Source organism: Hypanus sabinus, chromosome 5, assembly GCF_030144855.1.
Source record: "Hypanus sabinus isolate sHypSab1 chromosome 5, sHypSab1.hap1, whole genome shotgun sequence".
Classification (NCBI taxonomy): Eukaryota; Metazoa; Chordata; class Chondrichthyes; order Myliobatiformes; family Dasyatidae; genus Hypanus; species Hypanus sabinus.
Window position 1 is genome coordinate 153333280 of NC_082710.1, and position 60948 is coordinate 153394227.

Genomic DNA, 60948 nt, shown 5'->3' on the forward strand with positions numbered 1-60948 from the left:
TCCAATCTGCACAATTAAGCTCTAATCAAGTTCTTCTCCACCTAATATCAAACGTTAATTAGATTCTACTCTGGAAACTTCCAAGGTATCGTTTAATCTTTATATAATCACCTGAATTCCTGCTTAAACTTCATTTCCAGGTACCATGTAATTACAAACCTTTGTACGTGTCTGGCGTAAAGTTCAGTCATGTAAAGTACCTATAATTAACATAAACTGACCATTTTTCTCCCCTAAAATAAAGCAAATTCAAATGAGATGTTAACAAGGCAATGCAGAGGGTGGCCAAGATGCCCTGAGGAAACATTTTTTTTAATGAAGCTACAAAAATTTTTATGATGGGAAGTGGATTTAAGGCCCCGTCCACAATCCAAACCTGTGATTCAGCTTGACTGTATGAAATGTCAGTGTAGTTTCTGTGGTCATGTGTCTGAAATGAGCCTCAAACCTTAACCTGTGACTTGGCTGAGTGTCTTATAAAGGAGCTATGTTAGACCCTGAAATCAGGCTGTAGGATTCTGTATCAGTGCAAAAATTTTCTCGATACAAGCCCTGAGCGTGTTTTTCAAAACCTCTCTGACTTAGCTAATTGTCAGCAATCAGCAAATAGAGCACTTCAACACAGGAGCCGGCTCTTCGTCTCACCATGTCCATGCCAACAATCTCAGGAATCTTAACTAATTTCACCTCAAAGTTCAAAGTAAATTCATTATTAAAGTACAGGTATGTCACTATATACAACCCTCAGATTCATTTTCTTGCAGACCTACTCAATAAATTCAATAGCCATGATCAATGAAAGACCACACAAGCAGAGAGGACAAGCAGTATATTTGACATTTCCAGACAGGGAAGAGGATTCTATCTGCCTAGTAGATGCCTCTCATAGTTTTATATACCAAAAATTGTACTTTGAAGTGTACTGTGTGAATAATTTAAGACATAACTTGATGATGGTGAGAGGAAGAGGTGACTTTAGATCCATTGTTCCCAGATCATCCTTCCACTGTGGACATACTCAAGTTGTGGACTCACGTAAGATTTGGTTGATTGTGGCTCCATTAGCAGTGGATCTTGCAGTTGACATGATGGTGTATGGAAACTTCAACAGACTTTGGTCACTTGTCCACTAATATCTATGTGTGGGTCTCATCTCTTCTGTTCACTAATCATGTTTTTTTTTTATCCCCCTGCTTTCACTTACAGACTCCTAGGCTGTTGCACCACAGGTAAGCAAACTCTGACACTTTTTGTTTTTACTGATGATAGTATTCTGGCCTAATGTTCAACTTCCTCACTCTCTTTTGTTTTGCAGCCATGAACACCAGCCCGACAAGAGTGAATTGACAATACCAAAATTCCATCTTTTCAACATGATTGCATGTTTTGATCGGGTTGCTGAAGCTCAAAGGATAATCCCATAATCTCATTTTTGAAAATATATGCCAAATGATTTGCTTTGGAAGCATATATCCTTGGAATTAAAATTTGCTCTTTTTGTTTCTGACTACTGCTCACTGAAATTAATAAGGTTATTTCAATAGTTAATTTGAAATTAAATTTCCTTTCCATTTGCTGCAGAGAACTGGCCTGTAAGTCATGGCTTATAGAAGCACCTAGAAATATTCTTCATCCTCCTCCCCCCCCCCCCCAACCTCCTTCAGTAGTACTTGACGCATTGATCCCCATCCTATAGACTGTTGTACTCATTTGCGCACAGCAACTCTAACCTGTGCCAGCCCACCCCAACCTTTTCAGCTTGGAATCCAGGTATGATGCTGCTTTTGGAACACCTTTGGCCAACCCTAGTTGTGCATCTTTCTTACCGTTCCCATTCCACCTTGGTGACTTGCAGGACTGAATTCCATTTCTAGCTGTTGGGTTTTGTTACTGATTTAAGCAAGGGGAATGCAGAAATGTCACAAATTGCTTTTTTTTAAATCATTGCATAAAATGCTCAGATTTGTGGGGGGGGGGATTTTTAAATCATTGCATAAAATGCTAGGGTTTGTGGGGGGGGGATTTTTTCAAATCATTACATTAGATTTGTGGAGGGAATTTATTGTTAAGGATTCAATGTGTAACAATGAATAAAATACATTTTACCTTATCTCCTTGTTTTCTCATTTGTGACTCTTAGAACAATGAACCAATCAATGTCAGTGTTGGTATCAACAATACAAAAATACAGCAACTTCCACTTACATAGTGTTTTCAATTTCTGAAGCAGTTACAAACGAGGAAATCTGCAGATGTTGGAAGTCCAAGCAACACACACTAAATGCTGGAGGAGCTCAGCAGGTCAAACAGCATCTATGGAAAAGGGTATAGTTGATGTTTTGGGCTGAGATCGTTCATCAGCACTGGAGAGAAAAAAAGATAAGTCAGAGTTTGAAGGTGGGGGAAGGAGAGGAAGAAACAGAAGGTGATAGGTGAAACCGGGAGGGGTGAAGTAAAGAGCTAGGAAGTTGATTGGTGAAAGAGATACAGGGCTAGAGAAAGGGTTCTCTGATGGGAGAGGATAGAAGCCCATGGAAGAAAGAAAAGTGGGCAGAGCACCGGAAGGAAGTTTGCCATGTGAGGTGACATTAGGCGGGTTAGGTAGCTTTTGAGGAAAGGGGGCTTTGAAATTTCCATACAATGGTGTCAGATTTATTGTCATCTGCACAGCTGCTATGAAAAATTTGCAGCAGGGTCACAGGCACATAGCATTAGAGACATTGACAAGAAGAATATAAATTAAGACGAGAAAGAAAACATGACAAAAAAAATCCATTGTTGTACAGTGCTGCCATACAGGGGGAGTGATTAAGGTTGTCATTAGGAGAAAAGGACATTCAGGTCATCAAGTGACCTGGGGTTGATTGACTTTGTGTGTTGATATGTGTCGTTCGCACATTTTCCCGGAGAGAGTGTGGATGCTTGATGGTTGGCATAAATGTGATGGGCCAAAGGGTCTGTTTCCCATGAGCAGCTCTGCCATGAACTGTCCAAAAGCTATTTGTGCTGACCATAAAGAGCCATCTGCATGAGCCATATCTATATAAACACCATGTTTCATTCTCCCCATCCTCTCCCAGGTTGTAACACTTTCCATACAGTAGGGGCAACTTACAGTTACATCTTTGAGACGTGGGAGGATACAGGAGAATGCTGGGGAATTCCACAGGGAGAACGTGCAAACTCCACACCATCAGCACCTGTGTTCAGGATTGTACTAGAGTCACTGGAGCTATGAAGAAGTGACATTATGCTGCTGCTGGTTTGCAATGATAACTGAGGAGGAGGGTCTGAACAGATTAGGGTTAACATGTTGTGGTATCTGTCGATGAATAATTGGGTTAGGAGCCAGAGAAATATTTCAGTTCCCCTGAGGATTGGCATACTACAGCAATGAGGTGCACGCCTAGCTGCCCCCCCAGGCATGATAAAGAATAATTAATAGGATCGACGGTAGGGGTAGCCACATCCTATGTGAGAGGGTTCAGATGAACCAGCAGGGAAAGTTTTATCACAGTGCACAATATTTACAAGAGGGGTAAATTTCATCCTGTAGTGCAGAGATAACATTCACACTTCAGTCACACACAGTAGTGAGAGATACTAGATACTGAGTCCCAGCACAGTGAACAACATACTACCAGTGAACTATGGGGAATAGGGATGAGTACGTGAGCATTTTGTCACTGTGGGCTATCACAAGCCATTACTGTCTGGGTGGGTGAGTGGGTATTCATTCTGAAACTCTGAATTAATCTGACACTGAGGGTTAGATCTTTGATGCTGTGTGACAGTAAATTGGTCTTTGATACCATGAGAATAGGGGTTGGGTATTTGATACCACAGGACTGGGGTTGGGTCTTTGAAACTGTGAAACTGGCAAGTGGATCTTTAATACTGGGATCTTGGGTTTGGGTCTTTACTATGACGGGGGTTTGTTATAATTTGTGTGACCCACACTCACACCCGACTCCATATAATTTCCCCACTGCCCAATATCCACACTGAACCCCAACAATTATCCATTGCCCCACGCCACTCATTTAACTTTGAAAATAAGGAGCTGAGGAGAGAAGGAGCTTGGAGAGAAAAATCACGGGAATAGGCTCTTCGGCCCACCCAGTCCACACCAACCACTAAGCACCCATTTACGTTCATACTAAATTCATCTGTATTTTTATTTTCCCCCTATTGTCAGCAGCTCCCCTCTTTCTGTCATTCACCTACACAGTTGGAGCAATTTGCAGAATGTGTGCGATACGATTGTGCATTGTACTATAGTTTATTTGCCACAGCTTCGCTTCAATAATATAATTCCAAGCAAACCCATCACCAAACTCTGGACCCTGGGAATCAATGCTTCACTGGGTCCTTGACCTGCTGACCAACAGACCACAACCTGTAAATTTAGGGGGCAATACATCTGTCATGATTACTCTGAACAATGGTGCTCCACAAGGTTATGTCCTCAGTCCCCTACTCTGCCCCTCGTACACTCATGACCATGTGGCCGGACTCTGCTCTACAGGTTTGCAGATGATAGAACATTAGTGGGTCAATAACGATGAGTCAAAGTACAGGAAAGAGATAGGAGTTTAGCAACATGGTGTCATGACAACATCAATACCAGCAAAACAAAATAGCTGGCTATTAATTTCAGGAAGGGGGTGAGGTGGTGCACATGCTCCTGTCTACATCAACAGTGCTGGGGTTGAGAGGTTTAAGAGTTTCAAGTTCCAGGGGTGAATGTCACCTATAGCCAGTCTTGGACAATGACATTGTTATCACAGCCATGAAACCTCGTCAGTGCCTCAGGAAGCTAAAAGAAATTTGGCACGTCCCTGTCGACCTGACCAATTTTATTGATGCACCATAGAAAGTATCCTATCTGGATGTATGGCAGCTAGGTATGGCAATTGCTTTGCACACAACTAGAAAAGAACCACAAAGATTTGCAGATACAGCTCAGCACATGATGGAAACCAGCCCCACCTCTATAGACTCTGACTATAATTCTTTCTGCCTCACTAAAGCAGTCGCCATAACCAAAGACCATATCCACCCTGGATCCCACTCTGCCTTCAGACAGAAGATACAAAAGAATGAAAGCATGTACCACCCGGCTTAAGTTCAACTGCTACCCACTGTTAAATAACACTCCCACACAATAAGATGGACCTTTGACCTCACAATTCACCCAATTGTAATCTTGCACCTTATTTACTTGAAGAGTACAATCACTGTAAATGCTTAAGATCCTGCATTGTGCAAAGATTTGAGCTGGACGAACCAAATGCAAAACAAGACTATGCATTTGTATTTTGGTACAATTGACATAATAAAACAATTCAAATTTCAATTTTTCCATTGTAAATTCCTCCAGCTCTGTAGGAAAGTGGTAGAAGCTGCTGAGCGGAGAGCTGCTGACAAGGTGGAGAAAATTAAAAATTGGGACTAATGTAGAATTAGCGTAAATGGGTGTTGATGGCCAGTGCAGACTTGATGGTCTGAGGGCCTGTTTCCGTGCTATCCCTGTCTATGACAACCCTGAAGTCAGGAATCAACCTAGCGATTCTCTGAAATGAACCTTAATCTCCTTCCTTAAAATGAACCAAAACTGTGCTCTAGATGTGGTATGTGAAACAAGACTTCCCTAATTTTTTGCTTCCTTGTAATAAAGGCCAAAGTCAGTTGACCTCCATGTTCATGTGCTGCACCTGATGCTAACTCTATTTATACAAGGACACCCAAATATTTTTGAAATCTCCCACACCATTTAACTTACATTGCTGGGAGATCACTGAAGGCTCCCAGACGGGGAGAGGGGGAGAAATATCTGCAAGAATACTGAGGTAGTAACAGCAGGGGATCTCAACTATCTTAATATAAACTGTTCACAGCATATACATAACAGTGGTTCATAATCACTGGTGGAGTGGGAAGTATGGACAATACAACCCCTTCAGAATGCCTTGCATTGGAAGCCCTTAACTTCAACCACAGTGGTTCAACACTGAGGTGAGAGAGGTCTGTCCAGGAGCTCAATGGGTTCCAAATCTAGCAGCATGGGAATCTATTTAGCAAGTGCTGCTAAATAGATTTATCCTTGTAGTCCTACCACCATTCAAGCACTCCAAACACTTTTCTTCCCAAAACTCTTCCACCACTGTCCCATTCACATTTGTGTCACTGCAATTGTGTCGCTGTTGGTCACAGGATACATCTTGTGAAGGTGTAATTACACCGGAAAGGGTGCAGGAGAGATTTATCAGGGTGTGGTAGGGGACAGAGCTTTATGGATAGGCTGGATTTGTTTTCCTTGGAGTAGAGAAGCTTGAGATGTACAAACCTATCAGGGGCATTGATTGGATAGATAGTGCACAGATGAAGAGCTGTGTGCACTACTCATTAGAATTTAGAAGATTGAGGGGGGATCTTATTGAAACGTATAAAATTCTAAAGGGATTGGACAGGTTAGATGCAGGAAGATTGTTTCCGATGTTGGGGAAGTCCAGTACGAGGGGTCACAGTTTAAAGATAAAGGGGAAGCCTTTTAGGACCGAGATGAGGAAAAGCTAATTCACACAGAGAGTGGTGAATCTGTGGAATTCTCTGCCACAGGAAACAGTTGAGGCCAGTTCATTGGCTGTATTTAAGAGGAAGTTAGATATTGTGGCGGCTCTTTTCCTAGCGTATGCGAACCGACTCACAATTAGATAGCCTACGGGGGTTTGCGAGCACAGAGCTTTGGAGCCTCTTCGCCATGGGGGGCCGGTTGACAGAGGCTTAAAAGTGAGGCTGAAGTTTTCGAATAAAGTTTTTCCTTCGACTGCAGTTACCGACTCCGTGTCGTAATTTTAGCGCTGTTTGTAGCACACCGCTACAATTGGTGACCCCGACGGTCCAAACGATTTTTGGACCAGAAATGACCGACGCCGCCTCTGTTCATGCGGTTTCGTTGAAACTGCCGGGTTTCTGGACACAGCGCCCGGACCTATGGTTCCAGCAAGCCGAAGCCCAATTCCACGTTCGCCGGATCACCTCAGAAGACACCCGCTACTACTACGTGGTGGGCTCCCTCGACCAGGACACAGCTGCCCAGGTCGCGGAGTTCGTACAGTCGCCCCCGGCAGACGGCAAGTACACGGAATTCAAAGCCCTGCTCCTCAGGACTTTCGGACTCTCACGGCGTGAGCGGGCTGCCCGTTTACTGCACCTGGACAGCTTGGGCGACAGACCTCCATCGGCTTTAATGAACGAGATGTTGTCTCTGGCCGAGGGACACACAGGCCTCATGTTTGAGCAGGCATTCCTGGAGCAGCTGCCCGAGGACATACGCCTGCTGCTGTCCGACGCGGATTTCAGTGACCCCCGGAAGGTGGCAGCCCGGGCGGACTTGCTGTGGAACGCCAAAAAGGTGAGCGGGGCGCCCATCGCACGGATCTCCCAGCCCCACTCCCGGCAGCAAACCAGTCCAGGCCCGGCCGCAGAGCCCACTAACCCCCGGCCCAATGACCACTGGTGCTTCTACCACCAGCGGTGGGGCGCAGAAGCCCGCCGTTGCCGCCCGCCCTGCAAGTTCCCGGGAAACGCCAGGGCCAGCCGCCGCTGATGGCTACGGCGGCTGGCCATCGGGATAGCCTCCTGTATGTGTGGGATAGCAGGTCGGGACGCCGCTTTTTGGTCGATACTGGGGCTGAGGTCAGCGTTTTACCTCCGACAAGTTACGACACTCGCAGCAGGGCACCGGGTCCCCCCCTGAGGGCCGTGAATGGCAGCACAGTAAGGACCTATGGCACCCGTCAGGTGCAGCTACAGTTCGGCCCCAGCCAGTTCACGTGGGACTTCACACTGGCCGCCGTAGCCCAACCGCTTCTGGGTGCGGATTTTTTGCGAGCTCACAGCCTGCTGGTTGACCTGCCCAGGAAGAGACTGGTACACGCCGAGACCTTTCAGACGTTCTCCCTGGGCGCGGCCCAGTTGCCAGCCCCTCACCTCGGCTCCATCACGCTGTCCGACAACGACTTCACCAGGGTCCTGGCGGAGTTCCCATCGGTTCTGGCACCGCAGTTCACAGCAGCCATGCCCAGGCACGGCGTACAGCACCACATCCCGACACAGGGACCACCCCTCCATGCCCGTGCTCGGCGGCTTCCCCCGGACAAGCTCCGACTGGCGAAGGAGGAGTTCCAGAGAATGGAGGAATTGGGGATCATCCGGCGGTCCGACAGCCCCTGGGCTTCCCCCCTGCACATGGTGCCCAAAGCGACGGGGGGCTGGAGACCGTGCGGCGACTACCGCAGGCTGAACGAGGCTACCACACCGGACCGCTACCCTGTGCCGCACATTCAGGACTTTGCGGCAAACCTGCACGGCGCCCGGATCTTCTCCAAGGTCGACCTTGTCCGAGGGTACCATCAAATCCCGATGCATCCTGACGACGTCCCCAAGACGGCTCTCATCACCCCGTTTGGCCTCTTCGAGTTCCTCCGCATGCCGTTCGGCCTGAAGAATGCCGCACAGACGTTCCAGCGGTTAATGGACGCGGTGGGACGGGACCTGGACTTCGCGTTCATCTATTTGGATGACATCCTCATAGCCAGCAGCAGTCGTCAGGAGCATCTGTCCCACCTCCATCAACTCTGCGCCCGACTGAGTGAGTACGGTCTTACAATCAACCCTGCCAAATGCCAGTTCGGACTTGATACCATTGACTTCCTGGGCCACAGGATTACTAAAGACGGGGCAACCCCTCTGCCCGCTAAGGTAGATGCGGTCCGCCACTTCCCCCGACCCACCACGGTCAAAGGCCTTCAGGAATTCGTAGGTATGGTCAATTTCTACCGCCGCTTCCTCCCTTCAGCTGCCCGGATCATGCGCCCCCTGTTCGCCCTGATGTCGGGTCCGAGCAAGGACATTACCTGGGACGAGGAGTCCGCCGCCGCTTTCGTTCAAACGAAGGAAGCTTTGGCTGACGCCGCAATGCTAGTACATCCCAGAATGGACACCCCTACCGCCCTCACAGTGGACGCATCAAACACGGCAGTCGGTGGGGTGCTGGAGCAGCTCATCGCAGGTCGCTGGCAACCCCTGGCGTTTTTCAGCAAACACCTGCGGCCACCCGAGCTCAAGTACAGTGCTTTTGACCGGGAACTGTTGGCGCTCTACCTGGCAATCCGGCATTTCAGGTACTTCCTAGAAGGTCGGCCCTTCACCGCGTTCACGGACCACAAACCGCTTACCTTTGCGTTTACGAAGGCATCCGACCCCTGGTCATCCCGCCAGCAACGCCACCTGTCCTACATCTCTGAATACACAACGGATGTCCGGCACGTCTCGGGTAAGGACAATGTCGTGGCGGATGCGCTCTCTCGCCCTACCGTTCATGCCCTTTCCCAAGGGGTAGACTTTGAGGCACTGGCGGAGGCACAGCAGGTAGATGAGGAGATTCCGAGTTACAGGACTGCAGTCTCTGGTTTGCAGCTCCAGGACTTCCCCGTGGGCCCAGGTGAGAGGACCCTACTCTGTGACGTCGCCACCAACCAGCCCCGTCCGGTCGTCCCCGCAGCCTGGCGGCGACGTGTTTTCGACTCCATTCATAACTTGGCGCATCCCTCCATCCGGACAACTGTCCGGATGGTTTCCAGCAGGTTCGTTTGGCACGGACTCCGCAAACAGGTCAGTGAATGGGCCAGGACGTGCATGCACTGCCAGACGGCCAAGGTTCAGCGGCACACCAAAGCCCCACCGCAGCAGTTCCATCCCGCCCACCGGCGTTTCGACCACATTCATGTGGATATCGTGGGCCCCCTGCCAGTGTCGCGCGGAGCGCGTTACCTCCTGACTATCGTGGACCGGTTCACAAGATGGCCAGAGGCGGTCCCGCTCACCGACACCACCTCCGAATCTTGCGCCCGAGCCCTGATTGCCACCTGGATATCCCGCTTTGGTGTACCAGCCCACATTACCTCCGACAGAGGCGCCCAGTTCACCTCCAGCCTGTGGTCAGCTATGGCCAGCCTTTTGGGGACTCAGCTGCACCACACCACTGCCTACCACCCACAGTCGAACGGGCTAGTGGAGCGTTTCCACCGTCACCTGAAGTCGGCCCTCATGGCCCGCCTGCGAGGAGCCAACTGGGCAGACGAGCTTCCCTGGGTCCTTCTCGGCATCCGCACAGCGCCCAAGGACGACCTGCACGCCTCGTCGGCCGAGTTGGTATACGGCGCGCCCCTGGCCGTCCCCGGGGAGTTCCTACCAGCCCCGAGGGGGCAAGAGGAAGAACCCGCTGCAGTCCTGGGCAGACTTCGCGAGAAGCTCGGTAACCTGGCCCCCATACCCACTTCACAGCATGGGCGGCACCCGACCTGCGTACCCAAAGACCTACGGAACTGTAAGTTTGTGTTTGTACGAAGGGGCGGGCATCGGCCACCGCTGCAGCGGCCATACGAGGGGCCGTTTACGGTGCTCCGGAACAACGGGTCCACGTTCGTGCTGGACGTTGGGGGGAAGGAGGAGGTTTTCACGGTGGACCGCCTCAAGCCGGCCCATGTGGACCTGGCGCAACCGGCCGAGTTTCCGGCGCCTCGGCGCAGAGGCCGACCTCCCAAGCAGGTTCTGGCCCTGGCTGTGGACATTGGGGGGTGTATCGCCGGTTCTGGGGGGGGGTTATGTGGCGGCTCTTTTCCTAGCGTATGCGAACCGACTCACAATTAGATAGCCTACGGGGGTTTGCGAGCACAGAGCTTTGGAGCCTCTTCGCCATGGGGGGCCGGTTGACAGAGGCTTAAAAGTGAGGCTGAAGTTTTCGAATAAAGTTTTTCCTTCGACTGCAGTTACCGACTCCGTGTCGTAATTTTAGCGCTGTTTGTAGCACACCGCTACAATATGGCCCTTATGGCTAAAGGGATCAGGGGGTATGGAGAGAAAGCAGGTACAAGGTTCTGAGTTGGATGATCAGCCATGATCATACTAAATGGCGGTGCAGGCTCGAAGGGCCAAATGGTCTACTCCTGCACCTATTTTCTATGTTTCTATGTTAACCGCACCTGGTACTATGAGCATTTTAATTCTCACACTTTCCAATATATTAGGCATTAAATTTTCATAAGGGTAATAAAAAATTATCTGAACTTGACTATTCTTTCCCCAAATTTCAACCACAATTGACCCATAAACATATCTTCTTTCCATCAGTCTATTAGCTATCCCATTTTCGATAAAGGTAGCCACTCTTTCTCCATTATCCATTTTCCAATCACCTCTTACAAGGGGTGATTGATAAGTTTGGGGCCTAAGGTAGGAGGAGTCAAATTTAGAAAGCCCAGCACATTTATTTTTCCTACATTTACACATTTAGTCCAGTAGTCGTGGTCTTGGACCTCCAGAACTGGTCCACAGCATGAGGTGTTTGATAAGTTTGTGGCCTAAGGTAGAAGGAGTTGAGTTATTAACTTCAAACTTTCTGAATTTTCACTCACAGTGTTGAACTGCACGTGCATGTAATGAGAGCTGTATAACTCATCGCCTGCCGTAGGCCACGAACTTATCAATCACCCCTGCTGTGGACCACCTGGAGGTCCAAGATTCTCTCGTTACATGCATGTGCAGTTTGACTCTTTGAGTGATAAAGCAGAAAATTTGAAGTTGATAACTCATCTCCTTCTACCTTAGGCCACAAACTTATCAATCACCCCTGCTGTGGACCACTTCTCCAAAGAAGGGATCCGTATGCTCCACGACCATTGGACTAAGTGTGTACATGTAGGAGGGGACTATGTTGAAAAATAAATGTACTAGGTTATATAAAAATTGACCCCTTCTACCTTAAGCCACGAACTTAACAATCACCCCTCGTATATCAACGTAACTTTATATCTTAAAACATAGACAAGATTTTAACCGGGTTTCCTGTACACAAATGATATGTTTTATTTGGTAAATCTTCAATAAATGTCTTAAATTCTTGTCCATTAGATAATGGGCCTCTGGTATGACAGTAGTATTAGAAAACTATTAACAACCTTCCTTTGAAGTCTGAACATTATTTACTCCTCCTGTAAGGCATCATTAATAACTTATAGAGTTACAGTAAGTGTTTTATTTCTGTATGTTATTCTGCAGCTTTTAATATAATTTTATTTTTTTTCTGTCCTATTTTTAGTTTGTCCTATACAATTTACCATAAAAGTGACAAATTCTAGTTTATAAATTAATCCTTTGTTATAAAATTATGCACTTTACACACTGTACCTAAACTATCTCAATATTAATAGGTCCCTTTGACTCTGCCTTCTGTACTTCCTGCAGAGTCTCTGCATATGATATGCCCACTTTCGCCTGAACATGTTGCACTTCCACAGCTTTCTGATATACAGGACACCCCACATAAGCTGAGTTAAATTCTCTTCCACAGTTGCCGCATATTAGCCAAAACCTTCTGCATAATTGCCATAATCATGTTCTTCACCACCTCTAGCACACCGCCTTTTATGCTTACACACAGCTGCTACATAACCAAACTTCTGGTCTTGAAAATATTTCAAAGGGGGCAGCACATGGACATGAACCATATAACTCATATAACCTAAATATAACCAAAAATTCCCTGCAACTTTTTTCCCATCATAGTCAATCAACACCAATAAGATATCTGTTCATACTCTATTATGAAACCCTTTCAAACATCTAACCCCAAAGCTTTCTCATATTGCTTACTATCTTTACAAAATACTAAGAGTGTCCCATCTTTTAAAAGTTTTGTATACACATTATCTTCTACTGCTTTTTTTTCAAATCCTTATGCAGCCTATTTGGATTGATGCTAGAAACAGATCCATATTCAAAACTTAACAAAACCTTTAAACCTTCCTTCTTTATTTTATTTAGGTAATGACTGCTGCTTTCATAATGAGATGGTAAGCACTACAATCCTCAACAAGCTGTTTATTTTTCCGTTTCTCAGAAACCTTGCCATTTGCCTTCCTCCATGCAACTCCTATCATTCAATATCACCTCCCGTTCACTACCTCCATCTCCTCCAGCATTTCCTCCCATCTCTACCACCAACCCCAACCCCCACCACCACTTACTCCGTGACAGCTAATCCCAACACTAGGTTCAGCCATTTGCTCCAACCCCAATCAGGGCTCCAGAATGAGTGCTCCCCAATCGAGTCACCCACTGCCCTTTATCCCCCAAGCCTCAACAATTTTAATCTTGCTTAATGTTTTAAATGTCACAGAATGATGGAGCCGAGCACAAGTTCATCCTGTTATCTGGCTTCTACGCAGCATCCTCATCCAGCGGATTGCTGCCCCGGATGTAGAGGCACTCTCTAGGGTCTAATTCATGGAACCCCCAGAGATTACAAAAGCACCGGTTCATTTAGTCAGTTCGAAAGTACATCCATTAAAGGGAAATTGCAGGCTGCGGACTGCAGCAATAGCATTTCAGAAGAAATATATCTACTGGGGTATCTAGGCAGTTTTGTGAGCTGCCTGCAAAACAATGCTGTTGGTCACAGGATATATCTTGTGAAGGTGTAATTACAGCGGAAAGGGTGCAGGAGAGATTTATCAGGGTGTGGTCGGGGACAGAGCTTTATGGATAGGCTGGGTTTATTTTCCTTGGAGTAGAGAAGCTTGAGATGTACAAACCTATCAGGGGCATTGGTTGGATAGATAATGCACAGATGAAGAACGGTGTGCAGTTCTGACCTCCCGACTACAGTAGTCAAGAGGATATTTACAGAGATTGGCATGTCTGGATAGGAGAGACTAACTAGGCTGGGGCTGTTTGATACACTACGCAGAGTTATAGCTTAATTTGATAGAGTCCTGAAGCCCAGACACATTTAAGAGAGGTGGCCCTTGCTGGAGGTTGAGAACAGGGACACATGCATTTTATGTTGGTTTTGATTTCCCTTGTCAGCCACGGTTGGTCATTTTGCCTTAGTATACTTCCTCTTGGTATATATCTATCCTGGCCCTTCTGAATTACTCCCAGAAACTCCAGATATTCCTTGACTTGCTTGCCAGCTCCTGTCTCAGCCCACCCACTCCCATCTTTATACTGGTTATCTTTTGGCCCTGATGTATGTTCTTGGCCCAAATCAATGTCCACCTCTTTTCCTCCACTCATGCTGCCTGACATGCTGAGTTCCTCCAGTAGCTTGTTCATTCCGGAATCTGCAGTCTCTTGTGTCTTTAGGGTTTATGGGTACTTAGAACAAAATGCTTCCTGATGACCCAGGTATGTACAAGTTAGCTTCACCACAGGCAAATAAATGTCATGCTCTTGTTGTCAAGGTCAAGGTTGCCTTCACACTCACACCTTCAGAATCATTCTGGGCCATAACTGCTACTGGATGCCACAGTCACTGGGTTGACGGATTAGGCAGCACAATGACATAGCTAGTGGAAACTTGCCTTATAGCACTAGAGACCCAGGTTCAATCCTGCTGTCAGGCACTATCTGTGTGTAGTTTGTACTGTGACTATATGGGTAAATTGATAATAGAAACCTAGAAACATAGAAATCTACAGAACATTACAGGCCCTTCGGCCCACAATGTTGTGCTGACCATGCAACCTACTCTAGAAACTGTCTAGAATTTCCTTACCACATAGCCCTCTATTTCTCTCAGCTCCATGTATGTATCTCAGAGTCTCTTAAAAGACCCTATTTTGTCTGTCCCTACCACCGTCACTGGCAGTACATTCCATGCACCCATCACTCTCTGTGAAAAATTTACCTCTAATATCCCCCTTGTACCTGCTTGCAAGCACCTTAAAATGATGCCCCCTCGTGCCAGCCATTTCAGCCCTGAGAAAAAGTCTCTGGCTATCCACACGATCAATGCCTCTCATCACCTCTATCAGGTCACATCTCATCCTCCGTTACTCCAACGAGAAAAGGCCAAGTTCACTCAACATACTCTCATAAGGCATGCTCCCCAATCCAGGCAACATCCTTGTAAATCTCCTCTGTACTCTCTCTATAAGTGTCCCCACCAATATAGTAATCAAACCAATAATAAATTGGTTTATTATTGTCACATGTATTGAGATACAATGAAAATCTGAACTGAGAGCATTCAGGCATGACTGGTATGTGGTCAGTAATGTTCATGCCTGCTGTATAGTGATCATTTGGTTATGACAGTACACTGAGGTAGTAGAAGGGAAAATAATAACAGAGTGCAGAATAAAACGGTACAGTTACAGTACTGAGAAAGTGCACTGCATGCAGATAATAAGATGTAAGCATCCATCTTATTATCCATTCAATAGTCCTATAACAGCGCAGCAGAAACTGTCCTTGCACCTGGCTTCAGGCTTTTGTATCTTTGACCTAGTTGGGAGGGGGGGGAAGTGTGGTAGATGAGAGACCATTAGGTATGGCTTTTCCACTGGTGCTCCCATTTCCTCCACATCCCAAAGATGTGTGGGTTAGTAGGTTAAGTTGTCATTATAAGTTGCCTCTTCTCTTTAGATGAGTGGAAAAATGAAAATATGTGGTGGAATAACAACACTAGAATTAATATAAGATTAGTGTAAATGGGTAGCTGGTGAACAGTATGGACACACAGGGCCAAAGGGCCAGTGCATCCATACTGAGCAACATGTTTCCATTGCTGTATCTTTCTATGACTTTTAAGGTAGGTGTGTGAAAGGAATAAGGATAGTATATGTGATTTGTCTGAAGGCAGAGGCAGCAGCAGAATTTGAAAGCAGATGCTTCAGAGGCTGTTGATGCCTCAAGAAAGACGCATGCACTCAACTATTTAGCAATAACCAGCATCCTGAAGCTCAGTAGGTTCCAGATCAGATAAGAATCCCAGTCTAATATTTCTTCCATCACAAGCTCAATTTGGGATGTCTACTGATAATCTCACAATGTTCAATTCCATTTGCAGCCACTATGGGTAATGAAGCAGTCTGAGCCTGTGCACAGAAAAGTACAGGGGGCATACAGGCATGACTGGTATGTAACACCTGTATGCTCAGTAATGTTCATGCTGCATAAATGTAACATGTTCAACAAAAGAAATATTAACAACTCCTCTATTAACACAATATTAAAGCACGATAGTGCATAGTGAAAGTGTCTAAAGGTAGAGAGGTGCTGCAGTCCTGGTTGGCACTCTGCAGGAAGGATGTGTTTGCACACAGGAGGGAGCAGAGGGGATTCACAAGGAAGTTGTTCGTTATGAGGAGAGACTGGTTAGGCTGAACTTGTTTTCCTTGGAGAGGATGAAGCTGAATTTGAAAGGCATAGATAGGATAAGGAGGAGGAAATGTTTCTTATAGAGGAGATGTTTATGACTGGAAGACTTAGGTTTAGGGCAAGGGGAAGAGATTTAGAGAGACAAGAGATTCTGCCAATGCTGGAAATCTTGAGAAACACACACAAAATACTGGAGGGACTCAGCAAGTCAGGCACCATCTAAGGAGGGGAATGAACAGTTGATCTTTCGGACTGAAACCCTTCACCATGACTGGAAAGATGTTGGGGGGGGGGTAGGGGGAGAGTGTAAGTTGTACAAGCTGGAAGGTAAGATCAGGTGAGGAGGAGGGTGGAGGGTGGGTCTGGACGATAAAGTGAGAAGCTTGGAGGTGATAAGTGGAAGAGATAAAGGGCTGAAGAAGAGGGAATTGAATAGGAGAGGATGGTGGACCATGGAATAAAGGAAGGAAGAAGGGAACCAGAAGGAGAATCTGAGAAAGAACCTCTACCATCAAAGCTGTGCCCAATACTTCATGCATGTCTAACAAATGTTTTAGAATGCTGTAATGTGACATTCCAGCTGACATATTCTATGCCACAGCAAATACAGTCAAACAGTGGCGTATCTAAGGTATGGCATGTGCCCCGGGTGCCACTGAGCAGTTTCTATTAAAGTCAGATAAGCCATCCTCAGATAGTGAAAAAAGAATTTCCTTCAGATGTATGATCTGTTTTTTGATATTGTGGGTGAGAAGCACTAGGATGGCCTTATTTCAGAGCATTGAGTAAGAAGACCATGAAACGTTTCTTCATGAAGAAGAAGCAGGAAAGCGGAACTGAAGGACGGAAGAGATGAAAGTTGGAGGCGGAGGAAGCCAAGAAGTCAAGCAAGTTCTTCATGCCCTTCTTTGAAAAGTCCAGAACAAGTAGTTTGACACGTTCCATGGAGTCGCCTGCACCTGCTACAAGTTTGTTAGACTCCGAAGGTGGATCGAGGACAATTGTGTCACAAGCCAAGGAGGAAGTCAATTCAGATAAATCCAAGTATGATGAGATTAAGAGTGAGGTTGCCACAGAGAACATGACAGAAGGGGAAGACAATGGTGGTGGTGGTGGTGATGTTGAGTTTATTGACAAGATTTTACCTGATGAGATTGAACCTGACAACACCGGACCTAATGAACTGGATGGTGTCAAAGAGCCTCGAACTGTCATACCAGAAGTGATTGAACAGCATGACATTGGACTTCTGAAGTTAGACAAGAATACTGGAAAAGCAATTCTGTTTGATGCATTGAGAACAGAAATAATAAAGCTAGGTTCAAAGTATTTCCAGAACAGTGAGGGGTCTTTCCTACCAACAAATAACCGCTCAATGAACAGAACTTGGTTCAAGAGGAAATTGGAAAATGGTCATAGTGAGGAAGTGACTCGCTCATGGCTGGTCTCTTCCCCTTCTAAAATATCTGCATTTTGTATATGTTGTCTTTTCTATTCCCGGTCAGACCATCAGTCTTCATTGGAGCAGGAAAGTGGATTCAACCAGTGGAAAGCACCTGAAAGGATTACTGTTCACGAAAATGCCGAGAATCGTCGGGAATGCTTCACACAGTGGAAAGAAATGGAAAGAGATTTAGCTAGAAACAGAGGAACTATTGACGCTGTATTTCAGCCATAGATTGAGAAGGAAAAGCAGAAGTGGTGTGATATCTCTACAAGAATCCTTCACTGCATAAAATTCTTTGCGACTCAGAAACTGGCTTTGTGAGGACACAGAGAGTCACTTCAGCTAGATAATGACTCCAATGTGGGAAATTTCCTTGGCTTACTGAAACTACTGGCCATCTTTGACCCTGAGTGGTATGTGGAAGTTGATTTTGAGAGGAAAACAGTTTGTATTAGAGAGTGCTTCCTTGGTTTTATCCAGATAATCTAGAAGGATGCTGAGAGCTTGGTTGAAGACATTTTGAAACAGCTAGGGAAGGACGAAATGGAGCTACAAGATTGTCAGTCACAGTGCTATGACAATGCTGCTGTGATGGCTGGACACAGAAGTGGTGTTCATCAAAGAATAAGTGAGAAAAACAACCTGGCAGTGTTTGTGAATTGCGACAATCACTTACTCAACTTGGTGAGTGTACATGCAGCCAAGCAGGATACAATGATGGTCACATTTTTTGGAACCATCAAAGCTCTCTACATGTTTTTCTCTCGTTTAACACAGTGCTGGGAAAAACTCAAAAACGCCGTCCCTGTGGTTGTTAAGTCGGAGTCTGAAACCAGGTGGAGTGCAAGGACAGAAGCAGTGAAGCCCATCAACAAGTACCTTGAGGAGATACTTCAAGTTCTCAAGGACGTGATAGACAATAAAAACAAAACAGTGAAACAAGAAGTAATGCAAGGTAAGTTGAGTTACGATTTTCTGATTTAGTTAGGACTTTGGAACAAAGTACTCTTTCGTGTTGACCATATTCAAAAGAAGCTGCAGGATACTAGTAAGAACTTCCATGATGCTGCCCCGGATTTGAAAGCCCTCTGAGATAATTTTTATGATGAAAGAGAAGTGCTGGTCAGTGAGTCACTCAAAGAAGGAGTCGGTCTCTGTTAAGAATGGAATATTGAAGTTGAAAGACATCAGAGACAAAAGAAACGAATGGCTGATGAGAACTCGAGAGACACTGATTTAACAGCTAAGGAGGAAATGGAAAGAGTCATGAAGAGAACACACAACATTTCACAGAGAAATGGATGAAAGGTTCACTCTTTTGCATGACACTGATGCCAAGTTTGGGTTCCTTCTCGATGTCGAGGGACTGTGTTACGGTGCCGACAGTAACAACCTAAAGAAGAAGTGCAAAAATTTGGATGAATTGTACAGCTCTGATGTTGATAGACAGCAGCTATATGAAGAAGTTTTGGATTGCAGAATGTCGCTATCAAGGCAGGTCAACAAGAAAATATCAAGACCTGAAGAGCTTCTTGAATTTATTGTTCGGTATGGGGATGAGAGCATCTTCCCCAGTCTTCGCATTGCTATTCGGATAATGCTAACCATTGCAGTTTCCGTCACCAGCTGTGAGAGATCATTCAGCAATTATTTGAGAGCCTCCATGGGTCAAGGCAGACTCTGTGATCTTGCTCTGCTGAATGTAGAAAGAGAAGAAACTGAAAAAACTGACTTTGGTCACATCATAGACCAATTTGCATCAGTGAAAGCAAGTAAAGCACAGTTATAATTTTCATGTAGTGCCATAATTTGTTAGTTAAAAGATTAACAAGCTTGACTTGTATTTTTGAGCTGATAGCATGGTAAAGTTATCTTAAAGATGGGTGTCAGATGTTTGGACAGGGGCGCAATTTCAGTGCTTGCCATAGGCGCTATTTTCCGTAGATACAGCCCTGCAGTTACCTCCTTCAACACCCTATCAATCAGTGATGCCATGTTCAAAGATTTCTGGAAATATCCCAAGCTTTCTCTGTCAACCAACACCCCATGGTCTTACAATTTACTTTCCATGTCCTACTTTTGTTCACCCTCCATAGATGTTACATGATTTTATGAGTTCTTCCAGCATTTTGTGCATGTTGCTCAAGATTTCCAACATCTGCAGAACCTTGTGTGTCTGTCCAAATGTCTGATAAATGTAATGTGTGCCACTGCCTCTGGCAGTTCGTTTTAGATAGCCCTACCTATTTGACCCTCAAATCCTATTTAACATTCTCCACTCTCACCTTAAATATATGCTCTCAGGTTCTAGACTCCCCTGTCCTGGGAAAGAGACACTGTCTATTGTCGAAATAGGACTATCTGTCCTATTTTTGTATCTCACAAACTTATAAACTGTATAATGTTCCTCCTATGTTTTAGTGAGTTTCAGAATCAGGTTTATTATCACGGAAGTATGTCATGAAATTTGAGCAGTCGTACTGTGCAAGACATAGAAGTGATACAGAAAATAAAATAAATAGTGCGGAAGAGGAATAGCAAAGAAGTGTTCATAGACCATTCAGAAATCTGATGGTGGGGGACTGATGTTTTTAAAAACATTGACTGTGGGTCTTCAATCTCCTGTACCTCCTCCCTGATAGCAGTAATCAGAAGAAGGTGTGTCACCCTTAATAATGAATGCCGCCTTTCTTGAGGCACTGACTTTTGAGGGTGTACATAACATGGCCATGCTGGAGCAGGTTGAGTCTACAGCCTCTTGTAGGATCTTTTCAACATGTTTATTGGATCCTCCACACCAGCCGATAATGCAAATAGTCTGAATGCTCTCCATGATACGTTTGTAGAAATCTGCAAAAGATACACCAAATCTCCTCAAACCCTTATTGGAGTATAGATACTGCTGTGCTATCTTCGTGATTGCATCAAAATTTTTGGCCCAGGGTAGATCCTCTGAGATATTGATGCCCAGTAGCTTGAAGCTGTTCACCCTTTCTACCACTGACTTCTCAATGGGGATTGGTGTGTGTTCTCCTAACTTCAGCTTCCTGAAGTCTGCAATCAACTCCTTGTTCTTGCTGCATTTGAGTGCAGGGTTGTTATTGTGACATCACTCAGCCAGCTGATCTATCTCACTCCTGTCTGCCTCTTTGTCACCATTTGAAATTCTGCCAACAACAGTGTCATTGATAAATTTATAGATGGTGTTTGAGCTGTGTCTAAGCAAACAGTCATGATGGTAGAAACAGTAGAGTAGTGGGCTAAGCACTCATCCTTGAGAAGGAGATTTTATTACCAATCCAAACTGACTGTGGTTTCCTGTAGGGAATCATGAATCTGGTTGCAGGTAGAGGTACAGAGACCCAGGTTTCAATAGGTACATTTAATGTTAGAGAGATGCATAAAATATACATCCTGAAATTCTTTTTCTTCGCAGACATCCATGAAAACAGATGTGTCCCAAAAAATGAATGACAGTTAAATGTTGGAACCCCAAAGCCCCCCCATCTCCCCCTCCCACACATAAGCAGCAGCAAAGCCATGCCCCCCACCAGCAAAAAAGCATCTGCACCTCCCACGGAGCACTCAAGCATGCACCAAAGCGTCAATAAAGACCCAGACTTGCAGTACATCGAAGACTACTCGTTCACCCGTTAATTCGACATACCACAGCAGCCTGATGTAAGTATTGTCATTGATCAGGTGCTCCAAAGTCAAGTGGAGAGCCAGTGAGATTGTGCCTGCTGTAGGTCTGTTGTGGTGATAGGCAATTGCATGCCCTTGCTCATATATAAGTTACTGGTAATTCCAGTCATAACCAAAGTTCAAAATTTAAAGTAAATTTATTATCAAAGAACATTTATATCACCAAATAAAATGTTGAGTTGCGGTTCACTTTAAGACCGTAAGTTTTAGGAGCAGAATTAGGCCAATTAGCTCCTTGAGTCTTCTCCACCATTTCATCATGGCTAATTCTTCTCCCTCTCAGCCTCAATCTCTTGCCTTCTCCCTATATCTTATCCCTTCCTGCTCTGACCAAACAAAAGTCTGCCAATCTCTGCTTTAAGTATACATAAAGACTTGGCCTCCACAGCTGCCTGTAACAATGAATTCCACAGATTCACCATTCTCAGGCTCAAGAAATTCCTTCCTCATCATTCTAAAAGGATGCCCAGCTGTTCTAAAGCTGTGTCCTCTGCTCTTAGACTCCACCATAACAAACGTCCTGTCCACATCCACTCTATTAGGGCCTTTCATTATTCGGTAAGTTTCAATTAGGTCACCTTTCATTCTTCTGAACTCTAGAGAATAAAGGCCCAGAGCCTTCAAACGCTCTTCATATGACAAACCATTCAATCCTGGAATCATTTTGGTAAACCTCCTTTAAACCATTTCCAGTGTCAGCACAGCTTTTCCAAGATAAGAGGCTCAGGACTGTTCACGATATGCCAAATGAGGCCTCACCAGTGCTTTATAATGCCTCAACATTACATCTTTGTTTCTTTGTTTTTATATTCTAATCCTCTCAAAATAAATGCTAACATTGCATTTGCCTTCCTCATCACTGACTCAATTTGTAAATTAACCTTCAGAGAACCCTGTATGAGGACTCCCAAGTCTCTTTGCACATCAGATTTTTGAATTTTCTCTCCATTTAGAATTTCTGTCCTTTTATTTCTTGTACCAAAGTGCATGGTCATGCACTTCCCAACACTGTATTCCATTTGCCACTTCTATTAATTGCCATTCTATTAATCTATCTGAGTCTTTCTGCAGCATCTCTACTTCCTCAAAACTACCTGCTCCATCACCTATCTTCATATCATCCACTAACTTTGCAACAAAGCCATTAATTTTGTCATCTAATTCATTGACATATAACATAAAAAGAAGCGGTCCCAACACAGACCCCTGTGGAACACCACTAGTCACCAGCAGCCAACCAGAAAAGGCTCCCTTTAGTTCCACTCTTTGCCTCCTGCCAATCAGCCACTGCTTTGACCATGCTATTATCTTTCCTGTAATACATGGGCTCTTAACTTGTTAAGCAGCCTCATGTATGGCACCTTGTCAAAGGCCTTCTGAAAATCCAAGTACAGAATATCAACTGATTCATCTTTATCTAATCTGCTTGATGGTTCCTCAAAGAATTCCAACAGATTTGCAGGCAAGATTTTCCCTTGAGGAAACCATGCTGACTACGGTTTATTTTACCACGTGCCTCCAAATACCCCAAGACCACAACCTTAATAATTAACTCCAGCATCTTCCCAACCACAGTGGTCAGAATAATGGGCCTATAATTTCCTTTCTTCTTTGCTTTCTGGAAGAGTGGAGTGACAGTTGCAATTTTTCTGTTTTCCCGAACCATTCCAGAGTCTTCAATTCTTCAAAAGATCATTACTAATGCCTCCACAGTCTCTTCAGACACCTTTTTCACCTTGGGGTGAACACCATCTGGTCCAGGTGACTTATTTACCTTCAGATCTTTCAGTCTCCCAAGAACCTTCTCCCTAGTAATAGCAACTTCACACACTTCTGACCTTTGACACTCTCAAACTTCCAGCATACTGCTCGTGTCTTCTCAGTGAAGACTGATGCAAAATATTTATACAGTTTATCGGTCACTTTCTTGTTCCACATCACTACCTCTCCAGTATCATTTTCCAGTGGTCCAATATCCACTCTTGCCTCTATTTTACACTTTTTGTATCAGAAGAAACTTTGGTATTTTCTTTGATTGGCTAGCTTAATTTTGTATTCCATCTTTTCATTCTTAATGACTTCTTTAGTTGGTTTTTCAAAGCTTCCCAATACTCTAACTTCCCGCTAATTTTTGCTCTATTATATGCCCTCTCTGGCTTTTATATTGGCTTTGACTTCTCTTGTTAGCCATGGTTGAGTCTTGACTTTCAAGTTCTAATTCTCTTTGGGATGCGTATATCCAGAGCCTTCCAAATTGCTTCCAGAAATTCCAGCCATTGCAGTTCTGCTGTCATCCCTGCCAGTGTTCTTTTCTAATCAGTTCAGGGGTTTCTCTCCTGCGTGATGTCTCAACTGGTCTCCCTCGCCCCATATTGCTCGCAAACTGGAGACGGACTGTTTTTAGCCCCATTCATAGCCTCTTGCATCTGGGCCAGAAGGCATCACAGAAACTGGTTGCACTAAAGATTATGTGGCATGGCCTCAAGAACGATATGTGTGACTGGAGTGTAGTCTGTGCTGAGTACCTGCGGACAAAAATTACCTATCATTGATACCTTTTGACATCCCTGAGCAATGTTAATGTGGACCTGGTTGATCCTCTTTCCCCCTCCCATGGTTTCACGCACCTCCTTACCTGGTTGTCCCTCTCACATCAGTGAAGACCACAGATTATAGTTGTGTTCTTTCTTGAATAATTAATGCTTAATTTATGTTTTTATTTTGAATATCATGTATCTAATGCTATGCAGCAGTGATCCTGTTGCAAGTAAGTTTTTCGCTGCACCTGTGTATACATATACTTGTGCACATGACATTAAATCTGACTTTGACTATGACTTCAGTGTGGCTAAAAGAACTGTAGACAAGACTCTAAGAGTGTTCTAATTAATATTTTGTAATGTTGCAGCATGTCATTCAAATTGTTATATTCAGTATCTTGGCAGCTAAAGGTAAGCATAACAAATGCCTTCTTCATTACATTTTCTACTGGTTTCTTCAGTTTCAGGGAGCTATGGACTCCAAGGTTTCTCTGTACATAGTAAATGGCCATGCCATTTAATCTATATGTCTTTGCAGAATTTTTACTTCCCAGTGTGCATTACCTCAGTCTTATCTGGATTATTATTCTGTATTATGTTATTATTATACATTCTACTACCTAATGCATTGTGTAATGAATTGGTCTGTATGACCATTATGCAAACAAGCTACAGTATATGTGACGAAAATAAACCAATTCTAATTTATTAGTGACCAGATCATTATAAGTAAATGATTGATATTCTGTACTTCATTTCCATTCTGGGTTTATTTTTCTGGAAATTTGGTGTAGAGAGGGACTTCTACATATCACACTGTATGTGGTGACCTGGATGGATACTGCAGTGAAGAAGGATTTAGGCATGCTTGTCTTCACAGGACCAAACCTTGTGTTTGGGAGTTGGGATGTCATATTACTCTGCCATACGATGCAATGGCTTAATTACTTCCTGCTCTTCGGTCAAAGAAAATGTTAACGCCGAAATGAGAGACAGGAGCGGTAGCAATGAGACAAAACTGGGTGTCATCAACGTACAAGGAGACGCATTGTGCAAGTTTTCCATGATACTCTGAGGAGCAGCACATTCACCAGACACAGAATGGGGCTGAGGATAGATTCTTGGGAGGCAGCAGAACTAGAGATGGAGATGCACAAAGGGAACATGTTAATATTCGGGCCATGGCAGAATAGAGAATAATGGAACCATCCACCTGGATAAGTAAGATCAAATATTGGACAACTAGGCCCACATGGACAATGGTACAGAACACCATCGATGGGGGATAAAATGGATTATCATTTTTCATTTTGACGTACTGCAGCAAAGCCAAAAGTAGATTGACAGGTTTGGGCAAGGAATTCCATTGAAGCTACTTTTGCAGTTTATAACATAGTTTGTGGATTGTGAGATGAAAGTGAAGTTGCAGATGGGCATTGTATTGAGAAGATTGGGAAAAGGAAGGAGAGTCAGTTGTGCTGGGAGGAGACTTATCATAAAGCATAGTAAAATTAAAGCAGTCTGAAGAGACTGCGTCAGAAACAAAAAACATGAAAAAGACCACAACAAGAGAAAATTTGCAGATGCTGGAAATCTGAGCAACACGCACAAAATGTTGGAGGAACTCAGCAGGCCAGACAGCATCTATGGAAAAAGTACAGTCAACGTCTTGGGCCGAAACATGAACTGGTTACTATATGTTGATAAAATCTTGAATTTTCCTTTATTATAACGTTTATCCTGTTCATGCAAGTTATAGAACATAGAACATTACAGTACAGTACATGTCCTAACGCCCATGATGTTGTGCCCGCCTTTTAGTCAACTCCAAGATCAAACTAATCCTTCCCTCCTGTATAACCCTCCACTTTTCTATCATCTGGGAGTCTATCTTAGAGTTTTTTTTAATACCCCTTATGTTACTGCCTCTACCACCACTCCTGAAAGTGTGTTCCGTGCACCTACCACTCTCTGTATATATAACTTACTTCTGACATCCCCTCTATACATTCCCCTAATTGCCTTAAAATTACTCCCCATTGTATCAGCCATTTCTGCTCTGGGAAAAACTCTCTGGCTATCCACTGTGTTCAAGCTTCTTATCAGTCTTTTCACCTTTATCAGGTACCTATCATCCTTTTTCTTTCCAAAGAGCTAGTTCTCTCAACCATATGTCATAAGACACACCCGCCAGGCCAGGCAATATTTTGGTAAATATCCTCTGCACCCTCTCTAAATCTTCCACATCTTTCTTATACGGAAGTAACCCAGAACTGAACACAATATTCCAAGTGTGGTTTAATCGGGGTTTCATAGGGCTGTGACATTACTTCGTGGCTCTTGAACAATCCCTGACTAATGAAGGCCAATACACCTATAACAACCCTTACTTACTTACTAACCCCATGGTATAATCAAAGAAAGCCACTTGGCCTTGTGTCTGTGCAGTCAATAATGGGTTACTCTCACTTCACAGCTCAGTCTACAGTATTGGAGGTTTTAGCTCCAAGTGCCCAGCCTAGCATTAAATGTGATGGGAGTACCTGCCTCCATCATTCTTTTGGGTACCAATTCTAAACACACCATTCTTTGGGTAGAAAACCTTTCCCAAGCTCCTTTCCATCTCTTGCACCAATTATCTGGATTCCAAATCCTCTTGTTTCCAAACCACTTCAAAGAGAAATGCATCTTCCCTCTTTGAAAATTCTCATAATTTTATGTACACAAAGTAATTTGTTCTTCAGTGTCCAAAGGAATCCTTGTCTCTCCTCAGCACTGTAATCCTTTAGCCCCCAGCAATGTTTTCTTAATCTTGTCTTCTCTCTGGTAGTATGGTGTCCAGAACCTCACACAGTGTTCCATCTGTGGCCTCACTGATGTTTCAGACTGTCTCACCATGCTTCTGTCTGCTACACCTTACTCAATAAATGCATGTATCTCATATATAGGCAACCCCAATATTCTGGGGTTAGCATTCCTAGAAAATGGACCTTATTGTGATTTTTCTAAGCATGTATCCATCCAGAAGTATCTTAAAAGACCCTATCGTTTCCGCTTCCACCACAGCCACTGGTAGCCCATTCCACACACCCACCATGCACTGCATAAAAAACTTAACCCTGACATCTCCTCTGTATCGGCACCTTAAAAATATGCCCTCTCGTGCTAGCCATTTCAACCCTGGGAAAAAGCCTCTGACTATCCACATGATCAATGCCTCTCATCATCTTATACATCTCTGTCAGGTTACCTCTCATCCTCCATTGCTCCAAGGAGAAAAGGCCGAGTTCACTCAACTTATTCTCATAAGGCATGCTCCCCAATCGAGGCAACGTCCTTGTAAATCTCCTCTGCACCCTTTCTATGGCTTCCACATCCTTCCTGTAGTGAGGCGACCAGAATTGAGCACAGTATTCCACGTGGGGTCAGACCAGGGTCCTATATAGCTGCAACATTACCTCTTAACCCTTAAACTCGATCCCACGATTGATGAACGCCAATGCCCATGTGTCGTCTTAACTACAGAGTCAACCTATGTAGCAGCTTTGAGTGTCCTATGGACTCGGACCCCAAGATCCCTCTGATCCTCCACGCTGCCAAGAGTTTTATCATTAATACTACATTCTGCCATCAAATTTGACCTACTAAAATGAACCACCTCACACTATCTGGGCTGAATTCCATCTGCCACTTCTCAGCCCAGTTCTGGATCCTATCAATGTCCCGCTGTAACCTCTGACAGCCCTCCACACTATCAACAACACCCCCAGCTTTTGTGTCATCAGCAAATTTACTAACCCATCCCTCCACTTCCTCATCTAGGTCATTTATAAAATTCACAAAGAGTAGAGGTCCCAGAACAGATCCATGAAGCTCACCACTGGTCATCGGCCTCCATACAGAATATGACCTGTCTACAACTACTCTTTGCCTTCTGCGGGCAAGCCAGTTCTGGATCCACAAAGCAATGTCCCCTTGGATCCCATGCCTCCTTATTTTCTCAATAAGCCTTGCATGGGGTACCTAATCAAATGCCCTGCTAAAATGCATATACACTACATCGACGGCTCTACCTTCATCAATGTGTTTAGTCACGTCCTCAAAAAATTAAATCAGGCTCGTCAGGCATGATGCCTTTGACAAAGCCAATGCTGACTATTCCTAATCATATTATGCTTCTCCACAATGTTCATAAATTCTGCCTCTCAGGATCTTCTCCATCAACTTATCAACCACTGAAGTAAGACTCACTGGGCTATCCTTACTCCCTTTATTGATAAAGGGAATAACATCCACAACACTCCAATCCTCCAGAACCTCTCCTGTCCTCACTGATGATGCAAAGATCATCGCCAGAGGCTCAGCAATCTCCTCCCTCGCTTTCCTCAGTAGCCTTGGGTACATCCTGTCCGGTCCCAGTGACTTATCCAACTTCATGCTTTCCAAAAGCTCCAGTACATCCCCTTCCTTAATATCTACATGCTCAAACTTTTCAGTCTGCTACAAGTCTTCCCTATAATCACCAAGATCCATTTCCATAGTGAATACTGAAGCAAAGTATTTATTAAGTACTTCTGCCATCTCTTCCGGTTCCATACACACTTTTCCACTGTTACACTTGATTGGTCCTATTCTCTCATGTCTTATACTCTTGTTCTTCACATACTTGTAGAATGACTTGGGGGTTTTCCTTAATCCTTCTCATAGCCCCTTCTGGCTCTCCTAATTTCCTTCTTAAGCTCCTTCCTGCTAGCCTTATAATCTTCTAGATCTCTATCATCACCTAGTTTTTTGAACCTTTCATAAGCACTTCTTTGCTCCTTGACTAGATTTAGAACAGCCTTTATACACCACGGTTCCTGTACCCTACCATCCCCTCCCTGTCTCATTGGAACTTATCTATGTAGAACCCCATGCAAATATCCCCTGAACATTTGCCACATGTCTTCCCTACATTTCCCTGAGAACATGTTTGCAACTTATGCTTCCAAGTTTTTTCCCCTTACCCCAATTAAACACTTCCCTAACTTGTCTGTTCCTATCCCTCTCCAATGCTATGATAAAGGAGATAGAATTGCAATCACTATCTCCAAAATGCTCACCCATTGAGAGACCTGACACCTGACCAGGTTCATTTCTCAATACCAGATCAAGTACAGCCTTGCCTCTTGTAGGCTTATCAAAATATTGTGTCAAGAAACCTTCCTGAACACAACTAACAAACTCCACCCCATCTAAACCCCTCACTCTACAGAAAAGTCAAGTCAAGTCAACTTTTATTGTCATTTTGTCCATAACTGCTGGTACAGTGCATAGTAAAAATGAGACAACGTTTTTCAGGACCATGGTTTACACGACACAGTACAAAAAACTAGACTGAACTATGTAATTTAAAAAAAACACAGAGAAAGCTATACAAACCTACACTGGACTGCATAAAGTGCACAAAAACAGTACCGACATTACAATAAATAATAAACAGGACAGTAGGGCAAGGTGTCAGTCCATGCTTCGGGTATTGAGGATAGCTTGGGGGAAGAAACTGTTACATAGTCTGGTCGTAAGAGCGCGAATGCTTCGGAGCCTTTTTCCAGACGGCAGGAGGGAGAAGAGATTGTATGAGGGGTGCATGGGATCCTTCATAATGCTGTTTCCTTTGCAGATGCAGCCCATCAATATTTGGGAAATTAAAATCTCCCATCACAACACCTTGTTATTATTACTCCTTTCCAGAATCTGTCTCCTTATCTGCTCCTCGATGTCCTTGTTACTATTGGGTGGTCTATAAAAAACACCCAGTGGAATTATTGACCCTTTCCTGTTCCTAACTTCCACCCACACAGAGACTCCATAGACAACCCCTCCATGACTTGCTCCTTTTCTGCAGCCATGACACTATCTCAGATCAACAGTGCCACACCCCACCATTTTGCCTCCCTCCCTGTCCTTTCGGAAACATCTAAAGCCTGGCGCTTGAAGTAGTCAATCCTGCCCCTGCACCATCCAAGTCTCTGTTATGGCCACAACATCATAGCTCCATGTGCTGATCCACCCTCTAAGCACATTCGCTTTGTTTAAAACTCCTCACATTAAAATAGACACATCTCAAACCATGATTCTGGGTGCGTCCCCTCTCTATCACCTGCCTATCCTCCCTTTCGCACTGTCTCCAAGCTTTCTCTATGAGCCAACCTCCCTTTCCTCCGTCACTTCAGTTCGGTTCTCATCCCCCAGTAATTCTAGTTTAAACTCTCCCCAATAGCCTTTGCAAAGCTCCCCGCCAGGATATTGGTCCCCCTCAGATTCAAGCACAACCCATCCTTTTTGTACAGGTCACACCTGCTCCAGAAGAGGTCCCAATGATCCAGAAAACTGAATCCCTGCCCCTGCTCCAATCCCTCAGCCATTCATTTATCCTCCACCTCATTCTTTTCCTATACTTACTGTCACGTGGTACAGGCAGTAGTCCTGAGATTACTACCTTTCAGGTCCTGCTTCTCAACTTCCTTCCTAACTCCCTGTAGTCTTTCTTCAGGACCTCCTCCCTTTCCCCACCTATGTCATTGGTACCAATATGTACTATGTCCTCTGGCCATTATCCTCCCCATTTCAAGATATCGTGGAAACATCCCAGACTCTGGTACCTGGGAGGCAAATTACCATCCGCATTCCTTTGTTGCGTCCACAGAATCACCTGTCTGACCCCCTAACTACTGCCATCCTCTTCCTTTCCCTACTCTTCTAAGCCACAGGGCCAGACTCTGTGCCAGAGCTGTGACCACTGTTGCTTCTCCCTGGTAGTCCGTCTCTCCCAACGGTACTCAAACAGGAGTACTTATTGTTAAGGGGGACAGCCACTGGGGTACTCTCTAGCACCTGCTTCTTGCCCTTCCGTCTCCTGTTTCCCACTTATCTGTCTCCCCAGGCCCCGGAGTGACTACCCACCTATAGCTTTTCTCTGGCACCTCCTCACTCTCCCGGACCAGATGAAGGTCATCGAGCTGCATCTGCAGTTCCTTAACATGGTCCCTAAGGAGCTACAGCTCGATGCACCTGGTGCAGATGTGGCTGTCCGGGAGTGCTGGGAGTCTCCAGGACCTCCCACATCTGACACTGAACACAGAAAGTTAAAACTGGAGGTTAAAGGGTTAGAGTTAAAGGTGAAATATTTAACTCAAATCAAAGGGGGAAATTCTTCGGTCAGAGGGTAGTGAAAGTGTGGAATGAGCTGCCAGTGGAAATGATAGATGTGATCAGTTGTAACATACTGTATGAGCAGATAATACTGGTAGGACAGAACACTTGGAGAGGAAACTAGTTCTGCCATTCTTTGGATGAACATATACAGTATATCTACAGCAGGCTATTGAATTTAATAATATTATCAGAATCAGAATCAGACTTTAATCGCCAAGTACCTGTGCACATACAAGGAATTTACTTCCGGCAGATGTTGTCTCTCTGCTCATAACAATAATAATGATAAATATAAATGAAAATACAGATTATACATACAGGTAGTGCAATCCAAGTAATAGTTAGCCGACAGTTAACGGGCAGTCAACTGTTCAGCAAAGTGACTGCAGTAGGGAAAAAACTTCTCCAGTGCCTATTAGTCTTAGTCTGGAGGGATCTGAAGCGCCTACCAGACGGAAGCAGTTCAAACAGTCCGTGCGCAGGATGGAAGGAGTCCTTTATGATGTTCCCTGCCCTCTTCTTCAACCTGGAAGAGTACAGGTCCACCATAGAGGGCAGGGAGGCTCCAATGATGCGCTCGGTAGTCCTCACTGTGCGCTGTAGTCTGGTTCTATCCTGCTTGGTGGCGGCTCCAAACCACACAGTGATGGAGGTGCACAGGACAGACTCAATGACTGCAGTGTAGAACTGCAGCAGCAATTCCTGAGGCAGACCATATTTCCTCAAGAGCCGCAGGAAGTATGGAAACTTATTTGTATCTAGCAGTGTCCATAAAATGGGTAATCATAATCCAGGTATTCGGTTGTTGCACAGTAGTATACTAAGCTTTCTAGGAAACTGAGTGCAGGAAAAGGGGTCACAGTGACTATGAAAGGAGCATGGGAAACAGAGGCCTAGTATGAAAACTGAGGCCCTGTCGAGCCAGATGCTGAACCATTACAACTTCTGATCAATTGGACACTAAATTATTGGAGTTTTACCGCATTCAGAGTCCATTTGATTACAGGAGTATGGAAGTATGATGGCATTTGCTACTCCTGGACCTAATGTTCTCTAGGTAACCTTGTGAACTAATTTGATTGAGTTAATCCATTAACCTCCTCATCTCTGTCTCTATTATATTGAATGATCAGCCATGATCTCAGAATGGCGGTGCAGACTCGAGGGGCCGAATGGTCTACTTCTGCACCTATTGTCTATATTGTCTAAATGAAAGGTTTTGCTGGTTGAAGATTTTTCAATGTCTGTGTCGTTAACATAGAATATTACAGCACAGTGAAGGTCCTTTGAATAAAGATACTGTACCGACCTTTTAGCCGCTCTAAGATCCATCAAACCCTTCCCTCCCACGTAGCCCACTATTTTCCTATCATCCATGTGTCTTTGTAACAGTCTCTTAAATGTCCCTAATGTATCTGTCTCTATCGCCACTCCTGGCACCATGTTCCATGCACGCATCACTCTCTGTGTCATAAACCTGTCTCTGACAACCCTCCCCCTCCCCCATACTTTCCAACAATCACCTTAAAATCATGCCCATTCATATTAGCCATTACTGCCTTGGGAAAAAGTTTCTGCCTTCTACTCTATCTATCCCTCTTAACAGCTTGCACATCTCCATCAAATCACCTCTCATCCTCCTACACTCACTGACCTCCAGGCAGAATACGATCCATCTACAACTAACCTCTGCCTCCTAAGTGCAAACCAATTCTGAATCCACATTGACAGGCTTCCCTGGATCCCATGTCTCCTGACTGTCTGAATGAGAAGCTTATTAAATGCCTCATTAAAATTTATATCCACCACATCCAGAGCTCTACCTTCATCACCGTGTTTTGTCACATCCTCAATTCAGTCGGGCTCGTGGACATGATCTGCGTCTCACAAAGTCATGCTGACCATCCCTAATCAGAATATATTTCTCCAAATGCTTATAGATCCAATCTCTAAAGATCTTTTTCAATAATTTGCCACCACTGAAGTGAGACTTACTGGTCTATAATTCCCAGGGTTATCCCTACTCCCTTTGTTGAACAAAAGAATAACATTTGCCACCCTCCAATCATCTGGTACTATTCCTGTGGATAGTGAGGATGCAAAGATCATTACTAAAGACGCATTAATCTCTTCACTCACTTCCTGTAGTAAACTGGGATATAGCCTCTGTTGTGCCAATTTAGCTGGATTTTCCTTACATATTGGCAGTAAGGACATGATGAGTAAACTGACTGCTTCCATGCTGTAACCATTTTCTGTTCTAAACTGCTGAGTGTTTTAGGGTCCAAAAGTGTGATTGCCCCACTTTCGCGTTCACATACAAACCTAATCTCAAAATGAGCATTCATTGGCAAATAAATCTATTATTTTGTAAGTGCTCTGATTTTACATTTAGACATTAGTCCTTGGTAGGGAAACTTTCCAGTGACTTTAGTTTCTATCTTGATTCTCTTGACATGTTTGCAGCTGCTGTCGCACGACTGACTGAATGACTTTGGGAAAGGGGAAAATACATCAGAACAAGCACATCTTTGGCGTGACTGTTACTGATTTATTCAGCACAGACATTAAACACATGGGCTGTTTTTAACGTTTCACAATTTAGTCAGATACCGAGTATTTCAAGTTAATCAGGAACTAGAATAAAGTTAAATTTTTGTTACAACGCAGCATCCAGCTTGTGGGCTTTGATATCAAAATATCAGTTTTACCCTCGCTGAACAGCTGTTGCTATCAGACATTTTACTATATGTTTGGTACTGCAGATACTGAATGTGTCATTTACTTTGTGTACAGCTTTTATAAATTGTGCACTAACTTTGATTTTTTCCTGCTCCTAATTTGCACCAAGGGTTTGCTGCAGAGCCCAAAACCTTGCTAAACATAGAAACAAAGGTGTGAGGTGCAAATCCATGAGGACAAGGGAATTGGCACTACGCGTGCGCACAGTCTACCCGCTCCCTTCCCCCACTCTCTGCGCACGCGCAGTACGGTGCCAAGCGGCACCACGCCGACATTAACCCGAAGCCGCCATCACAGTCGAGACACCCGAGAGGGTTAAAGAGCATGTAAACGCCGCCTCTGCAGAACTGATATTCACGGAAATCGATGCATTGTGATGTTACTGTTGCATTTCGAGGGGAGAGTGCCGGAAAAAGATCGACGGGGACAAAGAAAAAAGTGGTTAAACGCCGACTGTTCGTCACGTGACCGGAGGTGGCCAATGGGCGGGCGCCTGCGGGGCGATCGCTGACGTAGCCGGAGCTTTTCTTTGTTAACATTTTGTGGAAAATGGAGGAAAAAGGGCGGTTAAAAATGAGCGGCCGTACTCGAGCACGACGCAGGGGACAGGAGAGGAGACGGCCGAGGCGAAGGCAGCGCGGCCGCGGGGCACAAGGTGAGAAACGAGTTTGATTTCGGGGTGAATTGTCGGCGAGGGGAGGCTGCCGTGTCATGTGACCGACGGCAGCCAATTAGCCGTCGAGCTGCCGAAGTAGTGGCCGTTAGTAAATGGAAGCTGGGACAAGATTTCGAACTAAATTTAAAATTAATCGCTGGCTAAACGGCCTCCAGCGCACGGCTTTAATGTATATCGGATAGGGCCCGGCCGTTCATCTCAGGGAAAAAAAATACACAAATTTAAAGATTTAAAAAATCTCCCTTCCCCATAACAGATACCAATCTGTTAAGCTAATTTATATTGCCTATTTTAAAATATTGTGGACATTAAAATGAAAGAATTGGGACGTAATTACTCAGTGTCCTGGGGCTAAAAGCATGGCGGCGACTGCCCGCTGTTGGGGATGCGTAGCAAACGCAGTTCCTTCTGTTACATCATATTTGTGGCCCTTGATTCAACCCTTTCGGCTTCAGCTTGTGTTTTTTTAAATTCAGGCAGTGGGTGGAAAACGGGCACCGTTGCTGAGGTGGCAATTTGTGTGGGAAGGGAAGGGGAGGGGGGCGGGTTGAGAGCACCCGAGTCTCCGCGGGTTAGGCGGAGGGCTGGTTATCCTCTTGCTATCCTTGTTTTTTGCTGTGTAATGCTGCCGAAGATGGCGGCCTCACCCAGCCGCCGGATCAACGGCAGCTTTCTCGGGCAACAGCATAGTAGTACACCACCTCCTTTCTTCCCCGTTATAATCCCTACTCCCCTTATCCCCCCCACCCCCCAACGTGGCGGGGAAGTCTACTCTGGGGAGCTCAGCTGCCACGATTGTATGCCTCTCTCTTCCCCCCCCCACTCCCGAGTGCAGTCCCCGCTTGAGGAGTCATAACTGGGGTGTTACCCCTTTTTATTACATCCGTCTCTGTTTAGCCTCCCTTCCCCTCTCTTGCCTAACCATCTGAATGTTTTTCCGTTACCCCTCCCTGTTGTGTAATGGCTGACTTATCCTTTCTCCCCCTCGCCCCCGCCACCAGGCCGGCCGCGTGACTCGGTCGCGGTTTCCAATCCCAGCCCGCTGCGCCCCGGGCTCCCTGCTCACATGACATTTACTGTCCAATGGCCGTGCGCGGCGTGTGATGGACGGGCGGACTGTCTGCCGTGCTCGGCCAATCGGCGGCGGTCGCCGGGAACCGCTGGGTATAAAATGGCGTGCTCGAGCGCTGCGGCGCCATTTGCTTTTTGCTGAAACCGGAGCGGGAGAGACGTCGAGAGAGGCGAGTGGACGCGCAATCAGGCGGCATCTGATGGACACGGCCACTCATCCGGGGCTCGACAGGTACGGCAGAGCAGTGCAGATCCTCGGCCGTGTAATGGAAGGAGTATTGAAGAGAATTGGAAGGGCAAACAGGCAGAAAATGCCAGACGCGGAGAGAGTACCCAGGGAGCTGGAGCAGGCCCGGCAGCCGGGGCCGCCATTTTCTGCCATTCACAAACAGTATATACATACAGTACACATCCGGGCTGGGTTGCAGGGGAGTGCGCTCAGTCAACCAGGGCCGATACCACAATCAATAAATTGTAGCAATCATTTCCATGACTATTTCGATTTATCTGAACAGCGTTCTGTCCAAAAGGATAATATTTCTCCGTTCTGCATGTATAGTTTTATGTTTTCTTTTTAATCACATTTCCAAAATGCTGCGGCTTTTGAGTTCTGAGGATATGTGTACAGTATATTTTATATAAACTATTCGGTTTATTCATTCGATCAACATTATTTTTCATATGCAATTCTCAGTATTTAATGCGTCCCAAAACTTATGAGCCACTGAAGTTCTGTCCGATGTTCGATAATGATTTTCAGTTTGAAAGCTACTATGAAAACGGGCAAAAATTCGGGACAGTTAAACTGTCTAGTTGAAAAAGTATTTGTCTGCTAGCCCTGCATGTAATTCGTTTAGCATTAATTTGACTCCGTAGTTCTATACATTTGTTCTAGTACAACACATGGGTTCATGTTCACAAATTTCAGACTGATGGGGTCAATGAATTGGAAATAATACGGTGGTATATCATTGTTAACTATTTGCACTGTACTGATATTTGTCAAATTAAAAATTATCAAACTGTCATCTTATGCTTTGTTATTTTTTGATTTCTTTAACATTTCAGCACTAAAGAGTCATTTGCGTTGTTTGTAAATACAATTGTTCCTGTAGTGCAGGTATAGAACAGACTTTAGCTTCGAAAATCAAATATTTTATTGAGGCAGCGAGGGAGGGGCTCCTGGACAAGTAGCCATGTGGAAAAGTGTCATTGTAGCATAGTGGGCGTGTGTTAGTACATCAAATGTCATTGCTAAGGAATACTGTCTCAAGTGTGGACTGTATGTCTTTTGCTGTGGAGATTTTTTTTGTATGCCAATATTCTTATAACTAGTTAAACTGAGGTCTCACGTGGTGCCCTAATATCCTTTAATTTTATTTTTAATTTCCCCCCCCCCCAAAAAAATATCAGATGCTTATCACTTTTTCATTTCTGAAAACCGGACAGGGATTGGGAATTGATACAAACATATTTACATAAGGGTGTTTCAGGCTGCCTTGTATATTTTCCAAGCATTATTTACTCTGTGTTTGCAGTGTCAGTGAATGATATTGGCCTGCAGTTATTACTTTATCCCAGGGTGTCCCTAAGGGATTTGATGATTCATGTTGTATTTGACTATGGAAATCAAAAGTTTTAGTTCACCTTTGCTGTATTTCATTGTTTACATTTTGTGTTCATACCTTTCTGCTGTTAAATTTGTATTCTTGCCTTCATGCATACTCACCAGTTGAGCTCCAGAAGTTTCTTCTTGAAAATGGGATTGAGGGTTAGCTCTAGCATCTAGTGGGAAGTTTGAATTGTTGGGAGTGTTGTGTGGTCACAAACAGCACAAACATATAGGTTTTGGTGAAAAATTCCTCCTTTGCTTAAGTGGTTGTTGGGTGAAGTTATGTATTGGGTTAAGTCAATTGGGGTTATTCACTAGCCAGTAAGTTAAAGATGTTGCGCGTTGGCTGATGGTGACCTTTGGTGAGGATGCATGTTGGCCGTACTATTTCTTAGGCCTCGAGTGGGTTGTAATACATTCCCTATTTTTCCAGAGAACATGATTGTTCCCAGTTAATACAAACTGGTTTGATATAATCCATGTACTGTATAAAAACTGTAAAGGTTGTTCAGATTGTTCTATTGTCTTGATAAACCTTTTTAAGTCAAATCCTGCAAGTCTGCAATTGAGTGAAATCTCTTATGTTACATGGTTTTAAGTGTTTCAGTGTACTCCTAATGGTATTTCTATATCTTAAAGCTATTTGGAGACTACTGCATCTGTTAGCTACAATAGCTTCTCCTAACTGCACACAGTTGCTGTAACTTTTAACCTGGATGTGTTCCTCCTGATCTGATTCTCAAGTTCTGGTAGGGTTAGTTACCTGCTGATATTATTGGCTGTTAGTGACTGGATAATTTGGAAATGTTACGTGCTTTTACCACTTTACATCCCACTGCACTTGATACTATTGTACTATTAATGGTGTGACTATTGAATTGTTGATTGAAATTAGAAACACAATTTAAATTCAAAAATTTAAAAGTAGTGTAATAATGTAAACAAAAATGGGATAGATTTGCTTGCCAGTGGGCTTTCAGGTCAATTTACAGCCATTTATAAATATGTCCTTAATCTGCTTTTAAACCCATCCTTGTTTGTAGTTGAAACATTAGCATTGACAATATATGTAGTCAGGAATTATTAGATTGTACAAGTACAAGTTAATGTTTTTTTGACTAACTTGCTGCATAAAACATTTTGTATTTCTGTGAGAATCTGAGAGGTGGTGAGAAATTGGTATGAGGTAATTCATGCTAGAGTACAGTTGTAAGCTTTTTTTGTGGAATTGCGTGGTCATGTGACACTAATATGGTTGGTTTGAAGTGTGGAGTTTCTGATTTTGTGATTTGGATCTTGAGCAGCATTTTATCTGCTTTGGCCAGTGTTTATTAACTTGAAGTTTCGGAAATGGATTCTGTTTCTGGGTGTAAATGACATTGAATGCTGCTACTTTTTTTTAAGCACTTGAACTTCTGTATACCCTTTTTTGCTTTTTGTTTCTTATAGCAAAATTTCCCATGATGAACTTAGAATTATCAGGACTGAACAGTACTGACGACAAAGAAGACGATCTACAGCCAGGCCTTTAAGTAGTTGCCTCTATAGGGGATTCTCAGCAAACGAGCAACTGTTAGCCTGGTTTCCTAGTGGTTGGTATTTTTTATTTTATTTTATTATTTTTGTAAATTACACTATACAGTTAGTAAGGTTTGAGTGTTTACAGGATAATAGTGGATAACTGTGGTGATGGGAGGGCATGTCTGGGTACTCTTCACTATAATGGGTCTCAAATGTTCATGTGTCATTGTCCTGCAGAATACCAAAAAAACTATCATATAAACATAGCAAAAGGAATAGTCTGGAGACTTTAAGCCACCATCTGAACACAGTGCTCTGTGGATTAAATATACCATAGAACCCATGTGTTGTGTAGATGCAGTTTTGTAACATCGGGGTATTTGGTGTGGTGAGTGTTAAGTTTATTTTCTCTTTTTTTTAAATCAAAGGTTACAGGGGGACGCTGGTAATGGGATAACTGGGCTGTCTGGTGATCCAGCGTCTGGGAAGCGCATCCGCAAACCATCTATGCTTTATGAAGATTTTGAGAGTCCCACGGTGGCCATGTCTACTTCCGTTCATTCTCAGAACAATTTTGTTGTTAGTCCTCCTCCACCAGAGGTTTCAAATCCTAAGAAACCCGGGCGAATGACCAACCAGGTCCAGTACATGCAGAAAGTGCTCATGAAAGCCCTTTGGAAGCATCAGTTTGCATGGCCATTCTATCAGCCAGTGGATGCAGTAAAACTCAGTCTCCCGGTGAGTGAGAAGTCCTTCTGTTGAAGCTGTGAAGTGTGTGTATGGTGAATTCCTATACAGTGCATTAACAACTACAATATCTTGAATGGATGGAGATGATGGATTAGTTGCCTCTAGGGAATGGAGAATTAAGTAGAGGCAAGTACCTCTCACTGGAACTTGAGACTGTGTTGGTTAAGTGTCAAGCCAGCAATTTGGTATCGTTTTTTAAAAAGAATGCTAAAGAAACGCAAGGTGCAGAGAGGAACACAACGAAGAGTAAAATACTATTTCATAAGTGTAGAAAGGGTCTTAGAAAATTTCCACCCTAGGAGATGGCCATTTGGCCCATTAGGTTTATGTCAGCTTGCATGATTCCCACCAACCCCATTACTCCCATTTATTTTCCTCTGATTGCCCTCTCATTTGATGATCATATTAGTTGAAAAGGTGCTAAGCAGAACAATCCTGTCTTTGGGTCTGTAACCTTCCAGGTTATGACACCCAAGTACACTACATACAAACTACTTTTTAAATTACCTGACTTGCTGTCCTAACTCAAATGTTCATTTAATGTTTATCCTCTTTTCTGGAGGCCCACTGGTGTGGTGGTGGGGAGTACTGTGAAAGGAGAGTCGGTGATGTAATAAAGGAAGCCTTCCAAACTAACTTTTGTAAGCCTGGTATTCTGCCCTCACTCTTGTATTGCAGAATAATAGCTTCCTGAATTGTGCTATATTTAAACCAGCTAAAATGCCAAAAAATAGACAACTCTTGTTGGCAATAATTAACAGGTAACTATTTCCAGCAAGCCACTATAATAGCTATTTGAATCAGATTTATTATCATCTGCATGTCGTGAAATTTGGAGAATATAGTTGCCTTGAGGATTGTGCCCCTTAGCCAAACTTTTGCATATTTAACATTAAAGCTTTAAATTCCTTGCAATAGGGTCAGAAAACTACTGCTTCCAGGTAATGTCAGCTGACCCCCAAAGCTAATTATTTACCTGGTTGCTTTGTTAGTGATGTTTGTTCCTGGAGCATGATGGGTGTGTGATGCTGTCTTATGAAAATAGTTGCTGTCAACATAGTGGAAAGGAGCTGTATATTGTATTGCATTGCTGTAATTGGCTGAAGGCTTTGGATATATTGGGTTTGCTTTGAAAATGCATAAGTAATGCTGAGTCTATGCAGATTTGCTATTGGTAAGATTGTGATTGAACCCAAATCAAGTTCATTTCCTGGCTTGTTCCATTATTTATCTTGGGAAATGCTGTTATGCTCCTGCAATGATGAATTGTCAGTTACCGTTAAATTGTGACTCGGGTTTCACTTGGCAATTTTAATTTGCCTTGCATGAGAGAATAAACAATACAGGCAAATCTGTGTGTTATTTATCATACTCATTCATATTAACAGGCAATTTGAAATAGTTGGAAAGGCTTTCTAGTGTGGCATATTTCAAGTAGCTTGCAGAAGAAATAAAATTTATACCAATATTGTAGAGAAAAACACCAGTTTTAAGACTAGAAATGTGAAGTTTATCAATGATTTTTGGCATATCACTATGACTGGGCCATGGGAAACAGTTCCCCACTCTTTGAATAAGCATCATTCTGATGTCCACACCTTGAACAGTTCTTCATAATTATGCACTCGGGTAATATATTGCATTGTTTGGGATTATGCCAAAATAGACAGGCGATACTGCTGAACCAGTTTTTTGGAGTCAACATTTTGTGAAGCCTAGGTGGGGATCTTCATGATTTTTTTTTTCTTAACTTTGGACCACTGCTGTAATTTTGTGATTTAAGCTAATTGATTAAGTCTGAAGTAAAGAGCTGAACCCAGAGAAGCAAGTTAAAGCACCCCACTATGGAAACTGGGTAATTAGATTAAATTAAAGTAAATTTGGTAATCATGAATTTACTGTCTAAAATGACTTTTTTTTAGCTGTTTCCTCATTTGGGATGAGAAAATGTTAATGTAAGTAATGTTTGGAAAGCTTCACAGAAAGTTCATTTTATTGCAGGATTACCACAAGATAATCAAACAGCCAATGGATATGGGTACTATCAAGAAACGTTTGGAAAATAATTATTACTGGAGTGCCAGTGAGTGCATGCAAGACTTCAACACAATGTTTACTAACTGTTACATTTACAACAAGGTAAACGCTTTCTCCAGTTCACTGAAGCTTTCTATTAACAATGATTAATTGGAGATTTTAGAGTTTTAAATTTAGTTTGGTTACGTTTTGAATATAGTGTGATATTAATGAAGAGATTTCTGGGGAGGTGTAATTTTTGTTACCTGTTGTTCACAGCCTACAGATGATATTGTGCTGATGGCTCAGACTCTGGAGAAACTTTTTCTACAGAAAGTGGCGCAGATGCCCCAGGAGGAAGTGGAACTAACACCAGCTCCAAAGTCAAAACATTCTAAAGGCCGCAAGACAGGGGGTAAGGGCAATGCATTGGCATCAAATGATGCCTTTTTTTTGTTACTTGCATAAATTTGGGAACAGTGGCAGCTGAGAATCTTCAACTTGAAATGCTGTCTGTTCCGTCTTCCACAGAGCTGTGTGTTTCCAGCATTTTGGTTTTATTATCTTAAACTTAAATTAGCTTTCCCCTTAAACACCTGTTAAATGCATTCCTGATTTGTATAATTTTCCTTTATAATTAAACAATTAAAGTTAGTGTGCCATTCTGATAAATCTTTTGCACTTCCCTTCAAGGCCAATATGTCCATCTTAAAGTGTGGTGTCCAGAACTACTCGCAGTACTCCAGGTGTGGTGTAGCCAGGGATTTGCGTAGCTTCTACCCGCTTGTGTTCCAGTCCTGTAAGGCCAGCCTTCTATTGGCTTATTTGATTATTTTCTGGACCTGTAACATTTTAATCTGTACCTTGACCCCCGAATCACAACTGAATCTAGCTTCTCACTCTTTAGACACTACAGATGTAGCCATTTCCAGTATGGATGACTTTGTATTTAGGCCAAATTTCATTGTCATAGCTTTGTCAATTTGTATATTTGTGTCTTTGCTATTCAACACTTTCATCTATACTTCAAATGTCTCCTGATTGAAATTGGAACCTTCATATGTGGCCTTTTCCATCAAATTCTTCAGTGTTTGTCATTCTTTAACAACAATATTCTTATTTCTTGATGTCTGGAATCTTTGCTTGTAAAATTTGAAGCAGAATAATCGGTCAACATGTCTGTTGCAATGTCCATATTTTGATTTACATCATCCGGAGTTCTGTTCTCAAGGGATCGTTTTGATAAACAAAGCACTATGCTAGTTGTGCACCTTGGAAGTTTTGTGTTGTCTTACTATTGAGTTTCTAATTGTCAGCATCTTCTACTCTTTAAATTTGTTTCTTAGTTATAGGTTGGGAGTCTAGATCTCTTGCCTCAAGTATATAAACTGAGCATCATTGCATGTTCATGCATTGCCTAGCTAACAATGAAATTTTGCTTTCTTGGTATCACGTTGCTTCATACTATCAATCTATAAAACTTTAAATTGCCCCGGAACTAGGCTTTTGATACCTGCTGGCCTGGAATCTGCAGTTGGAGGCCTTCATGTTGCATCTGCTGCTAGGAGAGTTACCCGCATTAACCTTCTAACCATGTTTTCCCTGGAATACTTGTTCCTCAAATTACCTCTAGTAAGAGAACATAATCTAATTAGAGGCCACATCTACACAACTATTTCCTACCACCTTCCTCATTCACCGTTTCGCTTTTTGTTGTTTGTTCAGTCTTGATAGAATCTGTATCAGAACAAAGAGCCAAGGCCCCATCAGTCATCCATTACTAATGGTTGCTTTGTTACATTCTCCAAGTCTGTTAGTTTGGAACTGGTTATTTAGTTTACTGCATGTACTCTGTATAGTGTTTTCAACACTTGGGTCACACTTGTTCTGCTCTGTTTTGTTCATAGGTTTTTCTCTTAATTACATAACTTTATCACTACATCCATTTTGTTTGTGGCTTGATTAGTTCAGATTCCATCTTTTGGTCCTGTTCTTTAAGTTAACTCCTTGAACTTGATTCCTCTTAGATATTTACATTTTACTGATCTTGAGAGGGATAGTGACTAGATCTTGCCTTCATTACCTTTTCAATTTAATCTGAAATTCCCTTCCGCTGGCACAATAGAGGCATAATTCCTTACTGGTTTGTGTACATTGCTTGTGGATTGTAGTCATTTGTTAATTTATTTATATAACCATATAACAATTACAGCACGGAAACAAGCCATCTTGGGCCTTCTAGTCCATGCCGAACGTTTACTCTCACCTAGTCCCACTGGCCCACACTCAGCCCATAACCCTCCATTCCTTTCCTGTCCATATACCCATCCAATTTTACTTTAAATGACAATACCGAACCTGCCTGTACCACTTCTACTGGAAGCTCGTTCCACACCGCAACCACTCTGAGTAAAGAAGTTCCCCCTCGTGTTACCCCTAAACTTTTGCCCCTTAACTCAACTCCTGTCTTCTTGTTTGAATCTCCCCTACTCTCAGTGGAAAAAGCCTATCCATGTCAACTCTATCTATCCCCCTCATAATTTTAAATACCTCTGTCAAGTCCCCGCTCAACCTTCTACGCTCCAAAGAATAAAGACCTAACTTGTTCAACCTTTCCCTGTAACTTAGTTGCTGAAACCCAGGTAACATTTTAGTAAATCTCTGTACTCTCTCTCTTTTGCTGACATCTTTTCTATAATTCGGTGACCTGAACTGTACATAATACTCCAAATTTGGCCTTGCCAATGTCTTGTACAATGTTAGCATTACATCCCAACTCCTATACTCAATGCTCTGATTTATAAAGGCCAGCATACCAAAAGCTTTCTTCACCACCCTATCCATAAAAAAAATTCTACCTTCAGGGAACTATGCACCATTATTCCTAGATCAGTCTGTTCTACTGCATTCTTCAATGCCCTATCATTTGCCATGTATGTCCTATTTGGATTATTCTTACCAAAATGTAGCACCTCACACTTACCAGCATTAAACTCCATCTGTCATCGTTCAGCCCACTATTCTAATTGGCCTAAATCTCTCTGCAAGCTTTGAAAACCTACTTCATTATCCACAACGCCACCTACCTTGGTTTCATTTGCATACTTACTAATACAATTTACCACCCCATCATCCAGATTATTACTGTATATGACAAACAACATTGGACCCAGTACAGATCCCTGAGGCACATTAGTTATACGGTGCACAGAAGGACCTTCTGGCCCTTCGAGCAGCACTGCCCCAGCAACCCCGTTTAACCCTAACCTACTCACAAGACAATTTACAATAACCAGTTCGCCTACATGGTGTGAGGAAACCGGAGCATCTGGGGAAAACCCACACATTCCATGGGGAGGATGTACAGGCTCCTTGCAGATGACACTGAATTGAACTCCAATGCCCCGAGCTGTAATAGCGTTGATCTAACTGCTACGCTGCCTTCTCAGTTACATTTTCCCTTAAGGTGTACATTTCTGCACATGCTAGTCCTATGCTGCCACCACAATCCCTAGTTCTGCCTGTAGGATGAAGTAAACTGTCAATTACTAAATTCATGAATATCAAATGCTGTAATTTTCACTGTTATTTTTGCCTTTTTTCAAGTTAACTAAACACCCACTGAATAACTATTTTAAATGCAGCTTTAAGTATGCATGAGCTGGTGCAAGAGTCAAAGGCAGAACCTTAGCATATCTCGTCTGTGACCAGATTCTCATCTGTCATCTATTTAAGATAGTTTTAATTGATAATTTATGTTGACTACATGCCACATTAGGATTTGTAGTCCAGTAGTAGTTTTGGACAAAACACTAATTCTGCGTGGAGATGTGTGACTTTTTGATCTGCTTATTTTTTGTTTTCTTTATGAATAAGTAGACTTCACAATAAACATCCCGATATGTCAGATGCGATCATTAATACGTTTTACTATCCTCTTATCCATACTGAAGATTTTTATTTAATCCATTATAGAATTGAATGAAAATGGGAAGGGAATCGATGCTGTGCCATTTTATGATGAACACATGCGTGTCAACTGATCCTAGAGTTTTATCTTGTAACTGTCTCCTTGCTGACGTTTTGTCACCAGGTGATGTTGGTTACTAGAGGATTCTAGGAACATGATCATGCCTTGAATTCTGAAAATGGATGTTGCCCATTTTAGTAACAGAGGCGGGGTTTGAATACATTTATTTTTTGTGGGGGGGGGAGGAGGATTGAAGTCCATTTAAAATATACCAAATAAATAGTTGTGTTGCATTGAGTTTTTGAATATTAATTGGTGCCTTTCTACAGGTGTGCCTTCTGCTCCTGGAGGAGTGACTGTATCTCAAGTCCCTATGGTATCGTCTGCGTCTCAACCAACTGCCTACTCTCCTCCAACACCAGAAGTACCCACACCTGTGCTTGAAATGTCTCAGACTTCAGTTATATCTACACCCACTGTACACAAGTCCTCGCATTCACCACCTCAGTCTGCTTTAGCAGTACCACCTCCTGCACAACCTGTCACAAAGGTAAGCAGGTCTCATAGTTGAAGGTGGAGGATTGGGTGGTGTGGTGTTGCTGGAGAGAAGAGTGCTTTGAAAGCAAGTAGCTTTCAACATGTATAATGTGATCTAATGTCTTGTTATGAGGAATGTTGGGAAATGAGCTTCCAGCAGTAATTCAGTGGTTATTTATAATTTGTTTTTGTAATAATAATTAAAATATTAGCAAAATGTTACGTTATTTTGTAGTTTCTTCTCGGTGACTATCATGGGGGCACTTGAAACAACCTGTTTCCTAAAAAAGAAGTATTAGTTCTGCCTTTGAGTTTTGTCCTCTCTTGCTGAATAATTTTATTTCAGATAAGTTGTCCTAATTTGTGCTTTGTGGCAGATCGGTCTTGTATATGATGCTTTCATTTACCTATTTAGGTTTTTGTTGTACATACTTTGCAAGTAATGGATTGACATGCCAGAGGAAGATTATCAACCCTTTAAGTGATGGCAGTGGTTACTTTGCTATAATTATGTTCCTAACTGGGTGGAGGCTTTGGAAATTTTCATTTGGTCCATTAGGTCTGCTCTGTCATTCCATCATGGCTGGTTCATTATCCCTCAATACCACACTTCTGCTGTCTTGCCTTCATTACCTTTAACGCTCTTACTAATCGAGAACCTGGACCTGTCAGCCTCCACTTTAAATATGATTGTGCAGATTCAGCATCCTCTGGCTAAAGAAATTCCTCATTTTTGTTCCAAAGGGATGTCACTCTATTCTGATGCTGTGCCCTCTGGTCCTACTATAGCAAATGTCCTCTCCCCATCCACTCTAGGCATTTCAAGTTTCATTGAGCTTTCCCCTTGTATTTCTAAACACCATTAAACGCTTTTCATGTGTTAATCCTTCATTCCTGTAATAATCCTTTTGGATAAGGGGCTTAAAACTATTATACCTTCAGGTTGATCATTGATGGACCATTTGTTAAAAATTGTAAATCGCTTACATTAGTATTTGGAGGCTCTTGGAGAAATGCGTAGTTGGTTCTTTATAGAATCTGTTCCATGGGGTTTGTAAGCTTGTGACTGCAAAGCGTAGGCTGTTACCTTATAGTTTTATTTTTAGTGGACTTTGTGGAGAAAAGTTTGCTACTTTATTCATTGTGGGCAATAATGCAATTACCATGAGTAATAGATTCTCTTCTTTACAGAAGAAAGGAGTGAAGAGGAAAGCAGATACAACAACTCCAACCACCTCAGTTGTCACTACAAGTGGCGAGTCATCTCCTTCGGTAACTGAAAGCAAAGCTGCAAAGATTCCAGTTAGGCGTGAGAGTGGCAGACCAATCAAACCACCAAAGAAAGACTTGCCAGATTCCCAGCAGCATCAGAGTTCAAAAAAAGGCAAACTGAGTGAACAGCTGAAGTACTGCAATGGCATCTTGAAGGAGCTTCTGTCAAAGAAACATGCAGCGTATGCTTGGCCCTTCTATAAACCTGTGGATGCCAAAGCTCTTGGGCTTCATGACTACCATGATATTATCAAGCATCCCATGGACCTGAGTACTATAAAAGTATGTTGCATCCAAGCAACACATTCTCAAATCATCATATTGTTTATACTTGGATACAGTGAAACCTGTACACTCAACTGGTTCCTATCTTCATGGTTCTGTTTCTCAGCAAAGTGCTTTTCTCACAAAATTAATTGTCTAGCTCCCACTGTAAGCAATTCTCTACCATTGAGGTAACAGTTTTTGTTTCTTTAAAACAAAAAGAAACTAGTAATTTTTCATGGGATGAACTTCAAGTTTAATCAACCTTTTTTTCCCTTTAGTCTCAAAGATGACTACTGAATGCAGGTTTCACTGTACCTTTATAACTGAATTTCTCGGCATACTGCTACATACTCTTGCTTGGAAATGGGTGTATGCACATTTGTTTGATCGTATGCAAATACGTGGAAACATTTCAAGTTCTTATTCAGATCCTTCTGTTCCTTTGGACAATGCAACTTTTCCAAGCTGAATGAACTGCTAACAGCTCAGAAAAGTCTGAGCTATGATTCATAAATTCAAGTAGCAGTATTAGAAGATGCAGATAGCCTGAACATTGAAACTAGAATAATTCCGGTGTTAACGTTTTTCAAAAAAAAAGGTACAGATAACGTTGAACTTTTAGACAGGAATAATTAAAGTGTACTGTGAACAAAATTCAGCCACGTGCTAGGTACGTAGAATTACCTGCTGTTCTTCATGGTGGAATCTTAGCACCGTGGCACGGCACTGGTGTTCCTCGAAATTGAGATTCACCCTTGTTTCTTTTGACTTTTACAGAAGGCATGACATCCTAGTTTTGGGCCTTCTCTATACTTCCAAACATAATTAAGTTGTGTAATTCTTTTTAGTGCCGTTTTCCCTGTTTGGTAACTTCTAATTGCTGAAATTTGAAAGTATTTGTGGAAATAGTGTGTATTTGGTACTTTAATTTATAACAGTTATACTATTTGGTTAATTGGAATTTTACTTCAAAAACTGTAAGATTGTGGCTTTCTGTGTAGAATGATCGATCTAAAGTTGCCCATCATGTCTAATTGTATATAAAATGGCTGAGTGCCTGATAAACTACTTTTGATACATATTTTATGATGAATATAATTATTGCAGTAAAGTTGCAAAATAGTGCTTACAAGTAAACATTCATTATAAATATAGGTGTTGGCCTTGCAACACTCAAAATGCTGGCCAAACTCTGCAGGCCAGGCAGCACCTAAGAAAAGAGTACAATCGACGTTTCAGGCTGACGTACATAATGGAAGGAATAAGTTCAATGTAAAATTTATCCTGTCATAGAACCTACTTAAAGTTAAGAGTGCTAATAAAATGTTTAGATTTGAATGAAAAGATGAGTAATCCCATCAGTTTCTATTTTAATGTGCTGTTGGCAGATAAAGCTGCACTCTATTCCTGTGGTGCAGCTTGTTAAATATCTTTTGTCTTTCCTCTTAGAGGAAAATGGATGAGCGTGAATACCAGGATGCACAGGAATTTGCAGCTGATGTGAGATTAATGTTTTCGAATTGTTACAAGTATAATCCGCCTGATCATGATGTGGTTGCCATGGCCAGGAAGTTGCAGGTACTTTCACCTTTGGTGTAAGAGGAATGTATGTTTTAATAAGCTGATTTATTTTTCTTTGTTACTGTCTGCTTTTTATTTTGAATAGTGGCCTGTCTTAGAGCATCAAATGACACTAACTAGAGGCGAAATGTTCTAGATCTTGGAATGCAGAGATGAAAATGGCTGGAAATGTGCAGATGGCCAGTTACAAGTTTTTTTTTGTTGTTTGTGGCATGGGTGTCACAGTTGTGTAGCTATTAATGCAATGCTTTTAGAGCTTGGGGTGTTGAGTTCAATTCGTAAGGAGCTTCTGTATTCTCACAGTGACCATGTAAGTTTCCTCTGGGTGCTTTATATTCCGCCTACTGTCCAAAGATGTCTGTTAATTGGCCATTGTAAATTGTCCTGTGATTAGGCTAGTGTTAATGTGGGTTGCTGGGTGGTCTGGCTCATTGGGCTTAAAGAGTCTGTTCTGTGCTGTATCTTTAAGTAGGTTCATCTTTTTGAATAGTTTAGCCCAACACTTGCAGGTTTAGATTCAGCTGGTAAATTTTAAATATCTATACCAATGAGGCAATAGTGTTGATTTGATGTATTCTGCTATGTGTTTTGTTGATCATAATTTTGCAGCCAAACTGGGCTTTCTCACCACCCCTTTGTTATTTGGTTCTGATTTGTAGTCTTGGCAATGTTCAGCTGTACTTTGTGATCTTGACATTTCTACCTATGCGTTTGTATTTGCTTGCCAAACCAACATAAGTACTTTTTTGGTTTACCAGCCAGCTTGATGGAATTTCAGTTATCAGCATTTATTTTTGCTGTATTTACCTGCCTTTAATGATCTTCAAATTTCCCTTGTTACCAAAGTATACTTCTTCCTTTGCCCTCCTTTTATCCTTTTACTCTTTTGTTGTTAGGCTTATTCTCTACAGATTTTTTTTAAACGTTGTAGGCACCTTGTATGTTCTTGACATTTGAAGCTATCATTTCCTTACTGAATTGCATCATGGTGTGCACCAGTCACTTGGCTAAAGAAGTTCCATTTATTCTCATTTCAGGATGTCTTTGAATTCCGCTTTGCCAAGATGCCAGATGAGCCTATGGACTTCACACCTCCACCTGCACCAACTACTCTCCCTCCTGTTGTGTCAAAATCATCATCTGATTCTTCCAGTAACAGTAGTAGTGGGAGCTCGTCAGACACTGAGAGCTCCGATGATTCTGAAGAAGAGCGAGCTAACCGTTTGGCAGAACTACAGGAGCAGGTACAGACTAATACTATTGACTTATTTGTTGGGACTTGTTTCACCGATGTAACTATATGTGACACATATAACTAATGCCTTTGAAAAGACGTTTATTGAAACATACAGTGAAGTGCATTGTTTTGCGTCAATGACAAACTGTCAGAGGATTTGTTGGGAGCAGCCCGCAGGTGTCTCTGCTTCCAGCACCAGCGTAGCATGCCCACAACTTACTTACATGTGCACCTTTGGAATGAGAGAGGAAACTGGAGTACCTGGAGAAAATCCATGAATATGGGAAGAAAGTACAATTTTTTTTTACTGTGTTTGGAATTGAACCTCAATCTCTGGCGCAGTAAAATGTTACATTAACCACTACACTACTGTGCTGCCTCATATTCCGAATCTCTACATGCATATGTGGTTAGGTTCATGTGCCTCACTACTTTTAAGAATGAGGGTAGTTGGTCTTTTAGCTATAAGACTGACTTGCCATTTCAAGCAGAAACAGGAAAAAGTCCAGTTTCCTTAATTTTGCTCCACGCTTTCATTTTAAGGGCTAATTTGAGAAATTTATTCTTCTGCAAATATTTTTCAATTTAGCACTTCTGTCTTGGGCCAATAGGAAATAAATTTAGGTTGTATTCTTCATGCAACTTCTTCCAGAAGAAAGGTAGAGCTACGTTTTAGGATGAACTGTAATGAAATGATCTTTCCTTTTGTAGCTAAGAGCTGTTCATGAGCAGTTAGCAGCACTGTCCCAGGCTCCTATGTCCAAACCAAAGAAAAAGCGGGACAAGAAAGAAAAGAGGGATAAAAAGAAGAAGAAAGAGAAGCACAAGATGAAAGATGAAGAGGATAAACTGCTTAAGCCATCCAAATCAAAAGCAGCACCGAAAAAACAGTCAAAAAAGGCATCTGGAGGCAGCAGTTCGGGTGGTAACAATAAGTGAGTGTTACTTGACTGGCATTAACACTAGACTGAATTGTGTTGAAATTTCAATATTACTTTTTTTAGATTTAGTTTTTAAAAATCTACAAATAGGTTAAAAATTAACGTTGGGTTACTTTATATATAGAGGTATCATGAAGCATATACTTTTGTGCACCGTAGTAAGTGGGTGCTTGTTCTGGGAACATAATGGGGTGATAACAGTATTTGGTGACTGGACTTGCTCCCCTTTAATATTGCTGTTCTATATTTTGATGCCAGAGTTTCAACTGCCATTCCTTTGTCAATGACTGGTGCAATTCAAGAATTGGGTACTTTGTTACTTGCGAGAGAAGATTTTATTTAATGTTGCATTTTTGGGCTTGTTTATAGGCAGTCTAAGAAGGCAAAGCAACCTCCTCCACCGCCGCCACCACCACCACCTGGTTATGATTCTGAAGAGGAAGATAACTGCAGACCCATGACATATGATGAAAAACGGCAGTTAAGTTTGGACATTAACAAACTGCCAGGTGACAAGCTTGGTCGTGTGGTACACATCATCCAGTCAAGGGAACCTTCACTTCGAGACTCTAATCCTGATGAAATCGAGATAGACTTTGAAACTCTTAAACCATCCACTCTTCGGGAGCTTGAACGTTATGTAATGTCCTGTTTACGGAAGAAACCTCGAAAACCTTACTGTAAGTTTGAAGTGTGCTACAGTTTGAGTGTTTCTGATATTGAGACCAGTTTTCAGCCTCTCCTTACTATTCTGGTAAATTGTATTTGCTGGTCACATCAACAGCAGTTGGGCAATTTGGGAAATGCATATTTTCCCATGTTAAAAGAAGGTTCTCCATTGCTATAAAAAGCTCGATTCAAAAGTTATAGGAAAGTGGAATGTCTGTGCATCTGTCAGGAAATGAAAGGTGATTTTAAAAATAATGCAACATTATTCTGTATCTGCAAGTAATTTATGAATATGTATTGACAAACTTCTGTTCCCGATGCTGCTGTAATTTGGGGACTGCCTGCTGTGGCCTTCTAGCATTAGCGTTTAAAGTTAAATTGAGGGTGTCAAAAAGGAGATTCCGAGGGATTGGCTGGTCGAGGGTATAAAAATGTTTTCATGTCAGTTGGAAAGTTTACATATTGTTCTGTAGTGCTGTACATTCAAGGGAACTGTAGCTTAAATGACTTGGGAGAATGGTATAGAAGAAAAAAGGTCAGAGACTGGCTCCTGACTTTCCAATGTCTGTTGTACGTGTAGTACTTCAAAATTGTGATTTACTTATGTGGATGAGTGTGTTTTCAACAGTATTGTTTCAATGCCACTTGGGACAAAGTAACCCACTTAATATAATTAACCTCCTCCCCGCTGCATTAACAGTCTCTTCAGTATGGGGCTACATTGTGCGCCATCTACAGCAGTGGCCTTTCTAGGGCGTTATTGCCGAGCACTTGCCAGACCAGTGATCCTCAAGAGACCGTCATGCATTCCAGCTGTCTGCAGGGCATGTAAGCCAGTACGCAAACTAGGACCATATGATAATGGAGAGCAAGGTGTTGTGCATGCAGCTGATAATCCAGAGAACCAATACAGTTTGGCATCAACAGCATTGCTGAAATTGCTGGTCAGTTTTAAACTCAGTATAGGACTGCCTTACGAGACTCCCAACTCCTGATTTCTCTCTCCCACTGTTTTCAGGGTTTACTCCTGAAGTATTTCCCATGAATTGGTATAGCTGCTTTTAAGATTGGAGTTTTATTTCTAGATGAGCTGCCAAACATGGCTGACGAGCTTAATCTGTCCAAAGCAACTGGTTGTAAGATGCCAGTTACCTGCCTTTAACCCTCCTGTCAGTAGAAACTCTTCCACCAGACTTAGTAGCTAAGTCTCACTTGAAGGCTAGAAGATGGACTTGGTTGTCAGAGACTATTTGAGATGCACACCATTGGGAGCATTTAATAGGTAGTGGGAGCTTATCCCCTCTAGCTCCCCTGGCCATAATAACCTTAAAGGAATCTGGGCATCTCTAATCCCTGGGATAAAGATGCCAGGCTTGTGAGAATAAAAATGCTATTGCCTGTAATACTACCCTCTTCCTTGGTTGTATGTTTCTCGCTTAGACTTTACCCACGTTGTTGCATTGAAAGTGAAACTTACTACCCGATAGTAGCGTAGAACAGGAATGTATCAAGAACTCAGTTTTTCAGCACCATTTAAGTGTGATTTAGGATGAAAAATGTTTCCCTTCTGAAAGGTGTCCCTGAACTTAGAATTAATCAAGTCTTTTACCCCGATTGTTGATTTCAACAATTGCATTTGATATTCCAGCCAAAAAGCAAGCAGGAAAGACCAAGGAGGAGCTGGCCATGGAGAAGAAGAAAGAGTTAGAAAAGCGCCTACAGGATGTGAGTGGCCAGCTGAATCCAAGTAAAAAACCTCCTAAGAAAGGTATGTCTGATAATCAAATTCATCTGATGTTCCTTTTGAGTCCCTGTTTTTATTAGGTAATCTACAGTAATGTAAACTTGATTCAAAATATGCATTTGGCTTTTAATTAGATGTGGGTTGTGAGCAGGCTGCAGTTTGTGTACAGGTTTGTTTGGATTTATTGATAATAGGTTGAGCACAATGATAAAATATTTCAAGTAGTTCACACTCTGCAAGTCTTAAACAACATTGACAGCTCAGAAAAGGTTGAGTGTTAGAAGGCTATTGGGCGACATTTGAGTATGTCATAACCACATTGAATTCTGCACACTGAGTTGTGTGACAAGAGATTGACCACCCATATAAATCCTACATCGATCCCATTTTTATTTCTTACATTAATTCTCTTCAGATTCTTGAGGTGAGAAACTGTATATTCTAGAGTTGGTATAATATGCCCATTGGCCGCATAGTTCATTGTGATAATTGATTCTTTATATTGAATATTTGGTGAGAGGAGTTTTAAATGAGATTTCTTTTTGTAGCAACTGAGAAGCCGGATCCAGTTCAGCCAGCGGGTCCTTCACGGCTCAGTGCCAGCAGCAGCAGTTCATCGGGATCTGACACCAGTAGCACTTCCAGCGGATCAAGTTCATCAGACACTAGTGATTCTGACTCTGGTTAGAGTTGGCGGCTGCTCTCGCATGTTTCTTTTTGAGGAAATTAGTTTTGGGTTGGTTCGAACTAATCTGCGGGGTCAGAAGAAGTATGAACCAGACTTGGGAGGTATCCTGTCCCCATGTGCCCATCGTTACTGACTGCAGTGTACATGGTTTGATGTGATTATTTTTTTTACAAAAAAGGAAAGGATTAAAAAAAAATACACATGTGATGCATCACGAGGACAGACCTGATAGAGAATTATCCACTCCATAACACATGAACTAGATCTCATAACCCATCTGTCTCCAAAATGTGTGCTGTATTTGGGGCCAAGTGGGGACTGGAGTTGGGGTGTGGGAGGGTGCTATGGGGTTCTTAAGCCTGTTGCTTGGTTCCTCTTCCATCTTCAGTTGAGGCATCTCGGCCAGGTCAAAGGAGACTGCAGCCTCTGAACAGAGTCCTCTTGTGCAAAATCGTAGAGAATTCAGTATGCGGGGCGAGCAGTTTTGAACCCACCTGTAGAGTTGCTGTAAGCAGTTTTGTTTTGGAAGGTGTTTTTCCATTTTGAAAACATTTTAAGCTGTTGGTCTCTGAACTGTCAATCTGAAACCCATGTAATGCAGCAATCTTCAAAGGAAGTATTTTGAATTTTTTTGAGATTTTAGTTCTTTGCATCTTTTAATATGGCTGGAAGATGAAGTTCCATCTTAGCTGTGAATGGTCACAGTAACAATGAGTTTCTGGTTTGGTTGAGAAGCATGTGGGAGGGAGGGAACAGTAATCAACTGAACATGAGCAGAAGGGCTTGTGCTCTGCCCATTTTTATTCTTTCCACATCCAGTACTTGAATGCAGAGCAGTAATGCTATACCAAGGTGGTGTTGGTCCGTGCACAGTGTGTAAGCAATTGCTTTGTGCCTATCTTATTTCTCCTCTTTGGTTTGGAGTAGGCTGATTGGATAGTCGTGCTGGTTATCCTCCTACTTGGTGCCGTCATGGTGCACGCACAACCTAGTTTGGAGGGGTGATCTTGTTTTTAATGTGTACAGTTTAGTTGTAGTCTTCATTTCTGCAAAGGTTACATGAAAAGCTGACAGCTAAATTTAATCTTTTTTCATCCAGTTATGTGGTGTTTTATTTATTTTGTTACAAAATAATTATGTTTTATATTGTAAAGACTGAACCAATGTGCCTGTTGATGCAGGTACAAGAGTGTAGAGTGAGATTTTAACAAGTATTGTATATATAAAGATGCACAATTGAGAAGCATGTTTCTTAATGTAAAGGTGATTTTTATTTTTTATCTTAATCTGTAAAGTTTTTTTTCTACAGTCCGTTCTTGTTTTTTTTTTGTTATTTGTAGAATTGAACCTCATGTAGCAGTTAACAACTTGTATGTGACAATGTATTTGTTAAACCTTGAGTTCTCAATGCTGTACAGTAAAAATGTTCTTTAAAACTGTGTCAGTTAAATTGATTTGTTGGTTTAGATGCTTTTCATTCGACAAGTTAAGATGAGCACAATTTCCATGGAATCGGGTGAGATTAAGAGTAACAGAAGATATTGTGTACACCTGAGGGAAATGGATCTAATTTGCTTTTATTTTTCAAAACATTAATTTCCAAAGTCATGAATTTAAGCATTGTTAGTTAATTAAACTAATTGTTAGTTTATTTTCAAACAACATATGCAACATGTGAAAAGAATACTCTCAGCAGAATCTGACCCCAAATTGAAATGAAGAACCAAAAAGGTGATAATATGTGGCATGTTATCTGAGCCATGTGCATGGTGCAGGTTAAGACAGACCAGAGAGCTAATTATGTGTTTCAAAGATTGTTGTAGGAAAAGTGAGCTTGAATTATTGGGGCAGTGTTGGGGATGAAAGATGTTCCAATGGGACAGGTTCCACCTCAATCATACTATCCATTCCGCTCATAATTTTATATAACTATGAAACCCTCCTCAATGCTCCAGAAAATGAAGTCCTAGCTAGTCAGACTTTTCCTTTTTTCTGTACTGTCAACCTTACTTTCCAGTAGGTAAGTGACTGAAACTGTAGACAATACTCCAAATTAGGCTTCAGCACTGTTGTACAACTTCAACATAACGTACAATGTGCCAAAAGCTTTCTTTATGATCGTATATGTGCAATGCTACTTATAACTGATTTTGGACCTGTTTTACCAGATCTTTGTGATATCACACTCAGTTCCCTACTAGCCACTGTGTAGGACCTACGCTGATTGGTCCCTTTTGAAGTGGAACACCTTGTGTGCATCAAATTTTATCTTATTTTCCAGCTTATTTCTCCATGATAACCTTCCTTGCTGCCCACTACACCTCCAATCTTGGTTTCATCTGCAAATGTGCTGTTCCATCTAGCCATGTTATCATCCAGATTGTTGAGATAGATGACAATGGACCCAATTCAGATCCCTTCAGCACTCAACTAGTCACAGGCCTCCAGTCAGAGAGACATCCATCTTTGACCACTCTGGCTTCTCCCACAAAGCCAATGCCTAATCCAATTTACTACCTCATCTTGAGCACTAAGCAACTGAACCTACTTGTCCAACTTCCCATGTGGGACCTTGTCAAATGCTTTACTAAAAGTCCATGTAAATAACCTCCACTGCATTGCCTTCAGTAACTTCCTCGGTAACTTGAAAAGCTATAACTCTGGTTGGACATAACTTGCCATGGTTAATCAGTCCATGTCTATCCAACTACTTAAGTTAATTTCTTCAGAGTTATCTTGCATTTCTTATGCTCCATTAGTGCCCAATTCATTCCTGTTAGGCACCGTTCTTAACCAGGGATTCAGTATCCTTTGGAAAATTGAGGTTTTCTGCACCTGTTTCTTTTCTTTCTTGTGCTTTTCAATAACATTTTCGCGGAGTTGTTCTTTTGTTTTCATGATGTAGTTTTTGCCAGGATACTGAGTTGGACCTTCCAGATACAGGTATTATTTTTACTACAATCAGTTGAAACATGTGGACGCCACACAGGTCTCCAAATACAGATCTCCATTTAATTGTGTGACTTCTAAAACCTATTGGCTGCACCAATGATGACTTGGTGTGTCATATTAAAAGGGGGGGGGGGAGGAATGAATACTTATGCAATCAATTATTTTGTGTGTTATATTTGTAACTAATTCAGATCACTGTAGAGATCTGTTTTGACTTTGACACAGTCTTTTTCTGTTGATCAGTGTCAAAAAAGCCAATTTAAAACAAAACATGAAAACTTCTAAGGGGGTGAATACTTTTGATAGACACTGTAAATGGGGCAGAAATATTGGAGAAATGATGGGAAGTAAGACATGATTAGTGCTTTGAGTCTGTAGCTTGCAAATTAAAGGGTGCTTACAGGGTGAACTGATTAATGCTTCCCTCTCCAATTTTTAAATTGGTGGGTCATTATTTGGTTAATTGTCCTATATACTGCTTATTCTTTAAGCTAACATTTGCAGCTATAACTTCATGTTGTAAATCCTGTGATCTTCTCTAAAAATCCTGGGATCCATTTCATTTGAATGCTGGTTTATCTTAAACTTTGTAAAGAACAGCAAAATGTGTATTCAGACATTGTGCCACCGGAACTCCATAGCATTGGTGGAGATAATATTTTTTCTTTCCAAATGATGTCCTTAGTGTTTCCCCCACCTGGTGATCTCCCATAGAGAAAATTTGCAGCTGATTGTCAACAGGATGACAGAGTTTGTAAACTGCACATCCCAACACTAGTTAACAAGTGATTTAAGAAAATGATTCTGGATGTTGCACTACATGTGGTTCACGATGCAGGTGCCACCAGCTTCAAGTACAGCTATCCTGCTATTATCAGACATTTGAATGGGCTGAAGTTGAATTTTTGATTCATAACCTATCTCATCATGACCCTTGGACTTTATTTGACTGCCTATACTATCTCTGCAATTGTTATACAAATATTCTGCATTGTTTCCTTTTCTCTGTCCTGATTATACTAAAGTAAGCAAGAAGTTTCCAGGGTGCAAGCCTGGACAGGGTTTTTTTTAAATATGGAAGACCAGCAGCTGCCCAAGCTGCAAGTCTCCCCTCTCCATGCCACAGATGTCCAAGGGAAGGGTATTAGGACCCATACAGCTTAGCACCGGTATTGTCGCAGAGCAATGTGTTGTCATGTGCCTTGCTCCAGGACACACATGCAGCCTCAGCTGAGGCTCAAACTAGCGACCTTCAGATCACTAGACGAATAGCTTTACCACTTGGTCATGTGCCAACACTGGGCTTGAGGTAATGATGTGTTGGGTTGAAGTCCTGTGGAATTTGCAGAAAACAAAGTGTTGGATGGATAGGTGAGCACAAGAGGAATATCCCTGTTAAAACAGTGGGAAGGTAGGGTGAGCACTGAAGTTCAGAAAATGGAAGAGATGTGGGTGAGGGTAGCATTAATGGTGGAGGAAATGAAATCCTGTTCTTTGAAGGAGGAGGACATCTTTGATGTTCTGGAAAGGAAACCCTAATCTTGGGAAAAATGCAGCAGAGACAAAGGAACTGTGAAAAGGGAATGACATTTTTACAGGAGACGGTGGGAAGAGGTATAGTCAAAATAGTTGTGAGAATCAGTGGGTTTGTAGAAGATATCAGGAGACAGTTTGTCTCTAGTGATGGAAACAGAATGAGAAAGAGTAGAGAACTGTCAAGGTGGAAGTTGATGACATTGACGAGCTCAGCATGGGTGCATGAAGCAGCACCAAAGCAGTTGTCAAAGTAACACACAATGCGGCTCAATCAGTGTTACTGAACTACAGATCAGGATTGTTTTGAATTTTCAAGAAATGTATGTTTGAAGATAAGTTATTGTTCTTGAACCCTATGGTGTGAGACTAGGTTTCTATATCTCCTGCCTAAAGGGAGCTGAGTTCGGATGATGGGGATCTTTGACGATGATGTTGCCTTCTTGTGGCAGCACCTCCTATAGATGCTACCAATGGTGAGGAAGGATCCACTACTGGGTCCACCACTTTGCAGCATCACACATTCATCCGCTTTTTTATTCTTACAGCAGACCATGATGAACCAGCCAGGATACTTCCAACAGTACATCTGTAGAAGATTGTTAGAATGTTTGGTGACAAACTGAACCTCCAAAACCTCCTGAAAATAAAGACACTGGTGCGCCTTCCTTGTGATATCATGTGTCCAAGGTGTCTTTCCCAGTTCGACCATATCTATATCTTTCCTATTTGCATATTTGTCCAAATGTGCTTTGAATGTTGTAATTCTACCCACCTCTACCACAAACTATCTAAACACTGATGGTCACAGTCTAGGGAAGTCCAGTAGTTGCTGGTGAAAAGCTTGCTCCCCGTGTCTCCACTAAATTTTCTCCTCACATTAAACCTTATGGCCTATATGCTTGGACTTCCCTAGACTGTGACCATCAGTGTTTAGATAGTTTGTGGCCCATTGCAGGATAGCTGGGGAACTGGAAACCAGTTCTTGAATGGGTGGCTCTTTGGGAACAAGGACAAACCTCCAGGACGTGGTCTGAACTTACCTGAGGCAACACTGTCACTGAGTACAAGCGCGTGAGCAGAATTAGCAGTTCCAATCTCACAATGCAGAGGGACTACAAGCCTATAATGCCATGAGGTATATGAGCAGAATTCGACCATTTGGCCCATGGAAGCATAGATAAGATAGTCAGATCTCCTTTCGCAGGGTAGAAGAGTCAAGTACTTGAAGACATACATTTAAGTAGATTACATTCACCTCGGAGAAAAGAACAGGCTTTTTGGCCCATGATGCCTGTACCATGCATAATACCAAATTAAACCAAATCCCTTACACCTGCACATGACACATAACCCTCAGCATCATGACTATTCATGTGCCAATCAAAATGATTCATAAATGCTACTATCGTAACTGCTTCCACCACCAACTGTTACCAGCCTCTACATAAAATTATTTGACCCATACATTTTGAAACGTAACCCCTCTCACTTTCAAGCTATACCCTCTACTATTTGACATTTTGACTCTGGGTAGAAGATATTAGCTGTTTATCTAAGCCTCTCACAGTTTTATAAATTTCCTTCGGGTCTCCTTTCAGCCTCTGATGATCAAGAGAAAACAGCCCAAGTTTGTCCAACCTTCCCTTAAAGCTTATACTCTAATCCAGGCAGCATCCTGGTAAACCTCTTTGGAACCCTCAACAAGCCTTCACATCCTTCTTGTAATGCAGCAAAGCTATATTCTAAGTATGGCCTAGCCAAAGTTTCTGACATCATGACTATTTATTTATTTATTCATTCATTCATTCATTCATTCATTCATTTCCAGTCCATCATTTAAACGTCCAACATTTATTGAAGTGGTAGGTGAGTGGCTGTCTTGAATCATAACAGGGACAGCATGGTAGGGTAGATCTTGGCATAATGCTATTATAGCGGTAGTTCCATTCTACCGCTGATTTTAAGGAGTTTGCATGTTCACGCTGTGATCGTGTGGGTTTCCTCCAAGCGTTCCATTTTCTATAAATGTACCAGTTTGTTGGTTAAT

The 60948-nt window shown here is 42.5% G+C and overlaps 2 protein-coding genes and 1 non-coding gene across 7 annotated transcripts in view; all 3 read left to right on the forward strand.

Moving 5' to 3' along the window:
* Window positions 1-2110, forward strand: part of LOC132394467 (beta-2-microglobulin-like) — an 11484-nt gene extending 9374 nt beyond the window's left edge. Inside the window, exons 3-4 of the mRNA XM_059970662.1 lie at window positions 1207-1229; window positions 1316-2110. Of these exons, the coding sequence (XP_059826645.1) occupies window positions 1207-1214 (8 nt within the window). The 3' untranslated portion in view covers window positions 1215-1229; window positions 1316-2110. The remainder of the gene's footprint in view (window positions 1-1206; window positions 1230-1315) is intronic.
* A 32008-nt stretch (window positions 2111-34118) lies between these two features.
* LOC132394473 (bromodomain-containing protein 2-like) lies at window positions 34119-55849 on the forward strand. 5 transcript variants are annotated; one of them, XM_059970672.1, is made up of 13 exons: window positions 34119-34516; window positions 35539-35840; window positions 39170-39479; window positions 41493-41630; window positions 41787-41922; window positions 45807-46027; window positions 47206-47568; window positions 49003-49131; window positions 50172-50378; window positions 51083-51306; window positions 51682-51992; window positions 53630-53749; window positions 54274-55849. In XM_059970672.1, exons 2-13 carry the CDS (start codon window positions 35641-35643, stop codon window positions 54411-54413), a joined length of 2499 nt encoding a protein of 832 aa, XP_059826655.1. In that variant the 5' UTR covers window positions 34119-34516; window positions 35539-35640; the 3' UTR covers window positions 54414-55849. The 5 variants fall into 5 exon arrangements, with proteins under 5 accessions (XP_059826655.1, XP_059826656.1, XP_059826658.1 ...); XM_059970673.1 differs by having other exon boundaries at window positions 47209-47568; XM_059970675.1 differs by lacking the exon at window positions 35539-35840 and adding an exon at window positions 38670-38812.
* LOC132394869 (small nucleolar RNA SNORD10) lies at window positions 45519-45658 on the forward strand. The gene has a single exon (XR_009512415.1). It is a non-coding gene; the product is annotated as a small nucleolar RNA SNORD10 (small nucleolar RNA).
* Window positions 55850-60948: the final 5099 nt, after the last annotated feature.

Excerpts from the sequence above, each read along its gene's own strand:
- LOC132394473 (XM_059970672.1), top strand. The coding sequence starts at position 35,641 with ATGGACGGGCGGACTGTCTGCCGTGCTCGGCCAATCGGCGGCGGTCGC. Across the intron at positions 41,923-45,806 it reads TAAAGGCCGCAAGACAGGGG|GTGTGCCTTCTGCTCCTGGA; the intron begins GTAAGGGCAATG and ends GCCTTTCTACAG. Across the intron at positions 51,993-53,629 it reads GAAACCTCGAAAACCTTACT|CCAAAAAGCAAGCAGGAAAG; the intron begins GTAAGTTTGAAG and ends TTGATATTCCAG.